This window comes from Lactuca serriola, chromosome 8 (assembly GCF_051521515.1).
Source record: "Lactuca serriola cultivar US96UC23 chromosome 8, Lser_US96UC23_V15, whole genome shotgun sequence".
In the NCBI taxonomy this organism is placed as follows: domain Eukaryota; kingdom Viridiplantae; phylum Streptophyta; class Magnoliopsida; order Asterales; family Asteraceae; genus Lactuca; species Lactuca serriola.
The window spans coordinates 323,047,181-323,119,269 of NC_136415.1; the positions used below are offsets into that span (position 1 = coordinate 323,047,181).

Sequence of the window (72,089 nt, forward strand, 5' to 3'; positions counted from 1 at the left end):
AAGAGTGAGGAACGGAGAATGTGGATAGAGCTGAAGGAGTCGGAGTTGATCAAATCCAAAGACGAAAACATTTATTTACAAAGAGACAATTTAAAACTTTTGAAACAAAGAAATGTGTTTTGTTTGATTGCTAAGCGTCTTTATTCTAACATCACTCAACTTCATCTTAACTGTGAAATAGGACAGAAAATTCATCGCATGATTTTGCCCTTTCTTGAGTTTAAGGAAGATGAAATTGATGCAGAAGCATATAGTTGTGAAAGTGTAGTTTCGTCTGAGGATGTAAATCCGACGTATATGTATGGTCTAGACAAAATCGAATCTTTCATAAAGTCCAAGGACCATAAGGACATGCTGAAAAATCTTTTGGATGAAAATGACAAACTGAAACTAAGGACCGAAACCATACAAATGTTTGACTCATTGAATGCCAACTTGAGCTCAGAAAATAAAATTGATGTTGAAAATGCATCTGAGCTTAATGAGGATGATGATATGAGTGAAATTTCTGTAGATGATGAAATTGACTGTTCTGAGTTTGTCAAGAGCGAACCCGAAAACCACAAAAATCTTATTTCATAAAATTCTGTGGAGTTTGCTCGTTTGTCCCACCAAAAGTCCCTGATTCTTGAAGAAAAAGTTGTTGTATACCAAAAGGTAAGGACGACTCCAAATCAGGTATATAAGGTCATAGGAGTAACCAAACATCAGACAGCCGAACTCACAGCCATTGTAAATGAAGATAATGATGATGGCTGTGATGAGTTCTTCTGGTCTGCCCCCATCGACAATGCTGATGAAACCGTTGGTCTGTCGGAACGGACATCCTGGAAAACCAAAGGCAGATATGTGCCAGAGCCTTTGAACAATCCTGATAACTTCGACGTGCTAAGTACTAGTGGTACAAAAGAATTTCCTGAAGAGAAAGGAGTTCCTGCAGAAAAAGTCACTCCTTCAAGCGAAACATCATCAGTTCAGAGTGAACCGGCAGACAAGAAGCAAAAGCAAAAAAGCCAACATCCATCGACAGCCGAAGCAAGTAAAGAATCAGAAGCAGTAAAGGAATCAGAGATACAAGAAAAATCTCTCTGAACGAAAACATTTTTGGCTATCTCAAAACGCCCATTTCTCTTATCATGATAGAAATCCAACGTCAGAGAAAAATGCTGTTAGGAAGCAAGAAAGTAATAACAACCGAAAGGAAAGGTTCGGTTCTGAGGATCACAATAACCGAAAGGAAAGGTTCGGTTCAGAGAACACCACCTACCGAAAGCAAAAGTTCGGTTCCGAGAGCAAAAGCAATCAAGGTTCAAGGTTCGGTCCCACTAATAATCAAAAACAAAAGGGACACCTAGAACCTCAAGTCAAGCAAACTTCTCAGTCTAACATCTTTCATTCTAATTCCTCTCAACCTCATTCTAAATCCAATTCTGTTCATACTCAAAATCCAAAATCTTCAACAGATTTGAAAGGAAAATCGAAGGTTTCCTCAGTCAAGACTGATCAAAAGCATTCCAATGTCCTAGTGCCTAAACCTGAATCCAAACCGTCTGTAACAAATCCCAATAAAATTAAGGTTTTCACCATTAAAAAGAAAGATGAAACAACTTTAATAAAAAAAACATATCTTGTTGACATCTCTCTTACTATTCCTATTCCTGTGAAAGGCTCACGTGGACCCAAGAAACTTTGGGTTCCTAAATCTGTTTAATTTTTGCAGGTTATTAGTGACGAGCAGTTTGACGAAGAATGGTATATTGACAGTGGATGCTCACGTCACATGACAGGAAGGAAGGAAAAGCTGAGGGAATTTCGGTCACTTTCAAACGGTGGAAATGTCAAGTTCGGGAACAACTCATTCGACACTATAAAAGGCTATGGAATGATAACAAATGGAGATTTCACAATCAGAAAGGTTGCATACGTTGAAGGACTACAGCACAACCTCATTAGTGTAGCTCAGCTTGTTGGAGGAACCGGTCTCAAGGTCTCTTTCGACGATGAGGGTTCAGAGATAATTGAAAAGAAAACAAAAAGAGTAATTTTCAAATCGGAGCACAAAGGCGAAATGTTTCCCCTGAATCTCAAACCTATCAAAGGAAATCCAGCTATCTGCCTGTTATCCAAAGCACAATCTGACAAAAGCTGGCTGTGGCACCGAAGGCTCTCTCATCTCAACTTCAAGGATATCAACAAACTTGTCACAGGTGGTCATGTTCAAGGTCTTCCATTGCTCAAATTCGATCAAGAACATTTATGTGCTGCATGTGAAATGGGGAAGCAGAGTCGTCAAAGTCACCCATCGATTGTAAACACTAAAGTTGTTGAACCATTAGAGTTAATTCACATTGACTTGTGTGGTCCATCATCTATCGAAAGCATCGGCGGTAGCAAGTATATTCTTGTTATTGTTGATGACTTTTCATGTTTTACATGGGTGTTTTTCCTGAAGCACAAATCTGAAGCAACTCTCAAGCTAAGGATGTTTATCAAGCAGGTTGAAGTGTAGCTGAGGAAAGTCGTTCGCAACGTCAGGAGCGACAATGGGGTGGAGTTCAAAAATAAAGAATTCGAAGACTTCTTGGCAGAAAAAGGAACCAGTCACAACTTCTCAGCTCCCTACACCCCTCAACAAAACGGAATTGTCGAAAGACGAAACCGATCTTTGTGTGAGGTGGCCCGAACCATGCTAAGTTTTGCTTCTTTACCTTTATATTTTTGGGCTGATGCTATTGCTGCAGCATGTTTTACGCAGAACATGTCCTATCTCAATAAACTCTTTAATCTCACTCCTTATAAGATCATCAACAACAGGAAGCCAAATGTCAAATTCTTCCACGTATTCGGCTCACGGTGTTTCATCTTCAATTCTAAAGAACATCGTAACAAGTTTGACGTGAAAGCCGATGAAGGGATATTTCTGGGATACTCTCTCACTTCGAAAGAATACACGGTTTTGAACAAATGGTCGAGGAAGATTGAAGAAACTTATTATGTGACTTTTGATGACTGCTATGTCAAAAAGCTGAAGGCCAGTGAAGACACAGTAGGAGAAAGTTTTTCTCAAACAGGCCAAGTCACAGCCTCGATTGCAAATCTGTTTGAGAATTTTGTTGAGTTATTCGATGAACCAGAGAAGGACACTCTCTCGGAAGCTAGTGCAGCAGACAACAAAGTAGATCATCTGAAGCAACTCATCGAAAATGTTGCCAAGCAAATGAATGAATGAAGGAGGATCAAGTTCCAACGACCCTCCACAGCACGATGCTTCAATTGAGGGGGAGGATCCACCTTCTTCTTCACAGTCGGGCTCACATGTTGAGGGGGAGAACTATTCTCCAGCTACTCCCGAACGCCCAGCTGTACCCGAAAGCCAATCTGTACCCGAAAGTCCTGTGGTACACGAAAGCTCAACACCACCCGGAACTCCTGTAGCTCCGGAAAGTCAAGATATACCTGAAAGCTCATCTGTCGAGGGGGAGAATGCTGATATGTTTTATGACGATGATAGTCAATCTGAGCTAAAAGAGATGGTAAATGCTGAATTGGATCCATCCTATGATCTAAATTACCCTGCTCTTGTCAAATGGACCAGAGATCATCCTGTTTCACAGGTTGTCGGTAATGTCTCTGAAAAGGTCCTGACCTGATCTCAACTAAAGGCAAAGCAAACTTCCTTATTTTCAAAAGTAGAGTTCTGTATGTTTAACTCCTTCGTCTCAAAAGTTGAACCAAAGACAGTTAACACTGCTCTTGATCACTCCGATTGGGTTCAAGCTATGCAAGACGAACTTAATGAATTCGAAAGAAATAAAGTTTGGCGCCTCATTCCAACTCCTCCAGATGCCTCGGCTGTTAGTCTCAAATGGGTCTTTAGAAATAAGCTGGACAAGGAAGGCAATGTGATTAGAAACAAAGCTCGTCTAGTGGTGAAAGGATACTGCCAGGAGGAAGGAATCGATTATGAGGAAACTTTTGCTCCTATGGCTAGGCTGGAATCTGTTCGAATATTTCTTGCCTATGCTGCACACAAGAACTTTGAGGTATACCAAATGGACGTAAAGTGTGCATTTCTAAACGGAGAGCTCGAAGAAGCGGTGTACGTGGACCAACCTCCTGGATTCGTCAATGAAAAATATCTCAACCACTGTTATATTTTGGACAAAGCGGTATATGGACTGAAACAAGCACCGAGGGCCTGGTATGAAACGCTAACCAAGTTTTTAAAGATGTCCAAATTTAAATAAGGTTCGGTTGACCTAACCTTCTTTCGTAAGAAGGAAGGTAACCACCTTATGATTGTTCAAATCTATGTCGATGATATCATCTTTGGCTCAACGAATCCTAGCTTAACGACTGAATTCAGAAAGTTGATGGAGACTAAATTTGAAATGAGCTCAATGGGTCCAATTAACTTTTTCCTTGGTTTAAATATTAGACATGGACCCGAAGGCATCTTTATTAACCAGGAAGCTTACACAAAGACTCTCCTTGCTAAATTTGGCATGATTGGAGACTCAAAGGTTAAAGTTCCAATGGCGTTCGGCACCAAGCTCACTCCATCCTTGGAGAAGCCAGCAGTCGACATTACGCTATATCGCCAAATGATCGGTTCTTTAGTGTACCTTACTGCTAGCAGGCCTGATATAATGTTTTCTGTTTGTTACTGTGCTAGATTTCAGGCAAATCCTCGTGAACCTCACATGCTTGCAGTGAAGAACATACTCCGGTATCTCAAGCGAACTACCTCTCTCAGCTTATGGTATCCATCCAACTCAGGTTTCTTCGTTCAAGCCTATTCAGATGCAGACCTTGGAGGTTGTGGACTAGACAGGAAAAGCACCACTGGAGGCTGCCAATTCCTTGACGGGAAGTTGGTTAGTTGGCAATCAAAGAAACAGACTTGTGTGTCTCTGTCTACCGCTGAGGCAGAATACATCGCAGCTGCCTCCTGTACTTCTCAAGTGATTTGGAATCCAGGAGGAAGGAATCGATTATGAGGAAACTTTTGCTCCTGTGGCTAGGCTAGAATCTGTTCGAATATTTCTTGCCTATGCTGCACACAAGAACTTTGAGGTCTACCAAATGGACGTAAAGTGTGCATTTCTTCCCTTGGAATCCAGTTTTAATTTTTGTCAATGATATCATCTTTGGCTCAACGAATCCTAGCTTAACGCCTGAATTCAGAAAGTTGATGGAGACTAAATTTGAAATGAGCTCAATGGGTCCAATTAACTTTTTCCTGCCAGGAGGAAGGAATCGATTATGAGGAAACTTTTGCTCCTGTGGCTAGGCTGGAATCTGTTCGAATATTTCTTGCCTATGCTGCACACAAGAACTTTGAGGTCTACCAAATGGACGTAAAGTGTGCATTTCTTCCCTTGGAATCCAGTTTTAATTTTTGTCGATGATATCATCTTTGGCTCAACGAATCCTAGCTTAATGGCTGAATTCAGAAAGTTGATGGAGACTAAATTTGAAATGAGCTCAATGGGTCCAATTAACTTTTTCCTGCCAGGAGGAAGGAATCGATTATGAGGAAACTTTTGCTCCTGTGGCTAGGCTGGAATCTGTTCAAATATTTCTTGCCTATGCTGCACACAAGAACTTTGAGGTCAACCAAATAGACGTAAAGTGTGCATTTCTTCCCTTGGAATCCAGTTTTAATTTTTGTCGATGATATCATCTTTGGCTCAACGAATCCTATCTTAACGGCTGAATTCAGAAAGTTGATGGAGACTAAATTTGAAATGAGCTCAATGGGTCCAATTAACTTTTTCCTTGGTTTAAATATTAGACAGGGACCCAAAGGCATCTTTATTAACCAGGAAGCTTACACAAAGACTCTCCTTGCTAAATTTGGCATGATGGGAGATTCAAAGGTTAAAGTTCCAATGGCGTTCGGCACCAAGCTCACTCCATCCTTGGAGAAGCCAGCAGTCGACATTACGCTATATCGCCAAATGATCGGTTCTTTAATGTACCTTACTGCTAGCAGGCCTGATATAATGTTTTTTGTTTGTTACTGTGCTAGATTTCAGGCAAATCCTCGTGAACCTCACATGCTTGCAGTGAAGAACATACTCCGGTATCTCAAGCGAACTACCTCTCTCGGCTTATGGCATCCATCCAACTCAGGTTTCTTCATTCAAGCCTATTCAGATGCAGACCTTGGAGGTTGTGGACTAGACAGGAAAAGCACCACTGGAGGCTGCCAATTCCTTGACGGGAAGTTGGTTAGTTGGCAATCAAAGAAACAGACCTGTATGTCTCTGTCTACCGCTGAGGCAGAATACATTGCGACTCTGAAAGTGCAATTAGGATCTATCATAACCCAGTGCAACACTCGAAGACCAAGCACATAGAACTAAGGTATCACTTCATTAAGGATCATGTGGAAGATGGGAACGTCGAAATACACTTTGTTCGAACCACTGATCAACTGGCTGACATCTTCACCAAAGCTCTTCCTGAAGCATCCTTTAACAAAATACTACAAGGGCTAGGTATGATGGAATCAGAGTCAGTACCAAAAATTACCTCTTAAATCTCAAAAGCAAGAAGCGAAATAGACCGAACGTTCGGGTTCGGGTCTTGTGCTAATGTACCGAAATGAACCGAATGCTCGGGTTCGGTTGCATTATCTGCTTTTCGCTCATCACTCAAAGGTAGTTTCCTTGGTTGTAGATCTTATGTATAAATTTTCCATATTCGTTTCTCTTATTGTCAAAGTTATTCTCTTTTTCAAATCTATTTTCTTTGGCGACCGAAATCAACCGATCGTTCGGGTTCGGTTCCAAAGTTTTTCTCAACCGAAATAGACCGAACGCTCGGGTTCGGTTCCCAAAAAAATTTTCTGTGTCTTAATTTTTTTTATTATCAAAAATTCCAAAAATATTTTTTTTCTTTCATAAATTCAAAAACTCCGAAAATATTTTTTTTACTTAGCTTGGCTTTCATTTTTTTTATTTTTCTTTATTCATTTTTTTGTGTGGGTATATAATTTCATTAGCTAAGTGTCCCTAGAAGCATGCTGCTGTATGTGTCCAAAGCCTCACCTGATTCTGAATAATAGGCCTTACTGACTTCGTATAAACAAACCTTGTCTTCCCAATTAGGCTTTCTTATTTATTCTAATCATGAGCTACCTAACTCTCTTCTCACATGAGATATGAGTTTTCTGCTTGGTCCTAATCTTTATAGTAGAGGTACTTTGATTTCTTTACACCATCTATGTTGCATTTCTCCATCACATTCGCTTCACAAACGTAACCCTTGAGACTCTCAGAAATTACCACTGAGGTTTATGGTTGCACAATTTCTGTGTTCATGATCTTAGCTTCGTGTCACTACGTGCTAAGTGAAACCCAAAATTCAATACCCATTATGCATTGACGGTGAACAATTAATTTGCTCAAGCTTTCACTAATGAATTGACGAAAGTACCACATGAAATCTCTAATTTTCTTTTGAGTGATTCCTATGAAATTGTTAACACCCATAACATTTCTTCCCTTGGAATCCAGTTTTAATTTTTGTCGAGATTTTATAAATTTCCTAGCCAAATAAACATTATCTCCAACCTACTTGTTCAACAGACTACACCGGTCTCACAAGTACTTCGTTCGATTTCTGTCTTATATCAAGATTAGGAATTTTGAATCGAAGCAATATCCAACCTCATAAGCCTAATTAAAAGAAGCCTTTCAACACTTCTTAATAAGTGTCTGATCATTATTCAACGGAAAACCACACAAACACTTTAAAGTCTCTCTTGACTTTGAAGGAAGAGATTCATGCCCGGGATCATTTGTTTCGTGTCCTTATTGACATCACATATTTTCCCAAAAGTGTTGCTTTATTTCTTTTCTTTTACACCCTAAGCACGAAAATCTTTGATTTTCCTAAATTCAAGTTCTATTAATTACAAGGCATTTTAAATGGATTGGTGATTTATTAAAGGATGTGGTAAATATTGATCCATGTGGGCGAATTTTTTTAAGATGTTGTTTTATTCTAAAGAGATAAGATGACGACATGATGACTCAGGCGGGAGTCTAATCGATTTGATTTCAAATGGCGCAAGAGGGACGCGTGCGAATATGAACCGTTTCATCTCCAAACGGCGCCTGATGGGAAGGCGTGTTATTAGGGGCCTGACATTCTCTCTCATGTGTGATCATCGGCTACCCCAACTGTCACGCATCAGTCCACTCCGAAAAAGCCTTCGTTTTTCAATAGAAGATTTGGGAAGATCTTTCTCTCTCCTTAAACCACAGTATAAAAGGCAACATCCTCCACCGTTTACCTCTTTATTGCAATTAAAATTCCAAGAGAGCAAACAATCCCTCAACCTTCTCTGTTCATCATCTCCTCCACTTTCATCATAGCAGTGGCAGATTCTTCCTCAGTTCATGCAACATCCCACATTTTGCCCATCCGCCCACAGCAAAGCTTGATCATCGATTTAACTCCTCAATCGTATGACGCATTCATGTTCCCCATCATCGAGTGTCTGTAGTTTTCTCCAATCGCTCCTGCACTTACCAGGACTGAAACTGTTCCGATGGAATTCTTGTCACAGATCTTTTCCACCGCTCACTACGACAAGGTTGTCGACAGAATATTCTTTGATATCTTTGCACACAAGGCGTCGATTTCAAAGCAGCGATTTTGCTCGTTGTTAGGGATTGACGCAGATTCTTCCAGGGTCAATCCGGAATCCATCCCCATGGGTCATCTGTTCAACATGTTCTACAACATGGGATACACGGAGGTGCTTACTACGGTGACAAAATTCAAGAAGTCGTGCCTACCTCCACAGTGGAATGGGATGTTCATTGTTTTGTTCAAGGGTTTATCTAAACGAAGCGTCGGGTCTGATGGAGTCAGCCGTTTATTTCTCTCCATCATGTATGGTATCTACAATGGCATCAACATGGACTATGGGTCTGTTCTGTGGCAACAACTCATTCAGAGTCTCTCCTCCACTTCCATACATTCAGAGATTTCGTATGCTCGATTATGGACTATTATCACGAAATGGGTGATGGACAAGTACCACGTCCCCATTGTCGCTGGTGCTCCAATGTCTTCGATTGGTACCTTCCATACCACGAAGATCATTGTGTCGGATGCTTCAAAATTTCCGTTCAACGGGTCTATTCCGGAAACGATGTATGGTGATGTTCCGGCTGACAGCAGGATCATTCAGACGTATAAAGAGTTCAGACGTTCTGGTCCGAGGGATCTTACTCCTTAGATGCTGAAATCCATTCATGATGCCGACAAGCCTGCTCCAAGAGGCAAGAAGGCTGATAAGGGAAAACAAGTGGCCAAGGGGGCGAAAGGCCCGTCTCCAAAGAAGAGGAAACCCACCAGAGCTGCTCAGTCTCCATAGTAGAAGAGGAGAAAAACCCAACCACGACGAAAGTTGATTATCGCTTCTTCCTCAAGCGAGTCTGAGGGTGATAGTTCTAATTCTGAAGGCTATCAACGTGGTAACACTCCACCACGATCTCCAACTCCTGAAGTTCATGTCTCTACTTCTCCAATTTCCTCTCCACCTAAAACCATTCCTATTTCTATTCCCCCCATAACTTCCACTACTCAAATACCACCAACTTCCATCCCAATACCAACACCAATATTCACCGAAGCAACCACAACAACCACTGCAGATGTTAGAACCAACGTATCTGATACGGGGATTCATACTGACGCACCTAAATTTACCCTAGCACCCGAAACCATCCCAGCACCCGAACAAACAACCCAACCTGAACCTACCCATACTACCGAACCACCAGCTTCACCACCACCATCAGAGGGAGAAGAACCATTCCTTGGCGGGGAGAATATGACTTTTGACTCGGTCTACTATAGCCTGTTTCAAGTACAAAGTGATGACGATGATGACGCTCCTGTCACCAAAAGGCATCTCCAGAAGCTCCATGATAAAATTGACTCACTCATCGCCTCATCTTCCACTTCTCATTCATCCCTATCTGAAGTTGCAGTTCAGAAAATTGTTGACGCTTTCTCCAAAGCTCAGCAAGCTTCACTTGCTTCTGCAACCACCGCCATAGATGCCTCTACCAAAGCTTGTCAGGTAGCGACCGAAAAAGTCGATAAACTATTTACTGATGCCTCTTCCCTATTGAAGTCTTTATAGGAGAGTGCCAACGCCGCCAAGACTACGCTGGAAGCGATTGTCCACCAGCTAGCAACATCAGTCGCAACTGAGTTGAAGTCATTCGCTTCTCTTCGTCAAACAATTTCTGACGACAACTCAGCTTTCCGAACAACCATCGAGGAACGTCTCTCCAAGCTTCAAGAAGATTTGGCTGCCGAGAACACTCTCATGGATGCTCTCGCCAGGAAGACTACTGCTCTGAAGGTCAAGAGCATTCAACTCTCCAACTCTCAACAGGAGATTGAATCTCTTCGATCTGAAAGGGAGGTCATCAAATTGTGTGTTTCGGATGTCCACTCTGCCATCTCCAACATCTTAGAAGCACATGATCAAATTCTTAACTACACTGTGAGGCGTGACCTTGCAGAGAAGCTCAGTCCCGCCCTCGCCCTACTCAGCAAAATCGAAGGGCTCCTTGATTTCGTGTCCATTCCGAAACAAGGGGGGAGAAGGAAACAATGTCTCAACCACCTCCTACTTCCACAGCTACTCACACTACCGAACCTCCTCCAGTAGGCCAAGCCTCTGGTTCCGGTGTGAAAGACAAAGGCAAAAATATTGCTGAGGAAGAAGAAGAAGAAGATAAAGAAACAATCGCCGACTTGTTGAAGCGTAAAAGTCGACGCAATGAGGCTGACATCAGTGCTCGTGTGGCAAGAGAGGCTGAAGAAGCCGAACGTAAACAGAAGGAAGCCCACGACCTTCTTGAGAGCAGGAAAACTTTGTTTCCTTCCTGGACTCTTGAGAGGATGATTAAAGAAGCCATTGACACACCGAGTATCTTGTAGCTGGAACCTGTGATCTCTTTAGATAGTTCCAATACTGTCGACTCACAGTTCGACATGCCACTGACCCGAAAGGCTTTTATCTTTCATGCCTTTTCCAACATTGCAGAATTCCCTCATCCTCATCCTCAGGTTGATCGGGATCTAATCGATTTCTATCTGAAGGCTGCTCAACCCCAATATCAGACTTGGAGCGCTCAGAAAATTGTCAACGTTCGGTTCTTGAAGCCGTACAGTGAAGGTAACTTCATCAACGTTCAGTTCAAGGTACTTCGGGGATCTGCCAAATCAGAACATACTATTTCCCTTGCAGATCTTCCCAACCTTAATCCCCATGATTGGATTATCTTGCACAACATCCTTCTCACCAACGAAGCTGAATACGGTCCGATCATCGACCATTTCAAGAGGATGCTTGTGTGCTACATCATGGAAGTTGCATTGATGGATCAGGAGATTGCAAGTGTATTTAAGAAGAAACCTACAATATCTCCTGTTGGCTCTGCTAGTGATCTCAACCAAATGCAGATGGGGAAGATTGACTCGAGGAGGAATTCGGTCATGTTTACTAGAAACGAAGGACAGAAATGTCTTTTCGCCTTGGCTGAAAAACATCTCTATACCACTGCATGTTTGGAGCACGTTTTGGGGATCATCCACAGATACAAGCAGAACACAGCGGATGATATCAAGTACTTTGATGATATGATTCAATGGTACATTTGGTTCAGACAGACTATTCTCGCTCTTATCACACGTCTGTTTGATACTGTAAAGAAGGCTCCCGCTGCTGGCCCGAATAAGAAGTAGTCTCGCTCCAATTTGACGCAAAGGGGGAGATTGTTGGGTCGTGTTTTGTGTAATGAGTTGCGTCTATTGGGCTCGTTAGCTAGTCCATTTTGTATCTCCGGTATGGGCCTGTCCATCCGTGAGTTTAGTAGGGTTTAGTATATATAGGAGCTTGCATGCATCCTAGAAGGTAACGAGAGAATAGAACGATCAGAGTATTATTTCAGCAAGTTTATCGTTATCGTTCTTGTAACCCTAATATCCTCTACAACGGAAGTTCTTAGTCGAGCTCTGCTGAGGACTGTTTAATCTAATCATTCGACACATATTGATCCATACTTGTGTTATTTACTGCTTTTACATCCATCGCATTACCTGTTAAGAAGATCTAATCGATCTTTAAGTTTATTAATAACTTATCAATTAGTATCAGAGCAGGAGGCTGTGTAATTCATACACATCTTTTCTGTGAAAAAGGTTGCGATTAGTGTTATTTCGCAATAACTAATATTTATTGAGCCGTCATCCCATCGCATTACCTGTTAAGAAGATCTAATCGATCTTTAAGTTTATTAATAACTTATCAATTGGTATCAGAGCAGGAGGCTGTGTAATTCATACACATCTTTTCTGTGAAAAAGGTTGCGATTAGGGTTATTCCGCATTAACTAACATTAGTGTTGGTATGGTCGCACCCTATAGGTCTACGAAGAAGGCACTTCTCAACCAAAATGTTCAAAGGTGAGACGATAATGAGTTTTTAGAATGGCTATGTCGCGAGTTTTCTCACTAAGTTTATCATAGTTCTGTTGGGTCGTGTTTTGTGTAATGAGTTGCGTCTATTGGGCTCGTTAGATAGTCCATTTTGTATCTCCGGTATGGGCCTGTCCATCCGTGAGTTTAGTAGGGTTTAGTATATATAGGAGCTTTCATGCATCCTAGAAGGTAACGAGAGAATAGAACGATCAGAGTATTATTTCAGCAAGTTTATCGTTATCGTTCTTGTAACCCTAATATCCTCTACAGCGGAAGTTCTTCGTCGAGCTCTGCTGAGGACTGTTTGATCTAATCATTCGACACATATTGATCCATACTTGTGTTATTTACTGCTTTTACATCCATCGCATTACCTGTTAAGAAGATCTAATCGATCTTTAAGTTTATTAATAACTTATCAAGTTCAATTTACAACGTAATTCGGTTGTTAAGGGTGTTCTGTAAGCAGTTCAATACGAGAGTCTTTATATGGTAAACTCATATGTTTTAGTAGTTCTGTATCCCAGTGAAACCTTGTAATTTAACCCAAGCTAGGTCCTTATTATGACCAATTGATGTATACTTAGTTATATAATTAAGACTAAATAGACCTTCGAGTCCGTTAGGTATGTCCTAAGCCCATCTTGTTAATATGATTCTAGTAATTATGGTTTCAGCGAAAATTTTGACTTCGATGCAGGTCTACCTCACATCTATGCAAGGAAAAGTTTTGATAGCAACTAGATCTCTTGATTAGTATAACCGCTTAAATCACAGTGTCGTGTTTACACCTAGAATAGAGTAGCACCAACGTGTACTCATGATCTTAATTTACAGGGTCTCGTGAGCGGTATGGATTCACTTACGACGATCCGTCCCTTGTGATGCCCGAGGCAAAATCAATGCACCTTGCAACTTTGCAATTCGACGCTTGGCTGCAATCAACCCCTCCTTGAATGTCATGTGTCTACCCTGTTACTCTTTTACTTCTGCCCGAGTGGCGATAAGGTCCTAAGGAGAGATTTGGCCTCTGAAATAGTAGTCTCTTTCCAAGTCTCGGGTACGTGAGACGGTGGGGTCCATAGTAGCGCGCAACTTTCAAACTCGGTTTGCAGTCTCCCTGTTTTAAATCCCCAATGTTCGCGATCTGCCGGGTCTTCGCCGAGAGGGCTCTGTCAGTCGGTCCCCCATGGCTGAGGTCATAGCACCCTCGTTGGTCACCACATGGTGATTGCTGTCATTGCTGTCGACTTCAACCCTCGATCACGGTTGCCCAACGGGGCACAGGTTCGATGTAGTCGAAACGTTTCGCGGGAACCCTTGCTATGCATGGAGGGTTGATTACCTCCGGTTCTGCTTCTGATTCTCCTCATAACCATCCACCATTTCTCTGATTGGGAAAGTAGGGGTCGTCCGGTAAGTAGGATCTTGCTATGTTGTACGTGCGAGAATAGGAGTAAGAAGATAATTATTGAACGAACTATCTAGATAATTATTAGATGATTTGTATCAGTTAAGTCAATACTTGTGTAGTGTATACCAGTTATATGTAATCAAGCCAGGATAGTCCTTCGAATAGGTAACTCTAACTCCAAATCCACGATCCAACGAGAACAGGAAGTAAAGCAATGGTCACGGATTCTGAGTCTATAACGCCTAAATTTCATATAACCTTAATGTATCCACTTAACAACTATTGACCTACTTGATAGAGACCTGTTTTGTTCTCATGTAAGTACTTATAGTAACACAAAATACTCCCATAGTATTTTAAACTCATGTTCTGTTCTAATGATCTCTTTGTGGTAATGTTGGTAAGTTTTTAGACTTGTCGCCATATCACAACCATTCTTGGGCATATGCTAATCACTCCTCGGACCAGCATAGTTGATCAAGCTATGCCACTCCCAAGACTGACCATACATCCCCAAGCTTACCCGTAATATTCAACAATCATTACTTTTGTTTTGTTCTAGAATGATGTTGACCATAGTATGTATGCATGCATGTATAGTTTTAACAAGAAACTGTTTATTTCTAAAAGTATAGGTTTTTTGAAAACTTTAAATCAGCAACCTTAGTCCCAATGCATTTATAGTTTGTATATCTTATGTGGTTCGATATACTTAGTTCACTATAAACAATGCTCTGATACCAATCTGTCACACCCCCAAAACAAGGATGGCGGAAACGTCCGGGGGTGGTGGACTTCATGTAAAGTATCACAACAACGAGTATAATAGTGCTCAAAGTAAATACAACCATCATAAATATAATTGAAAAGGTTACACCAAAGTATATGTTTACATGTTTCAAAATCAATTACATTATGATGACAAAATAAATTGTTTGACGATTTAACGTCCCATCCTCAAAGCGCTGATGTTTTCCTGTTTCACTGATTTCCTGAGAATACAAGTAGTTTTGAAAAAGTTTCAACAATTAAGTTGGTGAGTTCATAAGAGTTTTGTTTGAGGAAGAAACCGTTTTCCTTGTAAAAGCGATAGAGTTTGATTTCCAGAAAATCCAATATTTTCTTAGTTAAGTTGTGAAAAAGAATATTCCTATATTATGTGATAATGAACCCTGGAAAGACCCGTAGATTTCTTCTATAATCGTCCAGCGTATATAAGTTATATAAGATTTAAGTGAAATAAACCGTTGAATATAGTGGGTCTGCCCTAGGTCCACAACCCAACGAGGAACAGGAGATGAAGCGGGCCCACCAATTCTAAGTCGATCGAGACTAGATTCTTATACAACTCTAGCATATACGCTTAGAAATTATAGCTGAAGTCTAACAATTCTAGATGAAATATAGTTTTAATATCATAAAAACTATTTTATGTGAACCTGGTACTTTGTATTTGTACCCCTTTTTGCATAAAAACCTGGTACTTTGTATCTGTACCCCCTTTTGTATAAAACCGGTACTTTGTATTTGTACCCCTTTTCGTATGAAAACCTGGTACTTTGTATTTGTACCCCTTTTGTATAAAACCAGTACTTTGTATTTGTAACCCTTTTCATATGAAAACCTAAAACCGGTACTTTGTATTTGTACCCCTTTTTGGCATGAAACCGGTACTTTGTATTTGTACCCCTTTTTGGCATGAAACCGGTACTTTGTATTTGTACCAATTTTTCGTATGAAAACTTTTTCTAATGTAAATGAACATAAACTATACCTATTATAGTTTATCAAAATGTTTGAAATGTATATGCAACCTAACTATACCTATTATAGTTTAGTATGTTTGTTTGTGGTGTATAAGAACCCTTTTCTATGTAAGTCGAATGTATAGAAAAATATAATTATGTTTATCTTGCTTTGTTTTGTACTAATGGTAATGATGGAGGATTCTTATGATCCAGTGAGTATTTTCTTTTATATAATTATACCACAACAAGAAACACATGTAAAATATGAAGTCATCAACTATTTAACACTTTGCTCAACATGTTACAAAGTGTGTTGAAAGTTATAAGTTGTTAACTACTTTTTAACCTTTCTGCACTATTTTAGAAAGATCATAGAAAAATCATACGAAGTCAAAAAACTGAATCCATAAATTCTGAGAGTTCCTAAAATGTGTCTAGTTTATTCAAAATTTTTATCATGATTTTTTGAAGCCTTTAACTTGTGTTAAAATGTTCATATTCACAGACTGGTCCAAATTTGTTCTTGAAATGATAGGTTGTTTTGCAAAAATCACCATAAATTTTAGAAAAGTCGTCTGGAGATGCGAAAGTAGTCATTTTAAAGCTAAGAACTAGAACTACTTGCACCAAAAACATTTTTGAAAACTAAAATGTATAAGTTGCCCAAAACAGTCCGTGAATGGAGTTGAACTTTTCTGATTAAGGCTATTAAATGAGTTTAGTTGTGTTCTTAGTATTTTAACTTGCATTCCCCCCCCCCCCCTCTTAAAACTTAAGAAAACATGAAATTATAGGGGTATGAACTCACCTTATGTGATTTCAGTAGATGGATGATGGAGAAAAGAAGTGTTCAACTCAAGAACACTTTGGGAGTTTGCTTGAAGATTCGAAGATCTAACACCAATATGATGGAGTTTGTGTAAGATATCTATGATTTGAGTAGAAGGAAGTGAAATAATCATATGGAGGATGTTAATACTTACCAAAAGTAGAAGAAAAACTTAGAGGATAGCCTTGAATCTCGAATTTTAGAGAGAGAAAATGAGAGAAAATGAAGTTTGTTCTTGATGGAAGAATGGGAGGAAATGAAAGAAATGTGAGGAGGGAGGAGGGTTTTCTAACCCTTGACCAAGTGTGTGGCTAAAAAAAATGGTGGGAAAAGTATCATGAAATGACTAGGTATGGCTGATGGTGAATAGTGACATGGAGTGGGTATGGGAGTGGTTGCTTGTGTCATAGAATAAAGAAAAGTCAACATTCAACCTTTGCAATTCACCCACTCTTCATTGATAAGGTTTTATCCCCAAAAACATGGGTAATTAGTAGATATGGGTCCCTAAATATTAAAATAAAGTTTGGGTGAAAATCCCGCATTAAAACGATGAAAAACGAAGCCAAAATGAAGTCGTAATCGATCGGCAAGGAAGGCTGAATGTGCGAGACCTCTCGGTCCTGTCCGAGGTTCGGTCCCTTCTGGTCATGGACCGAAGGCGAAAGTTTTTTAGGAAGCGAAAGTAGGTTCGGTCCAAAGGCAGTTCGGTTCGGTTCATAGGCTTCGGGTTCGGTCTATGCGAGCTTCGGTCCGAGATATGGAGTTCACCTCTGACAGCTTCGCTTCTGACAAGTTCGGCTCCTTAAGAGGGGTTTCGGGTCCGAGAGGGCTCGGCCCTATAGAAGGGGTTTCGGGCCCTTAAGGGTGTTTTACTCATTTTTACCCCGTTTTAATCCGTTTTTGACCCGGTTAAGGGTCGGGATGGCCCAAAAGTTTATAAAAAGTTTAAGGGACTTTTGAGAGAGATTTGGGAGAGATTTCACATTTTTGGAGAGATTTCTTATACAAAGAGAGATTTGGGAGAGATTTCACACACTTAGGGAGATTTCTCATACAAAGAGAGATTTGGGAGAGATTTCACACACTTAGGGAGATTTCTCATACAAAGAGAGATTTGGGAGAGATTCTAAATAGAGAGAGATATAGTGAAAACGATTGAGATAGGTTTCGTGTGTGACATTTGTGAGTGTCCGGCTTCGCAACGTAAGGTCTGTAAACCCCATTAAGCCATGTTTAAGGATCTTACACACTCCCGATAAGTATGCAACATTGTTTTATCGGTTTGGTTCATTACTTAACGCCGTTTTAGGTTAATCAAATCTAGATATACGAACTTTTCCATTGGTGATTTCTCATTAGAATAGCGAGTTGTACGGAAATAACACAGCATACACCCTAGCACACAAGGGTTAATTGAGTCGACTGGTTTGACTTGTTGACTTTGACTCAACCGGAAATTGACGGTTGTCACAATTAGCTCCCTCTTTCTCTCTATGCTCTCTGGATCAATTAGGGTCTCTCAAGGGAAGTGTGGCCACAAATGAAGGCCATAAAGGTCTTTAAATAGGTCACAAACCCGGACAATTAGGTTTTTTCTCAGCAGCGCTGACTCGGCGAGTCAGATACCTAACTCGTCGAGTCCATTCATTAAACACGTCACCAAAGTGCGACCCTACTCATCGAGTCACTCCCCATATCTCGAAATGAATACTCAAAATATTATCCCTGGAAATCCGGATGTTACACAAATTTCGGCTAGCACACTTGTGTGTACACTTAGTGTCTGATTTTGCTAGCTAGAGGGGTCCTTATATATTGTGTCATGATTAGGGTTACACCATGCAAACCCTAATGTGCATGACTTTCCATATTCCTTAGGCTCCATGGGTTTTAACCTCCATGGAGTATCCATGTGTCACCACATGGGTTTAGTCCAACATAAAGAACTATGGATCATAAGCCCACTTTATAAAAAATGAATGATTTACACAATCAATTCCCATTTATTTAATTAGTCTCTTTTGATCACAAAATTAATTCCAAATTAATTTTTGATCAATAGTAATTAAATAATATGATTTCATATTAATATATTAGAACTTATAATATATTAATAAATCATAATTATCCTCTTCTCAAAAGTCCATCCTTCAAATTGTCCCGGTGAAGTGCAACCTAAATGGAACATGCTACTCTCGGGTCAAGTACATACCAAATATAGTTATGGACTTAGACACCTTATCCAACATAGGAAACCTAAAGCATGCTATAAATCATTTAGCACATAACAATAAATTAGACTTCTTATCCTAAAGTAAGCTAGTGTTTGTGTCAATTCAGGTATACAACCTAAAATAAAATTGACATACACCTCACGATCATCACTTAGCATTCTAAGTTTAAGTTTAGAAATCCTCAATATTCTTAGTTCGCTTAAACTAATGCTTTAATACCAACTGTGTCATCCCCATTTTCATGGTCAGAAAATACCTTTTTATTTTTGCTTATTTAAAAACAGAGTATTCTTTATATAGTGGAATTTATCCCGAAAAAGTATGTTCTCAAGAAATATTTTTCATTGATTATTAAAACTTATGATGTCATAACTAATACAAGAAACATAAGCATAAATGTAATCATTATTGGTCTTACAACATCAAATGGTCTACATTTCCTCGAATCTCTCATCATTTCCAAACATGAAATACATTCATATTAATACCTGTGATACAAAGAAACTGAGTGGGTCAGGTTGAAAAACCTAGTGGGTACATAGGGTTTTCAGCCCATAATAATATAGTTAATATGTTTATAAACATTTCTGTGTTCCATGGGATTGTCATCAGTAGTCTGATGGTCATCATTTATACACTGTTAGATGACTATATCGCTTAGTACAATAGTACTAGTAAGTTAAGGCTTATTATCATTGTTTTCATCTCTTATCATCCATCTCCCTCATTTTTTTATTCATCCCTCATTACCCATCACTACCCAATATATTATAAATATGAAAATACATATATAGTAAATCATATAAAAATCATCTTATAATATTTCATCTAACACAGAACATTTTAATCATAGATAATATGCACATATAGCATTCGATTTATCTAAATAATTCATATATATGTGTAAGATGAAAGTTAATATGCACTCACTTGTTAAAAGTGAATGACTGGAAAGTTGGGCAAGGCTTCGTGCCACATAAAAACGTAGTTTTTGTAAATTCCATAACTTCCTCATACGAGCTTTGTTTTCGACATTATTTATGTCCACGCGTAGCTATCGACAAGATCTACAACTTTCATTTAGACTTTGTTTGCTAATTCTCATGTTATTTTTAAAATCTATATTTTTATAGGCATAGATAGTTAAAGTCCATATAAAAATGATAACTCTTTCATACGATATCTGTTCTCAAAGGTCTTTATATCGACGGATAGGTATTGAAGAGATCTTCAACTCTCATTTAAATTGTTTTCCCTAACAATCAAATGTTCTTAATTTTGGTTTTTATTTTGCATAGTACTATGTCGAAACCTCTAAAAGTCATAACTTCCTTATTTGAAGTCGGATTTGAACGTTCTCTATATGCACATTCTCGGTTTTATGATTTCTATGATTTTTGTTTGGATTATGTATCCTAAGCAATATTCTATCGAAAATATATGTTTATCGTTGTGATGAATAATTATTCTATTATTCCTTAATCATCTAGCCCTATATTGCGGGCGTTACAGTATATATAGTGTAGAATCTTACATAATAGACCTTATACTATACAAGAATATAAAACATGTATAAAACTATCTAACAAGTTGGATGGCTCAATAAGAGACCTATTTTGTAAATTTACTTTCTACATCAAGTAAGTCATAAATCTATTCTAAAAGAGATTAACAAAAAGAGCCAAACCACAATGCATGTTGATGATTTACATCCAAATATGCAACTAGAGTTTATTTAATATAAAAAAATACCATATCGTGAAGAGAAAAGGGAAAATATATGAAGAAAAGAAACTAAATTAAGCTTATATTTGACAAAGCAGAAGAAAAACTACTTGTTAGCATAAATTCAAAAAGGAATGTATGGATAAGTTTCATAAGTTGTTATTAATAGTATATATGTGGTTTAAAATGAATGGAAAGATTTCCTTGAATCTTATGTGAAAAATAATGATTTTTTAAAAACTTCAAAAGTCACTAAGTGGCCTACATTTGGAGCTTTTTAATTAATTCGAGATCAAGAGTCTATATACAATAATTTTTTAATGAAATTTGTATACGATATGATATGGAATCCACAAATAAAAGAATCGACTAAATTCGAGTTCATATAAAAATATATGGACGTTTGAAGTTATGGAAAAAAATTCCGTGAAGAGAAAACAAGTTGAACATTTTCCAAGTCTAGGAAAAATGTACCAAGAGCACAAGACGCATACATTGGAGCTTTGAAAGGAGGACTTCTTGATGTACTAATATTGATTTCCATTGTAATATATCAATGGAAATTCTTTGCTACAAATAACATAATGAAAAAAAAAAAAAAAAAAAAAAAGGAATTGTGTCAATAGAAGTTGTATAAGATATGAGGGTTCGAAGTTGGCAAAAACTGAAAATCCGACAAATATGAAATCGCAGTCGATGAAGGTTTAACTACATTTTTTATGGTTATTTCTCAAAAGAAAACCATTTTGTTCGCTTGTTGCTATGTTGGGAAAAAGAAAATCCATTTCTTATCGGTTAGAATATTAAGCATTAATTAAAGTGTATCAACATGTTGCTAATATGAGAGGCAATTGTTAAGTGTCTTCGGACGAGAATTGAAACAATATTATTTTGTTGTTGTTTAAAATTAATAAAACGGTATTTTCTTGTTAACAAAAAGCATATCCATAAGAATTTATAAAAAGCTTTATAAAATCGTTAAATGCTAGTCTGGGTAACTTTATAAAAAAAAACTAACTTATTACTTTTTGGTTGTCCAAACATTACAATCTAAACAAACTCAAAAAATAAGCTAGTTATGACATGCCCAAACACAACATAAGAAAGAAGATTATTCTAATAAGTCATTATTTAAATAAGATAACATTCCAAATATAAGCTAAGAGCTATAAAGATAGCAAATATAGCTTTCATTATTCAGACTCCTCCTTGGTTTGCTTTCACTGATTTCCATCATGCACAGATGACGAAGCATGATTTTCCAACTTGATATCGTCAGTAATAACCACGTTGTCATCCAATTGATTTTCGTTGATATGATTGTCATCATATCGCTTATCGAGCCATGTTATGATGTCAGCGAATACGATTGCAATGTTTTCATCTGGCTCACCAGTGGTCAATGCATGCCACATTCCTGGGTATATTTTGATGGTTTTGTCTTTGCTACTAGCTTGTTCGTATAGAGCCTGGCTAACCTTTGGATCTGTCACTGTATCCGCATCCCCATGTAGCACGAGAAATGGCAATGTCACCTGCGCAATCAAACACTCTTATATTCAAGATTGAGTTTATAATCATAAAGGCTATATTAACAAATTTAATATAAAGTTATAAACTATAATGTTCGCTAATCCACTCTATTTTTTGTATCGACCGTTTGTTTAAAATGTTTTGTATAAAATCATAAATGAAATAATTTGTGTGTTGAAAGTGAAAACAATATATTATGGCTTTGCTATTGTTGCTGCTACATAGTAGGTCTAGCAATATGATAACTACCTCTAAAACGGTCGATTAACAATGTGGGGTGAAACTTTTAATTAATATAAAATCATGATGTATAAAACCTTTTTACCAAAAGGATTATAAGTAATTTGTATATTTTGTATTTGGCTTTGGTATTCTTGGCATTTTTATGTATTCGAGAAAGAAAAAGTAAAAGTCAACAGTATATAGGATAAGGATAACATTGTAAAATAACCTCGCTTAAGTGGTCTTCAAGATCCATGCTGGTTCTAATTAATTCAAGAGATGTTTTAAGCTTTGGTTTTCCTTGGTAAATCAACTTGTTTGCATGTATCTGCATAATTGATCAAGTAGAAGTGGATTTACATATTACCTTTATTCGTATAGAAATTCATGAAAATACGACCCTACCGCTTCTCTCTTCAGAGGATCCTTAAATCCAGAATCAATGACATCTTTCGCAAACAATATCTTCCATCTTGGTATAAGATCTTCTATCCTTTCTATCGTGTGTAACACCCTTGGGTGTGGCCTCACTTTCAGATTTATCTATCATCACATTAAACGTATTAATCAGATCGAGAGAAATTATGATTCAAACATTTACCAAAAGTCCAAAAGTTATGTTGCCCAACATTATCAGTATCATGAGTTGATAGAAACTGACCCTCAACCTTTCGTTGAGCGTATAAAGTCTCGTTTAAGGTGAAATATGGAAATTTATGAGTAGAATAGTTGGTGTGTTAGTTGGATGTTAAAAAAATCAAACATTTTATCATACAACACCCTTACCAATCTAGTGACCCTAAGCTAAAAAAGGGTTAACATATGTTTTTTCGCTTCTATTTCTTTGTAGCATATATATATATATATATATATATATATATATATATATATATATATATATATATATATATATATATTAATAAATCAAGGTTTTTTTGTCACATGTCAATCTCTCATGAGTTTTGACAATTGTCATTTTGTAGTATTTTTGAAATAAATATTATCCACTTGTCAATTTTTGGTTTGTTTCAATTTTTAAAATTAAAATCATATACTTATCTATGTAAAGTATTAAATATCATATATACATATGATATTAAATTGCAATAAAAATGTTTCTTCCTTATTTTAAAGTTGTACATTAAAAAATATTATCTATTTACATTTTATTGTTTAATTTTTTTAAATCAACCCGTGTAATATACGGGTTTCACACCTAATATATATATATATATATATATATATATATATATATATATATATATATATATATATATATATATAACATAATAAATGAAAATCAATTTTGCCAAATGTCATGTTCTCATTGAATTTTGCACATATCATTTTCTAAAAGTTTTTGAATTATTTTTTTCCAGTTGTTATTTTCTTGTATTTTTCATTTCCTAAATTTATTTTAGTGAGATTTATATATGTAAAGTAAATCATTTTATTAAATTTCATAATAAATGCTTTGCAACCTTTCAAATATCTTACATTATTATTCAACTGGTTTATAATCCGTGGGAACCACGGTTATAAAATTAATTAAAGATTAATAGTTAAAATTTAAAAATATTAATAACTTGTTTTAAATAAATTATTCATTAAGAGGTTTTTTTAGTTATATAAAATTATAATCATTGATTTAAATAAATATGTAAAATTATATCACTTTATAATTTGTATTAATTTTATTTTAATTTTTATTCTAATATTGTTAATTTAATGTAATTAGAATGAGAAATTTTAAATTTGAAATTTGAAATTTGAAATGGAGAATCAATATGTTGACAAATGTTATGTATTAATTATGAGACATAATAAGGTGAAACATGGCAAAAGAAAAATAAAATTTGCATTAATTATGAGGCTTAATATAGTGACACATGTCAAAAGGAGAATAAAACTACTCTTTTATTAGAATAGAGATTACTTACTTTAGTTATTATATTTTTTCTATTTATGTAAAATTATTACTTTAAAAATACGTGATGCTTATAATTTTATACTAAACTTTTTTTAATAAATCCGTGTAATACACGGGTCACACACCTATTATATATATATATATATATATATATATATATATATATATATATATATATATATATATATATATATATATATATATGATCATGTAGGAACTCAAAAATTGGTAGAAATAATGAAGAAAAATATTAGTCTTAGTATAGAAAGTTTTAATGGATAAGATTTAATCTAAAAAAGTAGTCAATTTTGAAAATTTTAGTGGCAATTTTGTGATTATAAAGGAAAGTTGATAAAATTCAATGAAAGGGTAAATGTAACGGATCCGAACATATATATATATATATATATATATATATATATATATATATATATATATATATATATATATATATATATATATATATATATAAAAGGTTAGGTTATTTTGTTTTCATTATCTATTGTGTATATATATGATTGATTCTGGACCAATCATTTTATTTATTTTAAGAAAGTAATTAATGCATATTAAATGTTGAAGATATAATAGGTATTAATTATATCTTCAGCATTTAATATACATTAATTACTATCTTAAAATAACTAAAATGATTGGTCCAGAATCAATCATACATGCACACAATAGATAGTGAAAACATTTGAACCTAACTATATATATATATATATATATATATATATATATATATATATATATATATATATATATATATAAAGTAATGGATTCAATTTTGAAAATATTGTCATCAATTTGTAAATTTTGTTCCTCTTCGATCTCCACCATGTGCATTGGTCGTAAATGTTGTTAAGACTTTCAACTCCGTTTAAGTTTATAAGCTGATTAGTAATTTATTATCTCAAATAGTTTATTTAAAAATCACTTCATAAGATATTATAGGCTATTTTTGGGTCTCACAAAACAATAAATTATCATAAGCTTAAAAAATAAGTTAATTTATGTTCAACAAACACTACCTAAATATTTACGGCTAATTCTATATGTAGCCCCTATCCTAGATGTGTGTGGATTTGACTTGTGTGTACACCCTCATACTTGGTCTTTTTTAGTGATGGAGATACCTATAATAATACCCATATTTACTAGCAATATAGTTTATCATTTTATCAATCAATGCATACATGCCTCATACCTCGTATAGTCATTTGTTAAAAGTTAGTAAAACTATATATATATATATATATATATATATATATATATATATATATATATTTTATCATTTTATCAATCAATGCATACATGCCTCATACCTCGTATAGTCATTTGTTAAAAGTTAGTAAAACTATATATATATATATATATATATATATATATATATATATATATATATATATATATATATATATATATATATATATATAGGGTAAGGTTCAATAGAGAACCATAATAACCAAGGAACCAATCTTTTTTTCAACTTTTAGAACTTATTTGTTATAAAAAAAACTAAAAATACATAAATTCATAACTTTTTATCCTTTTTTCAATGATATAAAATTCTAATTTTTTATGTCAAATTCACAATGTGAATTTTTTTTAAAATTCACAACGTGAATCCGGATTCACAGGGTGAATCCGAAAAATATTTTTCACATTCACAATGTTAATATATGAATTTAGATATTTTTAGATTTTTTTTTCGATAAAGAATAAGCTCTAAAAATTGAAAAAAATATTTGGTTCCTTGAAAAACCAATAATTATGGTTCTCTATTGAACTTTTCTATATATATATATATATATATATATATATATATATATATATATATATATATATATATATATATATATATATATATATATATATATATATATATATATATATATATGATCAAGTAGGAACTGAAAAAATTATAAGAACTTCAAAGACAATTTTTGGAATTAAGATTGGAAAAATAAATGGTTAGGAATTGATTTTATTTATCTTCAAAATCTCGTGAGATGATATGACATTTTTGTAATTAATTGCGAGATTTTGATAATTTCCGAAAAATGTTAATTGTTTGAATGGTACAAGTGGCTTTAACAAAAGGATTAAAATAAAAAAATGAAAATTCGGCCATGTGCCTCTCCCTGCATTGACATACGCCCCCACCCCCAACATGAAAAGTGACCAACATTTATTAGCTGGTGGGTTTTTTTCCACCGACTTAGTTTTCGGCGATAACTTTTTTTGTTTTTGAAAATTTGTTTTTTGAAAAAACCAAAGTTTTTAAAATTTAATTCTCTAAATATTTGAAAAAAAAATATATTTTTTTATATTTATAAAAAAACCCAAAAACATTCTCCAAAAATTACAAAAATTTAATTAAATACTTCTACTTACTATTCTAATGACTTTGTAAAAAAATTTAAAAATAAGATGTTTTAAATACCAAACTTGACTTTAAAAGATTTAAAGTTTTTCTGAAAAAAAGGTTAAACATAATATGATCCAAATAGAGATGATTCAAAATATTTATGATTCAAAAGTATTATGATTTAATATGTTTATGATCATTAACTTGTTATAATCTAAAAATATTTTGATTTAAATATTTAATTATCCTTAATTATTATATTTTTTATGATTCAAAATTAAATAATTCAAAAAAGTATAATGATCCAAATGTTGTATTAAACAAAAAATTTATTTAATTCAATATATTATGATCTAAATTAATATGATCCAAATTAATATGATCAAAAAATGTATAATGGATAATATCATTATGACTAAAAGTAGTATGATTCAAAATTTTATAATGCAAAAATAATATGATTAAAAATAATGTATGAACATAAAATATTATGATCCTAATATTCTTCTTATTTAAAATTTTATAATTGTTAAATATTAAAAACTCAAATGGATATTTAATTTAAAAAATCAAAAGAAAAGAAAGAAGAAAAAAAACCCTACTATATTTAAGTATGTAGTAAAGTTATTGAAAAAAGAAAAAAAAAACGAAAAAAAAAAGAAAAAAAAGTTATTATTAAAAAACAAAAAAATATTACAAAATAAATAAATAAAATAAAAATGTTAAAATCGAGCATATATATTTAAAAAAATTCAATTTTTATAACGAAAAATAAAAATTATTAAAAAAAGAAAAAAACCAATATAAATGAAAAAGAAAAGAAAAACTCATTTAAATGATGTTTCATGTACATTTTTTGCACATGATTATTCCCTCGGGTCTGTATTAAGTTCCATGCACTTGCGTTGTGTGCGAACACGTCACGACCAAGTAAATAAGTTTTACGTTTGTGCCATTGACGAAATGATTGGTGAAGAATAGTCATCGTGGTTTCTACCATATTTTGATTCTTACCGGATCCATATATATATATATATATATATATATATATATATATATATATATATATATATATAATATTGTAACATTAAATGATTAAAATGATGATGCATGGATTTGTAAAATGTTACAAGTGTGTATTTTCTTTTATTTAATACATTAATTATTCACCAATAAACTATAAACAATCAAAACAAGTGATATATGGTGATCCTTATCGGTCCCTTTACTCCATAATAAAATATTAAAACTACTCTTTAACTTAGTAAATGAGCATCCTGACCTAGAAATCTTGCGATATCTATTTGGGATGTGATTTGTACACAATAATTTTTATTCACACGTAACATTTTATGATTGATTAAGTTGTACAATACAACATTTTAAAGCACAAATTGTTGTGTATGAAAAAAATTTATTGTATACCAATCACCTCTCATATCAAAATGTTGTGGATGGATCCATCTCCATAGAACAACAATATAGTGTCTTGCAAAGTAAATAAAAATATATATTGAAATATAATATTTGTTATATATATATATATATATATATATATATATATATATATATATATATATATATATATATATATATATATATATATATGGTGACGCATTGTAGAAACCTCAAATTTACCTTACACATGGGTGCGACCAAAATTGCCCCGTGCCAAAAAGTTGGGTCCTTTCGGTGTACAAGAAGGGCAACTGCACCACCCATGGATTGACCGTACAAAAACCGCTTCTTGTTTTTGTAATCTTCTTGTCCTGTGTGTGTGGGGGGGGGGGGGGGGGATCAAGCCATGCATCAAGTTAATGGGTGATATGATAAAAGTCTCTTTATTGTGAATTAAGTTTTGTGATGCGTACCAGAAATGCATTTGAAGAAATTGGAGCAATCGGTCACAATGTTGTCAAATTTCTCAATATAACAACGCTCACCCATGGACCGCCCATGCCCTTCATGGTCTATTCCGATGACCGCGTACCCGTTGCTCGCGAGCCTAGTACCAACCCCTACAAACCAAAATTATATCCATTAAATCATTTCTTTTAAGGTCCAACAAAAGAATACACGTGTGTTTTCATCATAAATTTATGTTATTGACATCGACTACATGTCAATATAAATAACTTTTAAACGCTTATGAGTTGAAATGACTTGGGTTGATTGATCAATAAATATTCTTCGTTCGTTTTAGAAATTTAACAAACTATTAATTTATCAAATATAAATATTGTTGTGACCCATATGAATAATTACAACGCTAATTGACATGTTTTTATATTAATGATTCAATATTTGGCACCTGCACGAAGACTCACAAAACATATTTTTGGCAAACTATAGAAATCTCAGGGCAAAAGGGTTAACAGGATTTTAGCTCATCAACATGTTTTTTTCGTTTATATATATATATATATATATATATATATATATATATATATATATATATATATATATATACTAATAAAAGATGTATTTTTACTTGCACCACACGTATTTAAAACTTCCATTACGTTTCAATTTCTTTCTAATAATTATTATAAATTGGTTAATAATGTTATATTAATGCAAAAAACTAAATTCTAATCATAAATTAACTAAACTATAATATTAAAATATCATATTTTACTTCTTTTTATAAAATTATGACTTTAACTTTTTAACTTATAATAGTGAACTTATTAGTTTATATATTTTGTCAGTATGTGAGTAATTGTCATTTTAAAGTCATAACGAGTGTATAATTTATGATTTTATGTAAAATAGTTAAATTATTAATTTCAATATAATGTTACGCGGTTAAATTAAATCAAAATTTCAGTTAAACTTGAAAAAATCGAGAAATTATTTTATAAATAATTAAAAGTTATAAATTATAGTGTTATAATTAAATTGTAATCTTAAATTAGCAAAAAAAACATGAAACTATTTTCTATAATCATTAAGAATATTCAAATACGTAGTTTAAAAATAACTTACAATAAGAGTAGTTAAACGTAATATTATATAAAAATTTATAACATTATCTTTAAAAACAAAATCAATATTTGTTGTTTAACTAATTACAATCAAAGAAACTAACAATATTCATAAAATAAAATTTAAAAAATTAAATGTCTTAAACCAGATTAAAATAATTAAGAGTTTCTAAATATGTTATTTTAAATAACTTACAATGAGAATAACAAAAAATAACATTATATGCAAGAATTATGTTGTTACTTTTAAAAACAAAAACAATGTTTGATGTTTTAAATGAATCATAACAACAACTATAAATATCATAACAACAACTATAGATATCATTAAACCATATATTTTATTTTATTTTATTTATGAGTAACTCGCAGGTATAGACCATTGAGACAATTAAGATTATAGAATTTTAAAAGATGTCTACATTATCATATAATTCAAAACAAACAATGTTTATAACAACTTACTATAAGATTTATTATATAATAGCAACAATAACGTTATAGATATATTTAAAAAAACATATATTTTTAAAGATTTCAAATATATTGTTGTATTCTGCGCAACACGTAGGTATTCACTTAGTATAGTTACAAAAGAGGCATTTTTACTTGCACCACATGCATTTGAAACCTTCGTGACTTTTCAATTTCTTTCTAATAATTAATAAAAATTGGTTAATAATGTTCAATTAGTGCAAAAACTAAATTCTAGTAATAAATTAACTACACTACAATATTAAAATATCATATTTTTCTTCTATTTATAATATTATAACTTTAACTTTGTAACATATTATAGTTAACTTATTAGTTTAGATATGTTGTCATATGTAAGAAATTGTCATTTTAAGGTCACAAATTTTGTAAAATTTATAATTTTATGCAAAATAGTTAAATTATTAATTTCAATATAATGTTAAACGGTTAACTTAAATGAAAATATCAATTAAACTTTAAAAAAAAATCAAGCGACTATTTTATAAATAATTAAAAGTTATAAACTATAGTGTTAAACCTAAACTGTACTTCTAAATTAACAAAAAGAAACCATGAAATTATTTTTTATAATCATTAAGAAATTTCAAATAAGTATTATAAAAATAACTTACAATAAAAATAGTTAAAAGTAATATTATATCAAAAAATCAATGTTATTTAAAAAAAAACAATGTTTGTTGTTTTAAATAATTACAATTAAAGAAACTAACAATATTCATCAGATAAATTTTGAAAAAGTTAAATTTCTGTAAACAAATTAAAATAATTCAGAGTTTCCAAATATGTTATTTTAAATAATTTACAACAACAATAGTTAAAAAATAACGTTATATACAAAAAGATATATTGTTACCTTTAAAAAAATAACTTTTGATGTTTTAAATAATTACAATGATAGAAATATCATTAAACCATATATTATATTTAATTTTATTCATGAGTAACCCACTGGTAGAGACCATTGATATAATTGAGATTATTGAATTTTAAAAGATGTTTATATTATCATATAATTCAAAACAAACAACGTTTATACAAACTTATTATAAGATTTATTATATAAGATCTAACAACAACGTCAATTGATATATTTAAAAAACATATATTTGTAAAGATTTCAAATATACTTTTGTATTCTGTGCAACGCGCGGGTATTCTTCTGATATACTTATAAAGGAAACATTTTTTTTTCACAACATTCATTTAAAATTCCCATGACTTTTCGTTTTCTTTCTAATAATGATTATAAGTTAGTTAATAAGGTTAAATATATATCTAACCTAAAGTTATTCAAACAATTGGAATTATGCAGTTTTAATATATATATATATATATATATATATATATATATATATATATATATATATTATCATATAATTCAAAATAATCAATATATTATATCAACTTTATAAAACGAATTATTATGTCAAATTTAACAACAACGTTATTGTTATATTTATAAAAACATATATTTGTAAAAAATTTCAACTATAAAGGTGTTTCTGCACAACGTGCGGACATTCGTCTGATTTCATATATAACCAATTAATATATTAAAGAGTAGTGAAACCTATTCAAAAGACCTTATGTTTAGTTCTCATAATCGATTTAATCATCATTTTTTAGTCATTTAAGTTCCACAAACTGGAAATTGTATTCATTTTGACAATTTTACATGGTTAACAAGTCATCTAACGTTCAAAAATTACATTTTTGGCTCGGATTTTAAATATTATTACAAACTTGGTCCAAAAATTTCACTTTGGGCGAGATTTTAAAATTTATTAAAAATTTAGTCCAAAATATCTTAGGGTAAAAAGGGTTAGACAATTTTAGCTCATCAACATTTTTTTTCTTTTTTCTATATTTCATATATTACCGATATATTAATGAGTATTACATCATATATTACCGAGTATTACATCTTTCTAATCTGTTATATTTTCTAATAAAATAGTTTAGGAGAACATAAATACTTGAATCCTTTGAATTGACAATAGACAACCTTAAGTTATTTTGATTATATTCGTTTTTTTCTTACTAACTTGTTATCAATAAGAAAACCCATATTGACATGTTTCTATTTATTTGAAAAGCTTGAAATTGTCGGTTGCCACTTCTAGAAAAATACTTTAAAACACCACGTTTTACATCAATGACAACAAAACTATTATATTTAAAATCCTCGCTAATAAATAAAAGTTTTTTTTTATCACTTGTCATACTGTTATTCAATTTGCAAAATGTCATTTTATGGATATTCTGAACTTTTTTATTTTCATATGTCATTTTATGAGTTTCACTATTTTATTAAATTTCACATAATATTTTAATGTAATAATTGCAATAAATATAGTAATAAATAGATATCAATTTCATTAATAAACTTACCTTTTAATTTTAAAATTCCTAAAATTAAAGCTCATTAGTTTCTTTTCTTTATTTAAATTATTTTTTTAAATTTAAAAAACAAAACATTTACATTATAATAATTCATTATTTTTCTTATAAATTCAAAGTTCTGAATTTTAACCTTTATAAATAACTTATTTTAAAAAAAAAATTAACTAATATAATATATGAGTCTCACAACTAATGTATAATAACAACAAACCAGCTCTAAGGCCAATCATAAAGAGGGTAATTCCCGGAGCATTCAATGGGTTGGGTGTGACATGTTTTTTGGACTTTTTTTTAAATAATTTTTTTACATCAACCGCTATACTCTAAAGACAAGATAGAAAAGATAGAGAGATTATAGATCGAGCAACAATTTGGTGGGTGAAAACAAAATAAAACTGTTTGGTAAGCACAATACAATTGTAATAATATATCATATATGTAGCACCCCATGACGTTTTTTCTAATAAGTAATATATAGCCTCTAGGAATTACACTTACATTTCTTGTTGGATCACCTACTTCAGCCAACAATACGTAACTCCATTTATTCTCCTGATCTCCTTTCATAAATATGGGGTTATAAGGGTAATTGTTTATATTTTACTAACGGTTGAATGTTGAAATGTAATACTATTATATATCAACTTATTCTAAGACAAATTTTATTTTAGGCAGTATATTTTTTTAAATAAAAAACATATTTTAAGCTTTGTTTGTTTAAGTTCAAATTACTTTAAAACTGCTAAGTGTTAATAAAAAGATGTTACCATTGGTTAACCATAATATCTCACTTAGTAGTCAAACACACATACACACACAAGCCGCATCTTGAACTATTTTTTTTAACTATTTTTTTTAACAACAGTCATTCTCATGCTGATACTACTGGGATCAAAACTCCATTTTAAAATGATTCATATCTCTCTCTCTCTCTCTCTCTCTCTCTCTCTCTCTATATATATATATATATATATATATATATATATATATATATATATATATATATATCACTTTTTATTCATATTTTCAGGTAAATTTGTGTATCAATTTAAATTTGTATGGTATATTGTCTGAGGAAAAAAACATAATATCGTACCATGTTCACCTATTGGATTTTATTGGATAATGATTAGATGGAAGTGACCATTGTGTAAAGAAATATGTAATGTATTTAGAGTTGCTGAGTAACAATTATGAGTGATTTATAAACCATTGTAAAGAATATTTAAATACCTTTCATGAAGATGCTACATTCCATGCCATAACCTGCAAAATCAACGTTCACCGTTCATTAATCCTATCTTGGTGACTCCTTGAACTTGAACTTAAGATCACACAATCTATTTTATGTCACTAGCATATCCAAGAGTTTAGACAAAAGTATGTATAACAATTTTAATTAAACACATTATAATAATTTTACTTTTTAATTTTTATCTTTCTTATTATAAAAATAGAGACAACAAATAGGTAAAGAGTAAAGACAAATTTTACAAATTACACTGTTGTAATTTTCATATGAAACTTTATACTAGTTTTTTCTCACCATAATTATCGTTTTTATATATAAGAAGTGGGTACCATGGCACATAAATACAAGAGCTTTGGGAGAAGAAACAGGAAGCCATCTACATGTAAACTGCTGCACACCTCTTGAATTTGTTATGAACTCCTGAAATTTCACTCACATTCATGAAAACCATCATTAAATATTCATTCTTATGAAATTTGTAAAACTCATCAATCCAAGTGATGAACACTTGAAAAGTTATGATAATTAAATCATCTAAACAAATCATAAATAGTCGATTTATTGGAAGTGTATGACACCCATTACTAACATTAAGTTTCTTCTAGCAAACATAAAGAACCGTTAGTAAAGGTTTGATTTTATGTAAGGGCCCCAAAATTTTCAGCAAATCTTAGTGAAAATCATATAATGTAGACAAAACTTTGAAACGACAAAAGGGGAGAGGGAGTTGTGATCAGATTTATAAGGGAAAAGATATATCTCAAAGAATATATACTTTTTGGAGTAAGTCGGTGTAAAAAATAATGTACGCGTTTGGAAGGAAAATAGTGTTTGTATCATTTTTACACTATTTTTTGTGCAAAAAGTTAAACAAGATGGTCTTAAGTTTATGAAAAAGCATGGCAAGAAACAAGAATTTGATTATTATGCCCATTTATGAAACCCATTGTTCAATATGTTAGATTTTTATGTTCAATTTATGATATTCATGCATTATTCAAAAAGTCGGTTTTCCGTCCAAATTATGAAATCCATTACTTAAAGATTGGATTTTTATTATGCCAAGCTCAAGAGTGGAGATAGTTGACCACTTGACCCATAACTAAGATTAAGCATATCAAGACGAATTTGTATGAGAAATAACTCAAAAAGAAAGCAAACCTCTTGGTATTCAACCTCCATTGATGATATAGTTGTTGTTCAGGAAAATAAGATCTTTGAGAAAAGGATATAAAAGAAAAAGAAAAAAGCGTTGTGGATCGAGCTTGTGACGGAAGATGGTTCCCTCTTATCTTCTTTATAGACGAGTGTGTAAACAGTAATGTGATCTATTTTTAGTAAAGTTGCGTGGAACCGACCACCGAAAATGGAGTTTTAACCACTTTCTGCTCAGCATTAAAATCTCTAAAATTATCATAACTTTGCAAGGACACTTGTAAGGTCTGGGGAGGACCATTGGCCAGAAGATGAAGACATGGACCAATCAATAATCGAGGCCAATCAATAATTGAAAAAAAAGGCCCCCCTATAATAAAAGCTTATAATTATATAAATACATTTGTTTGATTGGTCGAAATTTTTTTTTCTTTTTTTATTTCTATTTTTATTTATTTATTTATTTATTTTTAATTTTTTCCGACATATCAAGTGCACTGCCTCTAACTTTTCGCCTCGAGATGCTTCTCAGTTCTTCTCCACCGCCTCCTTGCTTTACTGTTTTACATTGTCTGCACAACTCAAAATCGATGGCTGGTTCGCACACCTATTTTGCGGAGAAGAGGTTGCAGGACCACCATCGCCTACCTCCACTACCATACGCTGTCAGATTGTCAGTTCTACTTCCTCGACACCTCAATATTTGGGTGTTGTCTTCGGTTCTTGATTTTCCGTTTCCGGTGTGCGATGGAGGTGGTCTGTTCGACGACTTATCTGTTTCCATTCCCAACTCCCTCAAATGCAGGCTCCATCGTCGATCAGTTTCCAACTTCCACTATGGGTCACTTGCTACCATATTGCCGTCAACCATCTCTTCTCCATTAATGACACCCACTTACTTATATACCACCAATGTCTGATTATTGATTTTCTTTTTTCACTTATGCTTCTAAGAATTTCGTTTTTTTCCAACACACCTCTAAACTCTTCATAACATTTCTTAGTGCAGTAAGTGATTTCAACTCATGTATGTATTATGATATTTGATTTTGATTGTTTTATGCACTTTGATTTAGGAAGGATGAAAGTTTGTGCATTTGGGGGGGGGGGGAATCTAGGTCTCATTTGTTTGATAAGTTAATTTGATTTTTATTAGTGAATTCAGGCACAGTTAGTTCAAGTTATTGAGGTTAAAAAGCCATTAATTGTTTTTATTTTAAAGTATACAGGGTAACAGGTGTCGTCATCTTTAAGCTTTTCAATCGTTTGACTTTTAGTATTGTCAAAAGTCAAAAGAGACTATGACTTATGCAATTCGTAAAATTAATAGTTTGTGGTTGATGGTGGTTGCATTTTGGTGAATTTGAAACAGACATCGATGAGGAATCAGATATTAGTGGTTCAGATGGGGAGGAAACATTTTGGATTTTATTGACCATAAATTTATAGAAACCGATTTTAATTTCTCAAAAAATCCGTATTTATATTCTAAAATAGCAATGAACTTGAAGTTTTTTTTTTGTTTTTTTACAAGCTTACTTTTTAAGTTGGTTGTTATTTTAAAGTTTGAAGTGAGGACCAAAACTAGAAATAGACATATAGAAATGGAAATCTTTTTCAATCTATACCTTTCCTGTATTCAGCAAGATTTAGGTTGGTCTATTTGTTTGTTTCATGTAATTTCATTTTTTTAAATCACTTCTATCCTTAAATGTTCTTACATTTTTTGGCAGGTTTTGCTCATCATTGCGCCAAACACCCCAACATGTATGTATTGGTACTATCTGAACTTCAATGGTAGTAGTGGTCACATTAGAATGACAGAACATGAAGATTAAGAGGTGATGTTGTTAATCTTTCGTTAATTGATATTTAATTTGATTTGGATTTATACTACATTTGGATATTAGGGCTTTTAAGGACTATTTTGAAAAGAAGAAGATTACGTTTTACTGTTGATAATGGATGTTGCAAACAGAGAATGCTTGGCAAAATTAAGCAACTATAGTATGTTTTATTTTTGAGATTTCCTTGCTTTCCACATGTCCCCATATAAAGTTGTTGGATTCTATGGTGAAAATATGTAACACCGGATTCCTGATACGATTTTATTTAGGTATTTTTCTTAATTTTTGCCATGAACTCGGCAAGTCTGCGTCTCGACTCGCCGAGTAGCAGCGAGGTGGACACAGGATTTAAACGGGGAACTCGGCGAGTCGATTTATGGACTCGGCGAGTTCACATGTCTGGATGAAACTCTATTTTAAGACATTGCACCCTATTTTGCCCATTCTAAAACACCCATTTCGTCCCATTTGCTCCCAGAGAGCAGTAGAGAGCAACCCAAGCCCCCCATTAGTGTTCTTGAGTGATTTTTTATCTTCCAAAGAAGGTTTTGGAGCTTAAAGGAAGAAGGAAGAAGTTGGAGTGTTCCAGAAGTGAAGGTAGATCTGAAATCTACTCTGTGGAAAGCATCAAATCAGGTAATAAACCCCCCCTCCCCCCACTTTGCTCTTTAGCTTCTTAGGTTCCTTTTGTCCCTAATGGGTGGTCTTCAAGCCTTAAAACCCCCAAATTTCGTGTGTATTTGTGATAACCAGACCCTAGGAACTGAGACCCATGAGTTAGATCCGTTGCATGTCTCAGTTTTGGCCTGTGCAGGAAGAAGGTTTGAAGGAACTCGGCAAGTTCCATGAAGATGGCCTCAGACTCGGCGAGTTGGATGAACAACTCAGCGAGTCCCTTGAATATAGCCTTGAACTCGACGAGTTGTTCTTCCAACTCGGCGAGTCGTATGAACTTTCCCCGATTTCAGTAGGATTTAAGTGTAGGAGGTCCAACCCTTCATAGATACACGCGGAATTAGCAATTTAACGCATAGCTATAGTCCCTGAATCTCCAAATCTCCAAGGTTGATGTTCTAATGGAAGATTGGAGCGATTTGTGAGATCTGTTCGTCGGACTCAGCGAGTCTCCCTTGGACTCGGCGAGTCCAGTCGCGAGTTTGTTAGTTGTCCCCGTTTAGTGAGTCAGGTTGACTCAGTGAGTGGGAACAGGGACCTGATGAGTCAGAGTCGGACTAGACGTAGAAGGACTCGGCGAGTCGCTTTATGGACTCGGCGAGTCCAATCAATCAGAGAGTTGACTTTGACCAAGAAGTTGACTTTGACCAGTCATTTGACCTAAGGGGTATTTATGAGTACCTAATCCATGTTTACGGATTTATAGCCGGAGGGATTACCGGTGCGGAAGCCAGGCGTAGGTTGAGCAGGTTTTCAGCAGCACCTCTCGAGGTGAGTTACCTTCCAGTAGAAGTGGGTCTAAGGCTACAATGTCGGCCCACTAGTAGGAGTCGTATGATAGATGATTGTCTGTGTGATAATCATCTAGGTTTGCTACTACCTGATATGCTTTATGTGTTAGCAAATTTTGATATATAGGTTATGTGATATGTTATTATGTGGTAGTAGTAGTAGGGGGTGAAACAGTCCCCGATCCGGTCGACAGGACCGAAGGGGTAGGCCAGCACCCAAATATACTAGGCAGTATCCAGTCGACAGGACCGAAGGGGAAGGTCGGGCACCCAGAAATGCCCAACAGACATGTATGCTATGTGATTGTATGGTATGAGGTTCATTGGGAGAACTCACTAAGCTTCGTGCTTACGTTTTATAGTTTTGTTTTCAGGTACCTCTTATGCTAGGGGAAAGGAGTCAGCGCGGTAGCAGCATATCACACACACTCTTGTTTCCGCACCAGGGATTTTCTGGGATGCACTCTGAAATATTACTATGATATTACCGGTTTTCAGACATGAAGTATTATTATGAATGTTTTATAACGCTGTTTTTATGTATTAACCTAATTTAAAATTGAAATTTTTAGCCGGTATTTTTGGGATGTTACAAAATAGGCAAGAGTTATTATGTAATGACAAAAATATAAGGTATCATGTCTTTACACGATATTATTTTGAACACATATCTAGAAAAAACTATCTTTTTTGTAATATATTTTTTTTCAAAATAATGCGTTTCTTAAAAAAAAAAAGGAATTTTTTAAAGTCGTTTAAAATATACTTTTTATTGGGGGCTATTTAAAAGCAACAACCAAGAGGTTTGACTATGTATTATGACCTATCATATTGTTACATATGTAGTTTTCAAGTTACAGAGCATATTGAAGATATCAAATACATTTTTGATGGTTTTGAGAGACTTTCTCAACAAAATCTTGCAGCTAATATGTCACACCCCGAAAACCAAAGGCGGAAACATTTACAGGGCGGACTCCACGTTGAGTATCAAATCCAATGCACATAGTAAGCAAAGTAAACAACCATTACATTACATATAAAAGTTTACATTTGTTCAAAAGTAAATTGTACAAGTGTGATACATAGTATATATGAACAAAAGTAAGACGTGTCTTCTACGCACTCCGTCTTCGCCAAAAGGGATCATCGGGTACCTGTCTAATGTGGACCTGTGAATACAAGCAGTTTGAAAATCAGCATAAAGCTGGTGAGTTCATAAGATGTTTGTTTTCTGAAAAATGTATCAGTTTCCTTTAGTTTTCTAAAAAGGATTGTTATCCAAGAAAATCTCATATCTTCTTATGTAAAATAGTTTGGTTATCATTTGTTACCAATTCGATTACGTGTTGTATGTTACCCCAGGAAAATCCCATATTTTCCTAATAGTTTAATTATCCATTAGTTTCTTAATTCGTTTACGAGTTGTTATGTTATCATAGGGAAATCCCATATTTTCCAAAGTGTAAGTTTGGTTGAATAACACAGTGTATAGTTTAATACATAAAACTATATATTGAAAATCATGGGATTACTATCCCGAACTAGATATAAGATATTTTGATATACATGAAACTATAGATAGATATAGATTGAAAACCATGGGACTATCATCCCGTACTAGATATAGATTGAAAACCATAGGACTATCATCCCGTACTAAATATAGATTGAAAATCATGGGATTACTATCTCTTACTAGATATAGATTCTAACCATGGGACTACCATCCTGCACTAGGTATGTAATATGAATATGTTCTGAAAACCATAGGAATAACATCCTGCACTAGATACAAAATCTATACACTGAAAACCATGGGACTATTATCCCGTACTAGAAATAGGAACTATAGATAGAAAATAGATATAAAATCAAATCAAAACCGTGAATAAACTTATATTAATATGTATTGTGAGCTGGGTAACCATGCTGATACGACAACGAGACCTCCTTGACGCTTGTCAGACGTCGGACGATATCCAGAATTTGTCACCCCAGGCATGCCCGCCTAACTGTAGCTAACAATTAATGTGTGGGATTGTTGATCCCGAATAGATCTATTCACAAATTCCATGCTCTCCCTCCAGGAGACTCTGGTTACACTTCCGGGGAGGATTTACTGATAACCCAAAGGGTAATGACGAATCTCACAAGCTAGTACTAAATTATTCATGGTGTTCTCAGACGATAGCAAACATACTAAACATTATGAAACATAATACAGTGAATACAGTTATATACAACGAAATTATCTGCCAATACATTCTAAATGAAACAGAGATAAACTGAATCCGACATAGCTTATCTATTAACATTACTTGAAATCCGAATTCATAAAACGAGTACTGAAGATCCCCAAATTATTCCCATAATAATTTGATTAGTTTGGTTGTTTCCTTTACTGAAATCTATGTAGTTATAATTGATAAAAACCATTGAAAAAGGGTAAGGGTATGAACTCACCGGTTGAGAAACGCGTCAGTTTGGGTCCTAAACGTCAGTTCTGGGTTTGAAAACACACAAGATTCCTATGTATTAAGAGAAGATACACATTTGTATCTAATTATAACTTAAATTATTTATTAGATGAGGACATATGCTTCTAGATGCGAAAGCACTTCATTACAAGTCTTTGGAAGGACCCGGGTGGCATTTGAGGACACATAAGGCTTGGATATGGAGTTTACCCTTCAAGAGTAAACTCATACTAGAGTTTTCGTCCCTAATGTACCATTACCTATGAGTTTACGGCCATAAACTCATGGTGGGATGCTTTTGGTTGCTAAATGGCTTGAATCAATTAAGAGGGAATTTCTAGGGTTGGCTTCATGGCATGGAAAAGTGGTTTGAGTAAATTAGGGACCATATGAGGAGTTTATGGCAGTAAAATCTATGTTTACAGCCTTAAACTCTTGGATACATAACCAAAATGCTTCTTGGTGGTCCTCAATTAATCATATGTGATTTCAAGCTATTTTACAAGTCTACTGGTGAAATTTGGGCATCATTTGACATGGTTTTAGGAGTTTACGGCCCATGAATCCACCTTATGGCTGTGAACTCCTTAGCGGGGTGTTTTCCTTATGTTTTAGGCTCCTAATTCGTGTGTGGTTACTTCTAGAATTTATCCCAAGGCTTATGGTGTGTTTAAGTGTCATCTTAACACATTGAAATGAGTTTACTCTCCAAGAATATGAGTTTACGGACCAAACATGTTCTTGGGCAGTAAACTCATGTTTACTCCTAAAAATGATGATTAAGGTGTTCTAAGTCCGAAATGGGAAGCCATAAAATCTTATATAAGTCCCAAAAGTTGGTTTGGAGGGGTTTTAAGGCTCTAAACCCTCTTATTATGTGTTTACGGCACAAGCATGCTCCAGGGCCGTAAACTCATGTTTGAGGTTCATTTTCATAGATTAAACTCGGATTTGAAGGCTAATGAGGTTGAACAACAAGTTAGGGAAGTTACCTTGAAGATTTGAAGCCTAAATTTGATGTTTTTGGACCCTTAGAGTTGGTTTGAGGAGAGAGGTTAGAGTGAGAGTAGTGAGAGAGGGCAAAAGCTTCAAATGGAAGCTTAAACATATTTAAATAGTATCTAAGATTTGGACACGGTGGAATTCTACCCGATACTGACATTAGACGTGGCTTTTGGTCACACCCAACCAAATTGCCGTAATCCGGCGGAAACGATTCTAGAAATTTTCAAATCAATAATTTGGGCCAATTTCATGAGTTCCTAGGGGTTTGGACACTCATTAGATTATAATAATCATATAAGTTTGAATATTTTAACCCAAAAACGAAACCGAAACGAATTGCTAAAAACGGGTCTTACGGACGAATTGGTTTCGGCAATGAACAACTTCGGGTTGTTACATTATCCCACCGTTAGAGGGAATTTCGTCTCGAAATTCAGAGATTAAGATATAGATCATGAAATGAAAAGAGAGGCTTCGGGTCTTCACGCTCCCAAGTGAAATCGGGTCTCCGCTTGTCATTCCAGCGAACCCTCACTATCGGGAGGCGGCTTTGTTTCGTACATTTGATCTTCCAAATCCATGATCTCAATTGTTCTTCTATGGAGGCTCAAACTTTCGTTGATTTCGGTCTCATCAAAGGAATTACTAGGGTTTCGTTGAGCAGGCACTTCTAAGGATTCGAGATGTGAAAGACAAGATGGATACTACTAAGTCCTTGAGATAATCGAAGTTTGTATTTCACAGATCCAGTTCTGGTGGGGATTTTGAAAAGTCTGATGCATCACAGGGAAGTATTTCACGCTTCCCAAAGCATATCATGCTTTTCTGGGATAAGGCCTTTAACATGACACTAACTCCAACAAGAAGATACACCTTCATGTGGCAGGATAGCTAAGGGTCTGATGGTTCTAAAAGAAATTCTGGAGTGGTTCTGCGATAATAGTCGATGGGACCCAAAAATAGATGGGTTTCTATAGGTATCTCCGGTGCCAACTAATTCCCTATCGCCTTAGCTTTTGGAAAGGTCCACGGGATGACTGATTTGCTTATCTACATAACCAGGGAAAATGGTTTGACCGAAAGGGCACCACTACTAACTCGTAATGATCATATCAAGTCTTGGTCACTGTCTTGGACACGTCATCCTTACTGAGGTTTCGTTACGAGGTAGTTCTAGGGATTAGGCCGGTGCGAGACTTGACTAGACGTTCGGAAGGAATTCTCGGGAATTCTTCGGCAAAGATAATAGAGAAAGAACTGCAGACTTCCCATTTCCCGATGATCACACGGACGAGGAATACATGGCACTTCTATAGGGAAAACTTTTTAAGCCGTGATGCACGAAATGATGCGAGGGTTGGATTTAGGTTTGATGCCGAAGATCACGAGAGTCGGGTCGGGGGAAAGATTTAGACGGGCGACCCTTTCGAAACCAAGAATAACAACATGAATGAGACTCGGTCATTACATGTCAAAAATAGCATCAAAGCATTTCATGAAAAGTTTGCCATTAAATGGAATGGAATGGAATAGAATAATCGTCCGGATTGAGGATATAATCTATGGGTATGACGTTAGCATTTTCTTTCTCACTGGTTAGCCATCTTGACGGTACACATTTTCGATTACTAACGGAGGATTGAGTTTAGAAGGATGTTTGAATGGGTAGCTAACAGGTTTCTCTTTTAGCACTAGAATCGAAAAGATTTATAGGCATAAGAGTTGTCAAAGAGGAATATACCTGCGGCGACAGTGCGATCAGCGTCTGTCCCCTCTCGTCCTATTGCTAGAACTCTTCCGGTGTTGCTAGCTGTTGCTGCCTTGGGGCAGTTCCTCTTGAAGTGTCCAACTTCACCACAATTATAACAGGCCTGACCGATGCCCGCTCCGGAAGATTGATTTGTTGATTTGGCTGGTTTTATGCAGGTTCGAGCAAGGTGGCCCTTCTTACCACAGTTATCACAGAATCTTTCACGACATGGACCAGGAGTACGGTGATGGTAGCTGCACTTTGTGCACCAAGGAAGGGTACCAGTGTATCCACTGGTAGGAGTCTGGGCCGTGGATCCGACAACAGAAACAGCAACAGGGGCAGTAGCAGCATGGACTGCTACCGTTTGTTGTTTCTTAGAGGATTCTTGTGTACTTTGGGCCTTCTGCTTGTTCCAAAATTTCCTTTTACTTCCACCTCTACTTGTGACTGGCTCAGGAGTGGTAGCCTCCTCATCGGGGTTGTCTTCGTGATCGATCAGAGTTTGCACCAGACATTTAGCGCTGTCATATGTATCCGACCTCACAGCTAAGACGTTTCCTTTTGTTGGCTGGGTCAGTCCCCAGATAAATCTCTCTATCTTCTTACTCTCCGGGGTAACCATTCCCGGACAGAGTAACGCCAAGTCATCGAATCTTGAGGTATAAGCGACTATGTCAAAACCCTTCATCTTCAGGTTCCAGAGTTCGTGTTCTAGCTTCTGCATTTCGCCCCGAGGGCAATACTCTACAAGCAGAAGCTCCTTCATAACTTCCCAACCCATAGCATTTGCTACAGGTAGAGTTAAGGATTTGACTCGGCCGTTCCACCAAGTTAGGGCTTTGTCAAGGAAGGTGCAGACGGCAAACTTTACTTTGTCAGATTCCGAACAGGCTCATATTTCAAAGATTGATTCGATTTTCTCGAACCATCGGGTGAGGGAAATGACACCTCCAGTGCCATCAAAGGATGTGGGTTTCGCGTTCATGAAGTCTTTATAGGAACCCTCTTTTCGGTGTCCATGACTGCTTTCTTGGTTTTGGGTTTGGGTACCACCTCCCGAACCACCGGAACCATCAGAGTTCCTTTGACACATAGCAGCTGCCACCGCGGCATTGACAGCTGCCCGGAACATTACAGGGTCAAATTCAGGAGGAGGTGGTGGCGGAGGGTTGTTGGTCTTTGATCTGGGTCTCTTTCTCGGAGGCATCTTGATCTAAAAAGATCAGAAAGGAGAGGATGGTAAATCTTCTGAATTGAATCAAGAGATATCACAGGTATATATATTCTGATTAAGCGATAAAGCAGGAAAGAGTTATCAAAGCAGATAATTTATCGCTAGAGGAATGATCAAGGAACGACGCTTGAATGAGGATTTCTACAAAGGATTGACTCAAGAAATACTCCCATAGTATTTCATGGTTCGCTACGACACTGGTTCGATGTTTTTGGTATTTGGGTAAGTTTTAGGCATGTCGCATACCACAGTTACTCCCAAGCACATGTTGGCCGTGTCTCGAATGAATATAGTTGGCCAGGCTATATTGATCGTAGACACGACTACATAACTGCCCAGGTTTAACCGTAGTGTACAACAACCATTTACTTATGTTTTGTTCTACTTGTAGTTACAGATCTCGACGGTTCGATATACTTGTATACTTTTGAAAATACTTATATTTTGAGGTATACTTTTAGTTCAGAGCACTTAGGCCCCTTTTATGTTTATAGTTTATACCATGTAAGGTTTGGTATACTCCGTTCACTATAAACAAGGGCTCTGATACCAATCTGTCACACCCCGAAAACCAAAGGCGGAAACATTTCCAGGGCGGACTCCACGTTGAGTATCAAATCCAATGCACATAGTAAGCAAAGTAAACAACCATTACATTACATATAAAACTTTACATTTGTTCAAAAGTAAATTGTACAAGTGTGATACATAGTATATATGAACAAAAGTAAGACGTGTCTTCTACGCACTCCGTCTTCGCCAAAAGGGATCATCGGGTACCTGTCTAATGTGGACCTGTGAATACAAGCAGTTTGAAAATCAGCATAAAGCTGGTGAGTTCATAAGATGTTTGTTTTCTGAAAAATGTATCAGTTTCCTTTAGTTTTCTAAAAAGGTTTGTTATCAAAGAAAATCTCATATCTTCTTATGTAAAATAGTTTGGTTATCATTTGTTACCAATTCGATTACGTGTTGTATGTTACCCCAGGAAAATCCCATATTTTCCTAATAGTTTAATTATCCATTAGTTTCTTAATTCGTTTACGAGTTGTTATGTTATCATAGGAAAATCCCATATTTTCCAAAGTGTAAGTTTGGTTGAATAACACAGTGTATAGTTTAATACATAAAACTATATATTGAAAATCATGGGATTACTATCCCGAACTAGATATAAGATATTTTGATATACATGAAACTATAGATAGATATAGATTGAAAACCATGGGACTATCATCCCGTACTAGATATAGATTGAAAACCATGGGACTATCATCCCGTACTAAATATAGATTGAAAATCATGGGATTACTATCTCGTACTAGATATAGATTCTAACCATGGGACTACCATCCCGCACTAGGTATGTAATATGAATATGTTCTGAAAACCATAGGAATAACATCCCGCACTAGATACAAAATCTATAGACTGAAAACCATGGGACTATTATCCCGTACTAGAAATAGGAACTATAGATAGAAAATAGATATAAAATCAAATCAAACCCGTGAATAAACTTATATTAATATGTATTGTGAGCCGGGTAACCATGCTGATACGACAACGAGACCTCCTTGACGCTTGTCAGACGTCGGACGATATCCAGAATTTGTCACCCCAGGCATGCCCGCCTAACTGTAGCTAACACTTAATGTGTGGGATTGTTGATCCCGAATAGATCTATTCACAAATTCCACGCTCTCCCTCCAGGAGACTCTGGTTACACTTCCGGGGAGGATTTACTGATAACCCAAAGGGTAATGACGAATCTCACAAGCTAGTACTAAATTATTCATGGTGTTCTCAGACGATAGCAAACATACTAAACGTTATGAAACATAATACACTGAATACAATTATATACAACGAAATTATCTGCCAATACATTCTAAATGAAACAGAGATAAACTGAATCCGACATAGTTTATCTATTAACATTACTTGAAATCCGAATTCATAAAACGAGTACTAAAGATCCCCAAATTATTCCCATAATAATTTGATTAGTTTGGTTGTTTCCTTTACTGAAATCTATGTAGTTATAATTGATAAAACATCCCTTATGCTCAGCATAATACATAAGGGGTAAAAAATCTATAATTTGCCAGATATTTATTCAAATACATCAATTTTAGGTTTTGAAAACATTTCTATTTTTCTTGTATTCCCCCCTGAAAACATTGAAAAACCATTGAAAAAGGGTAGGGGTATGAACTCACCGGTTGAGAAACGCGTCAGTTTGGGTCCTAAACGTCAGTTCTGGGTTTGCAAACGCACAAGATTCCTATGTATTAAGAGAAGATACACATTTGTATCTAATTAGAACTTAAATTATTTATTAGATGAGGACATATGCTTCTAGATGCGAAAACACTTCATTACAAGTGTTTGGAAGGACCCGGGTGGCATTTGAGGACACATAAGGCTTGGATATGGAGTTTACCCTTCAAGAGTAAACTCATACTAGAGTTTTCGGCCCTAATGTACCATTCTTCATGAGTTTACGGCCGCAAACTCACGGTTGGGTGCTTTTGGTTGCTAAATGGCTTGAATCAATTAAGTGGGAATTTCTAGGGTTGGCTTCATGGCATGGAAAAGTGTTTTGAGTAAATTAGGGACCATATGAGGAGTTTATGGCAGTAAAATCTATGTTTACAGCCTTAAACTCTTGGATACATAACCAAAATGCTTCTTGTTGGTCCTCAATTAATCATATGTGATTTCAAGCTATTTTACAAGTCTACTGGTGAAATTTGGGCATCATTTGACATGGTTTTAGGAGTTTACGGCCCATGAATCCACCTTATGGCTGTGAACTCCTTAGCGGGGTGTTTTCCTTATGTTTTAGGCTCCTAATTCGTGTGTGGTTACTTCTAGAATTTATCCCAAGGCTTATGGTGTGTTTAAGTGGCATCTTAACACATTGAAATGAGTTTACTCTCCAAGAATATGAGTTTACGGACCAAGCATGTTCTTGGGCAGTAAACTCATGTTTACTCCTAAAAAATGATGATTAAGGTGTTCTAAGTCCGAAATGGTAAGCCATAAAATCATATATAAGTCCCAAAGTTGGTTTGGAGGGGTTTTAAGGCTCTAAAACCCTCTTATTATGTGTTTACGACACAAGCATGCTCCAGGGCCGTAAACTCATGTTTGAGGTTCATTTTCATAGATTAAACTCGGATTTGAAGGCTAATGAGGTTGAACAACAAGTTAGGGAAGTTACCTTGAAGATTTGAAGCCTAAATTTGATGTTTTTGGACCCTCAGAGTTGGTTTGAGGAGAGAGGTTAGAGAGAGAAAGAGAGAGAGTAGTGAGAGAGGGAAAAAGATTCAAATGGAATCTTAAACATCTTTAAATAGTGTCTAAGATTTGGACACGGTGGAATTCTACCCGATACCGACGTTAGACGTGGCTTTTGGTCACACCCGACCAAATTGCCGTAATCCGGCGGAAACGATTCTAGAAATTTTCAAATCAATAATTTGGGCCAATTTCATGAGTTCCTAAGGGGTTTGGACACTCATTAGATTATAATAATCATATAAGTTTGAATAATTTAGCCCAAAAACGAAACCGGAACGAATTGCTAAAAACGGGTCTTACGGACGAATTGGTTTCGGCGATGAACAACTTCGGGATGTTACATAATACATGTACGAAGTTTAGTAAATAATTAGATTGAAATTGCATTATCACTGGTTATTAATATTTTTCCACTTTATATTTATGAAATTTTGGTGATATGATGCATTAATATTATAATTGCAGCGTGTGATGGAAGGTATAAATGTTGTTAAACTGACTTACATGATGTGGGTTATGTAACACTTGGTTCTTTGTGCTTTTCGGTCTAGACCCTTTGGGGTGGAAGATTTGGTGGATTTGGTCCCTAGGGGCAAAAGAGTTAATTTTAGGAAAGTCGGGGTACGTTGGGCGTACCCCTTATACGCGTACTCATGGATAAGGATCATGAAGCTCATCCACGTACGTTGGGCGTACGTGGAGTACACTTAACGTACGTGAGCTGATTAGAAACCCTATTTAAAGGGGTTGTACCCTATATAAGGCATATAATAGCCTCTTTTTTCCTTGTTTAACCAACCTCCTTACCCTTGAAAACCTTAATTCGTTGCTTAGCCATCGTGAACTACCCTAAAGGCCTAATGGGCCAAAAACTTCTCTATGGGCCTCATAATTTCGAGCAAGGAACAAGACAAGGCCCAAGTCTCCCCATAATTGCAATTCTCGACACATCACCAAAAATAAAAACAAAAAACAAAAAAATGGCTAATTCTCCAAGCCATGCCACCTCATTTTTATTTGATGGACAACTAAGCATATTAAACCACAAACAACTAAGTCATCTCATGTTTCCATGCAAACTTATCTCACTCTCCCTTCTCTTTATCACTTGGCCGAGAGCTAAACACACACACACACACACTCTTTCAAACACTCTCCAAACACTATCCAAGATCATCCTTCTTCCTCCAAGATCTCAAAATTTTGCTTGAGTTCTAAGGATCTTCATCAAGTATTTTCAATCTTTGGTAAGTGTTATCAAACACAAACATCTTCTTTCATTTTAACATCAAGAACCCCTTCTTACATAGCTTTATTTCGTGATCACACTCTTAGAAGCTTCATAAGCTCGAAAACAACTCCAAGGTGTTGCTAGGACCAAAAATCTCTTCATCTCTTCTTCAAAACCAAAACATCAAAGCAAAGGTGAGTTCATACCCCCTTGTTTTTGGTTTTCATATGATTTTTTAGGGAGAATACAAGTAAAATGTGTAGATCTATGTGTTATATGCATGTCTTGTGTGATTTCTTAGTTTACTTTGTAAAATTTGTTAGATCTTAACAAATATCGACATCTTAAGTAACATTGAGTTAAGATCCATGAACTAAGACACCTTACACATAATATTATCAAGTTAAAAGTGTTATATGTTTAAGATATAAAAATTTAAGGCAAAAACCTTGTTAAAGGTCAAAATTGTCAAGAAAACAAAAGATAAGGGTAAAAAGTGACATTTATGTTTTTATAAGGATCAAATAGGTCCTAATTGTATAAAAATGAATTTTTATGATAAACATGTTTTCCAAAGGGGCAAAAATGTAAATTTTAGCTTAATGGGACAAACATTTGGACCTCACGTGTTTGAGCCCAAATTTGCGAAAAAAAATGATAGTTTTGGGACTAAAAATGTTATTTGACCAAAGTTTGAGTCATAAATGTAAATAAACCAAATTTAGGGGTGAAAATAACATTTATTTCTAAATTGGACCAAAAATGTAACTTTTATCAAAATTGGGCCGAAAGTGTCAAATTTTACAAACAAGGGGCTGAAAATGCAGTTTTCTGCAAAACTGGGCCATAAATGTAAAAATATAAATTTTTGGACTAAAACAATGAATTTCTAAACATTTGGGATGAAATTAAAATTTTTTATAAATTATGGACTAAAGTGTTATTTTACAAAATTTTGGGCGTTAATTGAAAATTTGAGGCTTATTGACCAAAAATGTCGATTTTACAAAAAGAAGATTTTTTTATAATCAATTTGGTAAACCTCAAGCTAAAATAAACAACGAAACAATAACGAATGGACGAAATACATCGATAACAATTTTATTGGGCCTAATATTCACATTACATGGCCAATGGGCCTTAAGGGCCCATTAAGGTGTATATTGAGCCCAAAATTTTCCATGACAAGTTTATTGGGCCTTGCAGCCCATTTACATGTTAATTTGGGCCTGATCTATGGGTCACATGTTTGTTGGGCCTTGGTGGACCATATACATGGCTATTGGGCCCAAATTACCATCTTACATGTTATTGGGCCTTTATGGTCCACTTACATGCTAATTGGGCTTGGACTGAAATTCACATGCTTAGTAGATCGTAACTATACCTTTACAAAATTACTGGACTTCATATACTTATATATGTACCTTTTGAATATGAAAACACACAACATACACGTGAACATTAAACATAGTACAAAAGGTTGAGAATCTAGTGAGACTTGTCGGTTGATACCTTTGAGTGTACACTCGTAGCCTGTAGTTATAACCAAGTTTCCTAGAGGGAGAGCGGGAGTTTGTGTATAGATCTATATGGGGTGACCCCCCACACCTTAGTTGTTCGCTATAGCTAGACTAGGCCAGTCTAGGGTGACAAAACCTTAAGCATATACCGACATTTGGAAAAATGCCAAGACAGGCAACCTAGTCATTATCATGTATGGTTATAACGGCTCATATAGAGATCCAATACCAATTTAACATTTCGGAGATTAACCCTTCGATTGTGTCAATACAAAACAACTTATATAACGAGACAAAAACCTTGACATTAGTATAAATAAGAAAATATCAGATTTTCTGGGGAAATATTAATATTCAATTTTCACTTACTTACAATACAAAAAAAATCTAAACTACATTCATATATGTTACTAGTATGAAATTCACACATGCATCTATACTTGATTTTCACATCATTTTCAGACATTTTACAAAAAATATCGGATTTTTTGGGTTTTTACGAAAGATACAAAGACTTTTAGTCAAACACACTTATGAACTCACCAACATTATATATATTGACCGTTTTCAAAATAACTTGTATTCTCAGGTAATCGTTAATAAATAAGATTTTCAAGAGTGTATGGTTTTATTTTATGTAAAATCGCTCATTGTACTATTAATACTTTGAACTTATGTAATTTATAACAATGTACTTGATGTGAACAATGCTGGTTGTTATATGTAATGTTGGTGATGAATGTGTTATGTTTCATGTATATTCATTGTGATGATAATTCAATTGTTAGTCACACGAGCCCCCAGACGTTTCTGCTGTCTGGTTCGGGGGTGTGACACTTTCTTATTCTTTTTTCATTGATTAACCCCCGTAAGTTACATATATACAATTGACACATAACTGAGTTCAAGATTGCTAACACATGTTTAGAGACTCCTACGCGATAAATATTGATTATTGATGTGGGCCCCACCAACTATTTTAGAATAAAATCGAGTTCGGAATCCGATGACACCAATGGTTGCTGTTCACGCGCCGTGGTTACTATTCATGCGCCGACAAAGTGATCGGCGGTCCGGCTGCGGTCATTTTGTCTTCTTTCTGATTTTTCGTCAACTTGAAACGCTCGTAACTTCTTCATCCGAACTTCATTTTACCTGATTCTTTTTGCTTTATTTAGTAAGTGATGAGCTCTTTCATATTATATATTGTTTGCTCAATTTGGATATCGGGAAGTTAGTCTTCCAGGCCTTCAAATTTGGCATATTAACTAATGTTATTATTTTCTAAAAATAATGATTTTAGTCCTGGTTATTCCCACAACGTTTCTGGTCGTTCGGAACTATTCTTTAGCTATTATAGATGAATGTAAACTTTTAGAATCCGTTATCCCATACCCGGTTTGGTTCTAAAATCAGTTTTAGTTATCGACATTTTCATAACAAATTTAACTTTTTATCAACTTCTCGCTTTCGTATCTTTTTCACATGAACTCTAATGTATATAGGTTTCAATCCTACCTTTTCTCCCATATGGTAACTTCATATTAGACTCAAGTTTCATTTCAATTTTCCAGGTATTATTACCGTTATTTAGCCCTAAATATTAGCATTTTAGAATTTACATTTTATACTTAGAAATATTCAAGTGTTCATTTTTACCATATTTTTCTTGAAACTTTGAGTACTAATATCTCATCACTACGACCTCGGTTTTGGCCAAATATTTTTGCATTACTTAATTGGTAATACCATCTTTAAATTATAACTTACAAACGATAACCGATAATCCCGTCTGTCATTTTATACGATTCCAAACTAGGGAACCTTGCCTTTTTTAAATTTTCATGTTTCATATATTCTTACTTTGTAGTTTACTTTTCGGTTATACTGAGTTTCATATATAACCCGATTCAAAAAAAAATTATACATTCATTTCTACATATTTTTCACATGTATACATTTTACATTCATTATTTCGTTTTATATGCTAATTTTGTATTCCCAAATATTTGCACGATTTTTGGGATGTTACAAATATTCCCTCCTTAAAAGGATTTCGTCCTCGGAATCGATTCATAATCTATGAATTTTAGGTATCTTTTTATCTTTTCCTCCTTTGTTTCCCATGTGATATTTGACCCTAGAGAATGCTGCCACCTTACAAGTACCTTTGATTTCATTGATTCTAAGCTTCTTAATCTTGGTCTCTAGTATAGCTTCTGGTTCCTCGACTATCTTTTTGTTAGCATCAACTTTCAGTTCACTTATGGGAATAATTAATTCTTCTTTTCTGAAGTATTTCTTCAATTAGCTTACATGGAAGGTATCATGAAGACTTTGAAGTTATGGAAGAAGTTCTAATTTGAAAGGTTGTGAACCCATGAGTTTTAAAATCTTAAAAAGACCAATATATCTCGGACTCAACTTTCCTTTCTTATCACATCTCTTAACACCCTTCCAAGGTGAGACTTTAAACATTACCAAGTCACCTTCTTTCATTTCATATGGTCTTTGCTTTAAACTTTGCATAACTACTTTGATGATCTTGTGGCAGATCGAGCATTTATAGGTTCCTAATGACGGCTATACTTATAATTATAAATTACACGGAAGCGGAGTAAGTGTAGTTCACTTACAGATTATCGGAGATTAGAACCTAGATCTAAGTAGGTAGAATACTAACTTGAGATTTCCTACTCGAAGGCTACTACTCAGATGAGTACTCAGGGGTGTCGCTGTAACACCCTGAGATTCATGTATATTTATTTCACCCTTATTCTTTGTCAATTGGTCATGATTGGTCCTTGAGTGGAGGAAACCTTAAAAGTGAGTACGCTGGGCGTACTAGAGGGGTACGCTGCGTGTACTCATGCGCTTATTTTGGACGCGGAGTCGTTAGGTATGCTGGGCGTACCCATAGTTACGCCGGGCGTACCCGGCCCAGATGCAAAACCCTAATAAGACTTGTGCACTATTTAAAGGATGCTACGGCTCATTTCTCAGCCTTCATATCAGTGAGTAAAACTCTAATAGAGAGCCTTCCATTGTCTTTAGTGAGTGTGTGTGTTCTTGGAGCTAATAGTGCCTTGGTGTGTTATTGAAGAAGGAAGAAAGGAGCTTGTGGAGACTAAAAGCTTGAAGTGTAAGCTTGGATATGAGATCTACAGAGAAAGGAGCTGCATTTAGAGGTATAAAGTTCAAAACTTTCCTCTTCTCTTTGGGTGTGGTGGCATGTGCCATTTCTAGGGTTAAAAACCCCAAAGGTGGAGACTTTATGAGTGTAAGGTGCTCCATGGTCCAATATCTGTCCCTTTTCAGTGTTATTTGTGGTCTTGATCCATAAAGTCCCCATTTTGGTCGTTGATATGGGGTCATGCTTGAGTTCTATGCCTTCTAGGGTTAGAGAATGAGATATTTTGGGTGCTAGTGACTTATTCAGCCATGCAAGGGCTTAAATTCATCGACTTTATGGTTTTGGAGGGTTAGAAATGGTCAGATCTAAAATTTGGACGTGGGTCTTAACTGTTTAAGACCCTAAGAGCTGAAGGACTAAAACTGGGTATTACGCCGGGCGTAATTCTAGTACGCGCAGCGTAGGGGGTGGCGCACCCCGATCCTTGATGTTATCGGTTACACCCAGTGTACATGTTTGGTACACGCAGCGTAACCCGAAAGGTTGACTTTTGTTGACTTTTAGGGTTTGGTCAACTTTAGGGTATTTGAGCCATGTGAAGGGTAAAATGGTCTTTTACCCTCATAAGAGTATTAAGAGAAGGGATGTTCTAGCCTTGGGAAATGTGTTGATATCAAGTACTTATTTCATATGATTAGGCGGAGGCTAGGTCTTATCCCACGGAGTCCGAGATTTCCGAGATTTCCGAGATTTGCGAGTTACCGAGACATCGAGGTGAGTCTTCTCACTATACGTTACCTGGAGTGGTACTATGCGTTGACCAAAGGGTCTTATGTGTTATGTATGAGATTATGTCCTATGTGATATTTATATATTGTATGATGATATAGACCGGACCGGAGGGTCCAACGAGCTATGACCGGACCAGAGGGTCGAACGAGCTACGGGACTGGAGGGTCCCGCTGAGACACATTGACCGGAGGGTCGTATATTAGCCTCGAGTGGCGTATGTGTTGTATGTGGTATTTTGGGTAACTCACTAAGTATTTATGCTTACCGTTTTTGTGTTATGTGTTTCAGGTACTAGCGATGAGCAGGAAGGCGCCGACATGATTCGTACACACACGCATTGGAGTTTTTGTAGAGATTTTGGGGAGATGTTTTGTGACAATAACATTTGATGCAATGTGTTTGACATTATTTTATGAATGAATGAATGTTTTAAAAATGAAAAATTATTTTGAAAATTTACGTTGTAACAAGTTGGTATCAGAGCCTTGGTTTGAGGGATTCGGATGCATCTTCGGGCGTATCTGAACTCAAACTAAGGATTTGAGGAAAATTTTGATAATGAAGTAAAACTTTTGAAAAGAGTAAAAAGAGTTTTGAGACAAACAGAGCAGAGCCGTGTGTACGATCAACCAGCGCCCGAACGGTGAATCCCCAAAAATACCCTTACATTATGTGTTATGAGATATGTTATGTTATGCATGCTAGGGTAGGCTAGGTATACATATTAGGACTAGAGTGGCCTGATTTGTGATGCCTTAGCCTAGGAGATTTCTGCTGCTGAGATGCTTCGAGAGAGAGTAGGTAGCAGTTAGGAGCTCGTGAAGATAGAGTACTTGTAATCCAAGATCCAAGGAGGAGGACTTGGAGTGAATGTTGATGCGGTGTGGTCAGTAGTATTGGGCCCGTACTATTGAAGACACCGGATCAGTGGGCATTCCAAGTAAAAATCTTTTGGACAACGGAGGACAAGTAGGGTTGCGTCATCGAGTATGTGTATGCTCGATCGAGTCTCTGATAATTTCTTTGTTGTAATTGAGAGGCATCATGGTTGGGACTCGACACACACCTGAGAGCAGTGGTGTCAGCGACGAGGAGATCCGTCGATTAATTCATGAGGAGGTGGCTGCTGCCATCCGGGCTGAGATTCCCAAGATGTTTGGGGACATCAAGACCACGTTGATTGAGACTTTTGATGAGCGGTACACAGCGTTGACTGAGGCTACTGCAACGGCAGCTACTGCTGCTGTTGCTGCTGCCAGACCTTAGGGAGGTGACTTGTTGTTGTTCCGGGAGTTCTGTAACACGAAGCCACCAGAGTTCGACGGGACGCAGGACCCGATTGCTGCTATGAGGTGGATCTCTAACATCGAGGGATGTTTTTATATGTGTTCTTGTCCAGAGCACTTGAGGGTTCGGTTCGCCTTGAACCAGCTCCGCCTGGGAGCGAAGGATTGGTGGAAGTTCGTGACGACGAACTTCACTTTGGCTGAGATTTCCGAGGTGAACTGGGAGAGGTTCACCACTATGTTCAAAGATGAGTATGTTCCCCCGGTGGAGAGGGAACGGTTGATTCAGGAGTTATTGACCCTCAAGCAGGGTACTGATTTTGTGGTAGTGATCACCAGGAAGTTTCATGAGAGGGCGATGTTTTTGATGGGTTTTAGCCAAAAGACATCCTATGTGCTCATGCAAACCCTAAAGCTTGGATCTAGGTTTCTCTATTGTACATGCTTTTAATCCAAGACTTAAAACCCAATATCTAATCAATATAACATATGAATAAGGATTTAGATCATACCTTGATTGTTATATAGTAATAACAATCTCAAATCCTTCTTGTATTGACTTTAGAAAGCTTAGAGTCACAAATGTCACTCCTCTAATGGTTCACAAACACCAAGAGCAAGAGGATGAAGAATAAGGAGAGAGGAGGCTGCCCAAAACGTGTGGAAACCCTAGAGAACAAGTTCCTTACGTTTTTGGGGCTTAAGGGTTCCTTAAATAGTGAGGCTATTAGGGTTATCTAACAAGGAAACCCTAATTTGGATGCTTAGTCCCTAAGCAATCCATGGACTCCTTCCTTAAGGGCCATAGGACGATTTCTAATGGGTTTCCCCATAGAATTCGTCCACCCCCTTAATAAGGAGTCCATTAGCTCAATATTCAACTATCACACAATTGACAGTTCTAGTCCCTTAAGTTTAATTAATGTCTTTTAGCCACAAACTTAATTCTTATTAATTCTTGACTAATATTAATTAAACAATATAATTTCTTCTTTAATATATTATTATCATAATATATTAATAAATCATAATTAATCCTTTCTCTCCATAATTCATCATATCAAGTTGCTTTGGTGATGGCAACCCAAAAGGATCATGGACCATCGGGTTAAGTACATACCAAAATAGTTATGGACTTAGACACTAATCCAACAGTCTCCCACTTGGATAAGTGTAATAACTATTCCGTGTATGACTTCAGATCCTGATCTGCAATCATAGCTTTCTAAAGCCGCTGTCAACTTTGATCTTATCAGATACGCATGTCCTTTAGATAAGGGATCATATATTCCTCCATTCTAGATATCGTATAGACTGAGACATGGATCTAAATCATTCTCTCTGTCTATGTGTTGTTTCCCGAATTCAGATTTACGACGACTGACAACAGACTATAATTGAACACATCAATTTAGTCCCGGCTTGGCCAAGCGCTTAGGTGTCATCACTAAATCATCGAGGGGCCCACAGATATCACTTGTATCCTACTTTGGATAAAAGGAACGGATAAACTTTGAATCAATGCTCGCTTCCACTCACTCACCAAATCACACACAACAATATGTTTTATAACACCAAGTTACTGGTGCATTTACATATTATCAATGTGCAACCGACTCGCAAGATACAACTCACATATCTCGGTTTCAAGAATATAAGATGTTATCGTCTCACCAATCACTCGTGATAAAAATCCATGAAGTGATCCAAGTGAGCGTGTGTTTGATCCAATGCTCAAATCATATTCATAAGCACTCATGAACATTGCAGCAAACATTTGCTTATGTCTAATGCTCTTTAGACAATCCACACACCAATTCACGACAGTCTTCATTCATATCTACTTCCAACATATGAACGAATGTGACCCGTTCGAATAATTTGACTGTTCTTAACCAATAAAATTATTCAGGAAGTCAAAACATGCAAACTAAAATACAAGGATAATACTAATCTCATATGGCCTCAATCATTTGAGTATAAATAAAACACCTTTTATTTATCACCATATCGATTACTCATTATTTGTTGTTTCGGGTAATCAACTTCTTACTTGAATTATTACCACACTTGTCCCATGCTCTCAGCATGCACACAATGTTTACATACGGTTTTTGCTTTGTGAAATAGATCAAATGAACACATTACCAATCATACTCATTTCACAACTCCCAATCCTTTCTACAAGTGAAAGAATATCAAATTCTTGCCACTTATAGAATATGTTAGCTTCTAACATTTTATGCAATGATTCTTTTGGAATGTCACTGCACTAAGGTCACAATGACTATTTCCAATGAATTACAAAGCTCTCTATCGGAAATTGTTACAAGACAATTCCATAGATGTGATGTCTCTCACTCAAAGTACATTCCTTTGAACATCCTTCTTGCATAAAAGTTTCTAATCTTGACATAGATTCTTAATATCCAACTCCCAATACGGAAACCTTTCCATACTTGCCATATGACAACTCATTCTTAATAGAATCTTATCTATTCATAATTATGTCGATATGCTCCATCCAATATCATACTTCCAACTACTCACAAGCGACCAATCCTTAGCAAGCTTTGGATCGTCCTTTGATAGTTGTTTAATTATCTTAGTCAAAGCCAATTCTAGTCCTTTTTCCCTCTAAAAGACATTTGCAATGTATCCTATACCCGAAGCGTATGGGACATGATGCATAATGTCTTACATAAAGATTTGATACTTTATCAATCTTCTGCCATAATATTTTACGAGTCACGTTCTTATGATTCAAATTATGAAGAGGAATTTCGTAATCATAATCGAAATTTTAAGAACTCACTATGTATCTTTGACTAAGTTTATTAACATGCCATAATATTCTCTCCCTTAATTATAGCAAAACAACTATTCAATCCTTACGACTTTGTAAAGTATAACTCTTGTTTTCTATAATTAATATTGCTAACTTGCAATACTTGCCTTAATAATCATACAAGCATAACATTTATGCTCCCACTATCACGATGATTATTATAAACATAACACTTATGCTCCCACTAGCTTTGACATGTATTCATAAACAGCTTAACTTTTAGAAAAACAATGCTTATTGAATTTCTTTAAGTTCATATTTCTAATACTCAATGCTTTGATAATCTTTTATCAAGGCTTTATAAACTTATACACCTTTGCCTTAGATAGTTCATGTGTGTGTCTTAAACAATTAAGACTAATTGCCAAATCTCACAATTCGAATCATGGAAAGGGATACCGTAACCATAATCAAATTTGAGAATACAATTTCACAATCACTATCTTCTTAAAATCTCTATTAGTGAAAGCATTTCCTCACAATCATTTTCATGAAGGAGGGAATGTTATGACACTTAGATTTTAATAGTGTATGTGTTCCTATCCATGTGAATTTGTTAAAACCAAGGTTTATGACAAATTCAAACTCATATGGACCGAACTTTCTTAATCTTGATCTCTTGCCTTATGGTAACACGACTGCCCACCATGTCTTCCAAATAGTTAAGCAGCTCACCCTTTCCAATCAATTTACTTTTCATTGATCAAGGTCCTTGCCTTTTATGCATTCAAATGAGAACTCATAGGGCTCACATGCATAATTAACTCAATTGGAACGTCACAGAAACAAGATAATGTCAACACGATAGGTTGTAAACTTCAACTTGTGTGCCAGTGATGATCGATAAGGTTTATTCATGATTTGTTCTTGAAACCTTTCAAGACTATTAAGACTCCCACTGACTCCTTGACATATAAGATTCTCTTGTCAATAAGCATTTCTTGACAAAAAAATATTCAAGAGTTAGTGTAGTTTTTATCAAGACACTTCATAAATTGGTCCTACTTGGTCTTTGTCTTATCCAAGACATCACAACTTTCCAATTTCAAATGTGCAAGAATAAGAAAAACTTTTTCCAAATTCTACATATGATGAATGTTATAAACCTTCTTAAGACTTGTCACTCAATGTCACAATCTTAACTTTACGACTTGTTTTGGAACGAATTATGATTGGCTTCTTGATTTAACCATTTCTTCAATTCTCGATTCCTCTTCTTAGACATACAATTGCACTAAGACTCACTTAGAGGATCTATTGAGATATGGTTCTTAATCATTAAGACCTATCATAAAACATAATAAAAGGTACTCTCCCTTCTACTTAGAATAGAGAAACTTTTATCTTTCTGCCTACTTGATTCTTCTTATTCGTTCTGCTATTGATTTAAACCTTTTCAATCAATTCAGAATCACACTTAATCTTATAAGTATGATCATATTTACTAAACCTTTAGTAAATCATGATGAATATCTTTGTTACTCTTGCGGTGGACTTGATTTACACAACCTTGTGTACTCGATCTCCTAGTCCTTCACTTGACACTTTGTCAACGACTTAGTCCAATTTCCAAATATGACATTTCTCATTCATCGTGCAACCAAGTTGCATGATTCCAAGTTTCTGTCCAATTGAAACTTGGGCGATGAGAAACTCTCCCTATTTTGTAAACTCATGACATTTCCATAAATTACTTAATTAAGAATCACATCCATTTGTTGTAGAAATATGCAAACATCAATTTTTCATAACGATTTCATTGCAAGGAAATAAATAAATAAACAATTGAGTCAAATCAAAATTTATTTTATTCACAAAGCAGCAGAAAACATTTGTCCTTACAATGCAAAATCAATTGAAAAACTATGTAATTAAATATTCCTAACAACTCTATCCAAGCTCAAAATCTAATCTTCAAGTCCATGCGATCGAGATCCATTTCTTTGTGATTAGACTCATCTTGCTTTTCCATCAAGCCTCCTCTCTTTTTCACTGACTCTACAAAACATTCAAATACAATCTTATCACATTATGTATTAAGAATCAATGAATAGGAACTTAATGGGGTTAGATAGTGGATTTTACCTGAAGCATAGCCATACTCTTTGACTCTCCCATCTTCTGGACTCTTCAGGCTCTTAGGGTAGACTTGTATCCAACGCCCTTTCTCTTGGCAGCAACCGCAGGTCGGTTCTCCTAGAACGTCCTCGAAAGCATGGTTGGTTGACTTTCCCAACAAATACGCTCCATTGCTTTGCCAGATCATTTCTGATTCAGCAGCAATGAGCATGTAAGTTAGGTCAATGAGGTTTTCGTCATGATCCATCATATAATACTTTCTCTTGAACTCATTATATGATTCGGGAAGTGACTGCAGAACCCAGTTCACAGCCAACTTATCCGGGAATGACGCACCCAACATTATCAACCTATCGATGTGTGATTTCATTCCTAGAACGTGGGCACACACGGGTTTACCATCTTCATGTTTCATTTCCAATAGGGCTTTAGTGACATTGAACCTTTCAATTCTTCGATCTTGTGGGTTAGGGAGAATAACGGGAGGAAGTGGAGGAAGTGAAGCATGATTTCTTGTTCCTCGATCGAATCGTGCAATATCATCTTCATGTGGAATGCTTGTTCCACGGGATTTGGGAAGACCATAGTTGTCGTACTTTGACATCTACAAAACGGGAGAAAACAAATTCAAGTTAGTTGATCGATTGAGTCCTTAATAAATCACCCAAACGAGATATTAAGGCTAGGACCCAACACAATATTCCACAACTCGGGAGAGGGATTCCGTAACCCTAATTGCAGAACATTTGAAGGTAAGTGAATGACGATTCACTAATTTTCCACCATGAAAAACAAAAAACAGATTAAGTCTTAAATGTATTGAAAACTCCTAGATCCATTGAGATTCATTGAACTTTTCAATGGCATGTTTAAATTTCGATATGCCCCTCTTGTTTGTGACTGGGATGCCGAGGATCACAAAGCGGGTGTGAATAACCATGCAAATCTACGTGGTGCCCTCACATGTTACGGTTACCTATTCGATGTACCGGTAAACCACACACGCTCCACCGAACTATGACAAACATTGAGTCACCCTTTGCTACCTTTTCTTAGAACCATTTAGTGTGCCGGTTAACCACACGCGCTCCACTAACGTCTTCACAAGGGCACAGAGTGTAATTTCATGGAATTGCATCAATTCACTTTTGCCTAAAGTAACTAAGATTGGGAATTTTGAAAAAGCATTTAGTTACTTATGTACTTCTTTATACTTATAATGGAAGGTTTCTGTCCTATCCTACCCGTTCGGCTAACGACCCTCCACTAGTCAAGAGTGCGGTGGGTAAGAGTGGATACCCATTCAATCGTCATTTTATAGGCAATTTCCTTAAACACCCCTTATAGACCAGCTTCGTGAATGAGGCCTACTAACGGTAAGACTGACTTTTACTCATACATATATATAATGTTAGACTTTTAATGTTATATATAGTATAGGGTGCATTTTACACTTTTAAAATACTAGGTGGTCAAATTTAACAATTATACTTTTAATTCAATTAAATTGTAAACCAAAACTTTATGGATTTATGAAACCTCTTTTAATTATACACCTTAATTAATTAATAAAACCATAAGGGTGTGATATGAACTTTTCAAAACAATATTAGGGTTTTAGAATTTAACATTCCTAAATTAAACCTTTAATCAACTTTTTAATTCCAAAACTTGAGGGCAAGTTTTGAAACCTTTCAAAACATTAGGGTTTAGAATTTAAATATTTCCAAATCAAACTTTTTAATCAAAATTTAAATTCCAAAACTTGAGGGCAAGTTTTGAAACCCTTCAAAACATTAGGGTTTTAACTATTTAAATTTCAAAACAAAACTATTAAGTTCAAATTTAAACTATAAAACCTAAAGGGGAAAAATTAAAACCTTTTTCACAAGATAATTCAAATCTAAATTACAAATAATCAAATTTTATCTAATAAAACAAGTGATTATCTAAATTTTGACAATTATCTTCTATTTAGGTAAGGATAATCACCAAATATTGATAAAATTCGGATTTTATAACAAAAACATATTTAAGTTAATTATCCAAACCCAAAACAGGAAGAAAATCGCGAAAATTAGCTGTCAGACGTTTTGACTTGTCGTGTCTGGACTTGGACTTGTCGAGTACACCTGACTCGGCGAGTGCACCAAGTGACTCGGCGAGTCAAACACTAAGAACCCAAAATTTTCGATTTTCAGTGCTGATTTCGATCAAATATACATCAATACAATAGAAACCAATCTAGGCTCTGATACCACTGATGGGTTTTAGCCAAAATACATCCTATGTGCTCATGCAAACCCTAAAGCTTGGATCTAGGTTTCTCTATTGTACATGCTTTTAATCCAAGACTTAAAACCCTAGATCTAATCAATATAACATATGAATAAGGGTTTAGATCATACCTTGATTGTTATATAGTAATAACAATCTCAAATCCTTCTTGTATTGACTTTAGAAAGCTTAGAGTCACAAATGTCACTCCTCTAATGGTTCACAAACACCAAGAGCAAGAAGATGAAGAATAAGGAGAGAGGAGGCTGCCCAAAACGTGTGGAAACCCTAGAGAACAAGTTCCTTACGTTTTTGGGGCTTAAGGGTTCCTTAAATAGTGAGGCTATTAGGGTTATCTAACAAGGAAACCCTAATTTGGATGCTTAGGCCCTAGGCAACCCATGGACTCCTTCCTTAAGGGCCATAGGACGATTTCTAATGGGTTTCCCCATAGAATTCGTCCACCCCCTTAATAAGGAGTCCATTAGCTCAATATTCAACTATCACACAATTGACAGTTCTAGTCCCTTAAGTTTAATTAATGTCTTTTAGCCACAAACTTAATTCTTATTAATTCTTGACTAATATTAATTAAACAATATGATTTCTTCTTTAATATATTATTCTCATAATATATTAATAAATCATAATTAATCCTTTCTCTCCATAATTCATCCTATCAAGTTGCTTTGGTGAAGGCAACCCAAAAGGACCATCCACCATCGGGTTAAGTACATACCAAAATAGTTATGGACTTAGACACCAATCCAACAGTTTTGCCCTGAGCAGGTGTCTTCTGATCAGGCTCGCATGAGCCGATATCTGAGTGTTCTGAGGAGGGATATACATGAGTTCGTGGGGAACTCGACTTATAGGACATTTGCTGAGCTCCAGTCAAATGCCCGGAAGAGGGAGATCGAACTGGAGACTCAGGCCAGGGAGGAGGCCGAGTCATAGAGGATGGATCGGCGGCCGGCTCAGTCTCAGCCGGCAGCCAAGTGGGCTAAGCCCGCTGATTCGAGATTTGCGGGTGCGAAGGGCCGCACTTGTGGGAAGTGCGGCAAGAGTCACGAGGGGTCGTGTTGGGCAGGTGTATGCTACAAGTGCGGGAAAGAGGGGCACATCGTGAGGGATTGCCCCAAGGGATTTTCGGTTTGCTTCCATTGCAACCAGACTGGCCATCGGAAGGCCGAGTGCCCACAGCTTCATCAGGGATCAGCGCAGGGATCTGCGTCTGCTGCTAGGGCTACCAAGGTTCGGAAAGTGAAGGCTGAGGCCCCGAAGGCTCGTGGGACGGCATTTTAGTTGACCGCAGAGGAGGTCCGCGCGGCGCCCGATGTTGTGGCTGGTATGTATTCTCTTTTCATCTTTTATCTGAGTTGAGTTTTCTTTTATGCTTATATGATGATATGCATAGGTACTTTTCTTGTGAGTTCTGTTCTTGCGTTGGTATTATTTGACTCGGGTGTGAGTCGTTCGTTTGTTTCCGTAGCTTTTAGTCAGCATATTAGTATCCGTAAAGAGTCGTTGGATCGGCCTCTGCGAGTTTCCATAGCTGATGAGAGAGCAGTGTATGCTTCAGATGTGATTCGAGGATGTGTCCTTGAGATCTTCGGTGTGGAGTTCCCTATAGATCTGGTTCCGATTGCAATGGGGGACGTGTGTGTTTAGTGGGTATGGATTGGTTGAGCCGATATGGAGTTGTGATAGATTGCGAGCATCAATTGGTGACGATTCGAGACCCTAGTGGGGGAGTTCTTACGGTGTACGGCGAGGGTACACGTATGGGTTCCGCATTTTGTTCGACCGCCAGAGCGAGACAGAGTCTACAGCAGGGTTGTAGGGGATTTGTCGCATATGTGATGGATGTGAGGGTTGATTCAGAGAGACTGAAGTCGGTTGATGAGGTCCCGATAGTGCGTGAGTTCCCGGATGTGTTTCTAGAGGAGTTGTCGGGTGTGCCTCCGGAGAGGCAGGCAGAGTTCGGTATTGAATTGGTTCCGGGAGCTGCGCCTATCGCCAAGGCGCCTTATCTCCTTGCGCCTCCGAAGATGCAGGAGTTATTCTCGCAGTTCCAGGAGCTGTTGGGGAAGGGATTTATCAGGCCGAGCAGTTCACCCTGGGGCATCTATTCTTTTTGTCAAAAGGAAAGATGGTTCGCACCAGATGTGCATTGATTATCGTAAGTTGAATAAGCTAACGGTTAAGAACCATTACCCTTTGCCGAGGATCGATGATTTGTTCGATCAATTGCAGGGAGCATCTTGGTTCTCCAATATCGATTTGAGGTCTGGTTATCATCAGGTGAGGGTACGGGAGGAGGACATCCAGAAGACAACATTCCAGACTCGTTATGGGCATTACGAGTTCGTGGTAATGCCTTTCGGACTCACCAACGCACCGGCGGTATTCATGGATCTCATGAACAGGGTGTGCAGACCGATGTTGGATCGCTTAATGATCGTGTTCATTGACGACATATTAGTGTATTCGAGATCCCGAGAGCAGCATGAGGAGCATTTAAGGGAGATCCTAGGATTTCTGAGATCGGAGAGGCTTTATGCCAAGTTCTCCAAGTGCGAGTTCTAGCTACGAGAGGTTCAATTTCTGGGGCACCTCGTTAACCATAATGGGATATTGGTCGATCCGGCCAAGATCGAGGCGGTCATGAGGTGGGAGGTACCGAGATCACCCACCGAGATTAGGAGTTTTCTGGGTTTGGCCAGTTATTATCGGAGATTTATTAAGGATTTCTCCAAGATCGTCGTGGCATTCACCAAGTTGACCCGGAAGGGTGTTGCATTTTCTTGGGGTCCAGAGCAGCAGACCTCGTTCGAGACACTTCGCCAGAAATTATGTGAAGCCCCAGTGTTAGCCCTTCCGGAAGGGATGGAAGATTTTGTGGTATATTGTGATGCATCGATATCCGGATTGGGAGCGGTGCTTATGCAGAGGGGGCATGTGATTGCTTATGCATCGAGGCAGCTTAAGCCTCATGAGTCGAGATATCTCACTCATGATTTGGAGTTGGGAGCGGTAGTGTTCGCTCTCAAAATCTGGCGACATTATCTGTTTGGGGTTCAGTGTATGATATACACGGACCACAAGAGCTTGAAGTATTTGATGGATCATTCCAACCTGAATATGCGCCAGAGGAGGTGGTTGGACGTGGTCAAGGATTATGATTGTGAGATCCTGTACCACCCGGGCAAGGATAATGTTGTAGCCGATGCATTGAGCCGTAGGGTGAAGGGCGCCCCATTTCGAGATGTCTATTTGAGAATGACAGTGACGACCCCGGTGTTGGATGCTATTCGTGGGGCCTAGGCTAAGGCTGTGAAGCCAGAAAGCCAGAAAGCCAGAAGAGAGAGCGAGTTGTCGGGTTAGTATCAGAATTAGTTACCGATAGCCGGGGGCTGATGACATTTCAGGGTCGGATTTGGGTACTGTCCGTGAGCGGCACACGTACCATTTTGATGGAAGAGGCTCATCGATCAAAATTCTCGATCCATCCCGGGGCCACTAAGATGTATTTGGACTTGAAAAAGGATTATTAGTGGCCCTGTATGAAGAGGGATGTCGCATGGTTTGTAGAGAGGTGCTTGACCTGTCGCAGGGTGAAGGTCGAGCACCAGCGTCCACATGGTAAGCTGCAGCTATTAGAGATTCCTGAATGGAAATGGGAACAGATTACCATGGATTTCATCACCAAATTGCCAAGGACTGCGAGGGGTGTCGATGCGATTTGGGTGATTGTGGACAGATTGACGAAGAGTGCTCACTTCCTGGCCATCAGTGAGAGCTCTTCCACGGAGAAGTTGGCAGAGATGTATGTGAGAGAGGTGGTATCGCGGCATGGAATGCCGATCTCGATCGTCTCAGATCGAGATGTACGTTTCACTTCCAGATTCTGGAAGAAGTTTCATGAGGAATTGGGTACAAAACTGCATTTTAGTACCGCATACCACCCACAGACTAATGGGCAGAGTGAGCGGACGATTCAGACGCTCAAAGACATGCTCCGGGCATGTGTGTTGGATTTCAGCGGGAGTTGGGACATGTATTTGCCCTTGGCGGAGTTTTCTTATAACAACAGCCATCATTCGAGTATTGGCATGCCGCCCTTTGAGCTGTTATATGGGAGGAGGTGTCGAACCCCTATTTGCTGGGGGGAAGTAGGGCAGCATGTGATGGGTAGCACTGAGACTGTGCTTCAGACGACAGAGCAGATCCAGTAGGTCAGTCAGAGGTTGTTAACCGCTCATAGTCGTCAGAAGAGTTATGCGGACAGACGCCAGTCCGAGCTTGAGTTTCATGTCGGCGACTTCATGCTCCTGAAGGTCTCTCCTTGGAAAGGAGTGATTTGATTCAGGAAGAGGGGAGGTTGGGGCCCCGATATATTGGTCCTTTTAGGGTGATCGCTAGGGTAGGCAGGGTAGCCTATCGTTTGGAGTTGCCAGCAGAGTTGGGGCAGATTCATGACACTCTCCACGTGTCGCAGTTGCGAAAGTTTATAGCCGATGAGTCGGCAGTGGTGCCATTAGAAGATATCCAGGTGGATGCGAGCCTGAATTATGCTGAGAGACCGGTGGCGATCAGGGATCGGAAGATCAAGGTTTTGGGGAACAAGGAAGTGCCTCTGGTTCTGGTTCAGTGGCAACATCGGAAGGGGTCCGAGATGACTTGGGAGTCAGAGTCGGAGATGCGAGGGCAGCATCCAGAGTTGTTCGTAGAATGAGACTTCGGGGGCGAAGTCTGGTTCTAGTGGGGGAGAATTGTAACACCCTGAGATTCAGGTATATTTATTTCACCCTTATTCTTTGTCAATTGGTCATGATTGGTCCTTGATTGGAGGAAACCTTGCAAGTGAGTACGCTGGGCGTACCAGAGGGGTACGCTACGCGTACTCATGCACTTATTTTGGACGCGGAGTCGCTAGGTACGCTGGGCGTACCCATAGTTACGTCGGGCATACCCGACCCAGATGCAAAACCCTAATAAGACTTGTGCACTATTAAGAAGGATGTTAAGGCTTATTTATCAGCCTCCATATCAGTGAGTAAAACCCTAAGAGAGAGGCTTCCATCGTCCTTAGTGAGTGTGTGTGTGTTCTTGGAGCTAATAGTGCCTTGGTGTGTTATTGAAGAAGGAAGAAAGGAGCTTGTGGAGACTAAAAGCTTTAAGTGTAAGCTTGGATCTGAGATCTACAGAGAAAGGAGCTGCATTTAGAGGTATAAAGTTCAAAAATTTCCTCTTCTCTTTAGTTATGGTTGCATGTGCCATTTCTAGGGTTAATAACCCCAAAGGTGGAGACTTTATGAGTGTAAGGTGCTCCATGGTCCAAGATCCGTCCCTTTTCAGTAGTATTTGTGGTCTTAATCCATAAAGTCCCCATTTTGGTTGTTGATATGGGGTCATGCTTGAGTTCTATGCCTTCTAGGGTTAGAGAATGAGATGTTTTGGGTGATAGTGACTTATTCAGCTATGAAAGGGCTTAAAGTCATCGACTTTATGGTTTTAGAGGGTTAGAAATGGTCAGATCTAAAAGTTGGACGTGGGTCTTAACTGTTTAAGACCCCAAGAGCTGAAGGACTGAAACTAGGTATTACGCCGGGCGTAATTCCAGTACGCGCGGCGTAGGGGGTGGCGCACCCCGATCCTCTGATGTTATCGGTTACGCCTAGCGTACATGTTTGGTACGCGCAGCGTAACCCGAAAGGTTGACTTTTGTTGACTTTTAGGGTTTGGTCAACTTTAGGGTATTTGAGCCATGTGAAGGGTAAAATGGCCTTTTACCCTCATAAGAGTATTAAGAGAAGGGATGGTCTAGCCTTGGGAAATGTGTTAATATCGAGTACTTATTTCATATGATTAGGCGGAGGCTAGGTCTTATCCCACAGAGTCCGAGATTTCTGAGATTTGCGAGTTACCGAGACATCAAGGTGAGTCTTCTAACTATACGTTACTTGGAGTGGTACTATGCGTTGACCAAAGGGTCTTATGTGTTATGTATGAGATTATGTGCTATGTGATATTTGTATATTGTATGATGATATAGACCGGACCGGAGGATCCAACGAGCTACGACCGGACCAGAGGGTCCAACGAGCTACGGGACTGGAGGGTCCCGCTGAGACACATTGATCGGAGGGTCGTATATTAGCCTTGAGTGGCGTATGTGCTGCATGTGGTATTTTGGGGAACTCACTAAGCATTTATGCTTAACGTTGTTATGTTATGTGTTTCAGGTACTAGCGATGAGCGCGAGAAGGCGCCGGCATTAATCGTACACACACGCATTGGAGTTTTTGTAGAGATTCTGGGGAGACGTTTTGTGACAATAACATTTGATACAATGTGTTTGACATTATTTTATGAATGAATGAATGTTTTAAAAATGAAAAATTATTTTGAAAATTTACATTGTTACAGTCGCAGGGGTTCACCGCAGGCTAAAAACGAAGGAAGAAGGGCTAAAACTGAAGAACCATCGATATATATATATATATATATATATATATATATATATATAGAGAGAGAGAGAGAAAGAAAAAGAAAAAGAGAGAGAGGGAGAGAGAGAGAGAGAGAAAGAGGCTCTAGGCATAATGGTGAGGAGCTTATACAACATGGACTAGTTATAGGTGATTTTTCCAAGTGTGCATCTTGCATCTGGGGTGTACATCGTGCACTTCTGCGACGTCGCTCCTCCCGGCCAGTGCCACGTGTCTCAATATCAGTGGCCCATATATGCCACTTCTAGAAGGTTTCACGTGTCACCTTCCTACAGTGCCACATATCACAACCTTATAGAGCCACGTCACTATGTCTCAGAAGAAAGAGGGTGCCCCAACCATGCCACGTGGTGCTCTCTCGTGGTGCCACGTCATCTCGCATGCACGATTTTCTCGATTTTCAAAATGCCATAACTTCTTCACACAAGCTCTATTTTTGACGTTCTTTGAGATCTACCACTTTCCTTTAGTTCCCAACAGCTAATTCTCATTATATCAAAAATTTATATTTTTCATAGGCTTAGACTATCAGAAATCACTGCAGAAAGCACAACTCTTGTATACGAACTTCGTTTCCAACTGTCTTTGTATTTCTGGAATCATATCGATGATATCTTCAATTATTGTTTAGATTATTTTGCCTAATAATATGTCGATCTAAGATTCAATTTTTATGCTCGCACTGTCATGTTGAAACTTCGAAAAATCATAACTTTCTCTCACAAAGTCAAATTTCGACGTTCTTTATATGGATTCTCTTGGTTTAACGACTACTATGAATTTTGTTTAGATATTTTATGCTAAAAAGTGATTTAAAAAAAATCATTTTTTATGCTACGCTGAGTTGTGTCGGTTTAATCGCATAACTTCGAACGAACATAACTTCTTCATATGAAGTCAGATTTACGTGTTTTATATATCAACAGAAATTTTATTGACGTTTTATAAATGTTTATGATGGTTAATTTGGCTATAAAGTAATATATTTCTACTCCAAATTTTATAAACGGTGATCTATATTGAATCCTATTGGAAATGCGGAAATGGGGTGTTATAGAAATGACCTTGCATAGTCGAAATGTTACTTCAAATGATTAAGTATGTCTCAGTCATACAAGATTAGGAATATCACTATGCTACCACTAGTTCTTAGTAAACATAAATGGCATATCCAATTTGATAGAAAAGTACATCTTGTAATTATATATTAAAATTATGATTCCAAGCTTGAGATGTTTTCTTTATATCCACAAGTAGAACTTAAGCATTACACATTTTGTTAGGATAACATGGATTAATAAAACACTAGGCTAAGCTAAATAAATATCTTCAAGTAGATGTATATAAAGAAAAGCGGTCTTTCTTGAAATCTATTTGTCGTTGGGTTATTTATTAGATTGCGTCAAATTTATTATGTATGCAATTAGCCTTTTTACGATTTGGGTTATCCATCCGTCTATATGATGCTAGGGTTAGGCTTTAAATATCGCATGCATGTATTGTATTAGGTTTAATCGTTTTGTGATTCTCTATAGTGCCTTTACAGAGAAGTTCTCCATTGAGCTCTTCTAAGGCATTGATTATTAATTATTCAACACAACTTCGATAATTTCTTTTATTGTTTTGATTCATATTCTAGTTTAGAATCCATGGATCTAATCTTTATTGTTCTAGCAATTGGTATCAGAGCAGAAGATTGTGTAAATCATATGCAAATCTTCTGTTGAAGTGTTATTAGGGTTTTCCGATTTTACTGGATCTGTTCTTGTCATCTTAATGATTTTCAATGATTATTGACATTGGATCTTGATCCTTATTACACCCTAAACTCGATTTTAGTTTTACACATCTGATTCTTTATAGGTTTTAGTGAATCTAGAACATGAAGCTTGGAGATCCACATACTCTATCTTTCAATCTTTCTAACAGCATCAGATCTACTACCAGGATCTCTATCCTCTTCCCACAAGACTATGAAGTATGGGCTTTACATTTTGAGGACTATGTTCTGGTTATTGAAGACCATGGAACGACGATTTGGCAAGACATAACAGAAGGAACATTCATGTACATGGGAACCAGGAGAGTCATCAAAACTCAAGCAGAATACAATACTCTTCTTATTGACGTTAAAGATACTCCAAAAGATGAGAAGGATAAACTTCTGAGCAACGTTAAAGCTATGAGGATAAGAAGATTTGCTCTCCTCCCAGACACCTTTCGTCTGGTGAGTTCCTGTGATACAGTGTAATAGATATGGGATAAATTAAAAGAGCTATATTCAAGTGATGCAAATCTTGTCACAACTAGAAATTTTATGCTTTGTAACAACAACAATGATAACAATGTGAACCAAAAACTGTGAAAGCATGTATGATACTTATTCAATAACAACCAAAGTTTCGTCACATACTCTATACAAACACTTCAAATAGCCAAATAAAGATTTGGAAACATTATAAATGTCGGTTTAAGTCCATTT

General features: G+C 36.0%; 1 protein-coding gene and 1 long non-coding RNA gene across 3 annotated transcripts; one reads left to right on the top strand and one right to left on the bottom strand.

Annotated features, from left to right (window-relative positions):
- Nucleotides 1-21,477: 21,477 nt before the first annotated feature.
- Nucleotides 21,478-35,043, bottom strand: LOC145065863 (caffeoylshikimate esterase-like). Its single transcript, XM_079012965.1, has 9 exons — nt 34,839-35,043; nt 34,007-34,097; nt 33,659-33,691; nt 28,409-28,555; nt 28,176-28,306; nt 22,639-22,776; nt 22,463-22,561; nt 21,752-22,013; nt 21,478-21,714 (listed from the first exon to the last, which is right to left on the bottom strand). The coding sequence occupies exons 1-9, from the start codon at nt 34,857-34,859 to the stop codon at nt 21,638-21,640; spliced, it is 999 nt and encodes a 332-aa protein (XP_078869091.1). The 5' UTR covers nt 34,860-35,043; the 3' UTR covers nt 21,478-21,637.
- Nucleotides 35,044-35,342: 299 nt separating this feature from the next.
- LOC145071066 (uncharacterized) lies at nt 35,343-39,432 on the top strand. Of its 2 annotated transcripts, XR_013690216.1 has the most exons (5): nt 35,343-35,840; nt 36,566-37,315; nt 38,061-38,125; nt 38,303-38,436; nt 38,520-39,431. It is a non-coding gene; the product is annotated as an uncharacterized LOC145071066 (long non-coding RNA). The 2 variants fall into 2 exon arrangements; XR_013690215.1 differs by having other exon boundaries at nt 38,303-39,432.
- The last annotated feature ends 32,657 nt before the right edge of the window (nt 39,433-72,089 follow it).

Excerpts from the sequence above, each read along its gene's own strand:
- LOC145065863 (XM_079012965.1), bottom strand. The coding sequence starts at position 34,859 with ATGGAGGTTGAATACCAAGAG. Across the intron at positions 34,098-34,838 it reads TGGAGGTTGAATACCAAGAG|GAGTTCATAACAAATTCAAG; the intron begins GTTTGCTTTCTT and ends GTGAAATTTCAG. Across the intron at positions 28,556-33,658 it reads ATGTAGCATCTTCATGAAAG|GGGTTGGTACTAGGCTCGCG; the intron begins GTATTTAAATAT and ends TTTGGTTTGTAG.